Source organism: Bufo bufo, chromosome 1 (genome assembly GCF_905171765.1).
Source record: "Bufo bufo chromosome 1, aBufBuf1.1, whole genome shotgun sequence".
NCBI lineage: Eukaryota > Metazoa > Chordata > Amphibia > Anura > Bufonidae > Bufo > Bufo bufo.
Window position 1 is genome coordinate 21,349,610 of NC_053389.1, and position 72,089 is coordinate 21,421,698.

At 41.4% G+C, this 72,089-nt stretch overlaps 1 protein-coding gene across 1 annotated transcript; it reads right to left on the reverse strand.

The window, feature by feature from the left end:
- Positions 1-1,852: 1,852 nt before the first annotated feature.
- LOC120992258 (phospholipase A2 inhibitor and Ly6/PLAUR domain-containing protein-like) lies at positions 1,853-49,227 on the reverse strand. Its single transcript, XM_040421118.1, has 5 exons — positions 48,632-49,227; positions 29,301-29,432; positions 28,284-28,430; positions 22,901-23,044; positions 1,853-2,531 (listed from the first exon to the last, which is right to left on the reverse strand). Exons 1-5 carry the CDS (start codon positions 48,672-48,674, stop codon positions 2,341-2,343), a joined length of 657 nt encoding a protein of 218 aa, XP_040277052.1. The 5' UTR covers positions 48,675-49,227; the 3' UTR covers positions 1,853-2,340.
- Positions 49,228-72,089: the final 22,862 nt, after the last annotated feature.

A 72,089-nucleotide genomic window follows, 5' to 3' on the forward strand; every position in this document is an offset into this window, starting at 1 on the left:
GTTTTGAGAGGAGTTAGAGGTGTGGCCTAGTCTGAAGAAAATTTATGGCGCGTGCTACACACACCCATGTATTGTCCCTTTTTCTGTTTTTCTAAAATTGGGAGGTATGTACTCCACAGCTACATTCACAATTGTGCTGGTGTAGTCACTGTCTACATACCTTACATTAGTACCTTATCCTGTACTGATTCTGAGTTACATCCTGTACGATACTCCAGAGCTGTACTCATTGTTCGGCTGGTGACGTCACTGTGTACATACATTACATTACTTATCCTGTACTGATACTGAGTTACATCCTGTACTATACTCCAGAGCTACACTCACTATTCTGCTGGTGGAGTCACTGTGTACATATATTACATTACTTACCATGTTATGATCCTGAGTTACATACAGTATTATACTTTAGAGCTGCACTCACTATTCTGCTGGTGCAGTCACTGTGTACATACATTACTTATTCTGTACTGATCTTGAGTTACATCCTGTATTCTACACCAGAGCTGCACTCACTATTCTGCTGGAAGAGTCACTGTACTAACTGGTAGAATTTAGTGTAGGAACCCGTCTAACAGAGATCGCATTGACGTGCGACAGACGGGCTCAAATAATTTTGTACAAAACGATTTGCCAAGTATCTCTCACTTATAGTGTAGCACTTGTAATTATTATGCAATTTTGTACTCTATATTGCAGTGAGTTGTCGCATTGCATGTTTTTGTCTTTTAATGTTGTTCCCTGCCATAGCAATGTGCTCCTGCGGTTTGGTATGTGCTGACTGACCCCCTTTTTTGTCTTTCTTTGCAGTTTGTACTGGAGGTGTGGCTGCCTCCTCAGTCATGCACTCCTGACCACCCTGTCTGCCCTATAGGCTGATTTTAATTAGTGTTAGTACATAGTCAGGCCTGCTCCCCCTCACTCACTGAAGCCATGGCACCAGGAGTGAGATAGTTTGCGGACTCTCACTGCAGTCCTTGGTGGCCCTCTGGCGCCGGTGGTGTTGTGGAGTGGGCCTGCTGTGGAACCTACACTCCCTGAAGTGTATGGTAGCCGTCATGGCACCTAACAGGAAAAATTTAGTGTAGGAACCCGTCTAACAGAGATCGCCTTGACGTGCGGCAGACGGGCTCAAATAATTTTGTACAAAACGATTTGCCAAGTATCTCTCACTTATAGTGTAGCAATTTTGTACTTTATATTGCAGTGAGTTGTCGCATTGCATGTTTTTGTCTTTTAATGGAAGAGTCACTGTGCTCATACATTACATTACTTATCCTGTACTGATCCTGAGTTATATTCTGTATTATACTCCAGAGCTGCACTCACTATTCTGCTGGTGCAGTCATTGTGTACTTACATTACTTATCCTATACTGACCCTGAGTTACATCCTGTATTATACTCCAGAGCTGCACTCACTATTCTGCTGGTCACTGTGTACATACATGACATTACTAATCCTATACTGATCCTGAGTTCAATTCTGTATTATACTCCAGAGCTGCACTCACTATTCTGCCGGTGCAGTCACTGTGTACATACATTACATTACTAATCCTGTACTGATCCTGAGTTACATCCTGTATTATACTCCAGAGCTGCACTCACTATTCTGCTGGTGCAGTCACTGCGTACATACATTACATTACTAATCCTGTACTGATCCTGAGTTACATCCTGTATTATACTCCAGAGCTGCACTCACTATTCTGCTGGAGGAGTCACTGTGTACATACATTACAATACTATATACCGTACCACAGAACATAAGACAAAAAGTTTTGTCAAATGACAAACTCAGCTTTACTACAATACTGTTCTGTGGTATTAGTAATGACGGAGAATAGTGACACTATACCATGATTAGTCTTTTAATGAAAAAATCTGTAGAGAATATATACATTTGTCACATTATATTAGTCTTACATACTCTTTATGTTTGATAGAAATAAATGGTAAAGTAGTATCAGTACACATATACATAGGACTAGACAAGTACTGACTGTCCAGAAAGTAAAAATTCTGTGCCAATGCTTATCGTCTTCACAACTATCATACCAGTAGATTGAGTTACGTCACTCAACAATACTAATGGCGTCCATTTGTGGAAGAATACAAAGCTTCTTAGATGTGGTCCAACAGAAGTAGAAATGTGAATCTGTGCTTTAGATCCTACTTCTTTGTTTTTCATGAAAACTTTATAATACAGTAAATCATAGTACATAAACAGTAAATAGTACATAATAGTATGTCTACAAGAGATAATTAAGGTGTTCTCGGGACAAAGAAAAACTATGCAATGAAGAATTCAGCAAGTCATTATGGTCAAGTCATGTCCCTATTGTAAAAGTATTGATACAGTGGTTAGCACAGCCAGGAATGGCAGCAGAAATGAGTTGGTTCTCAAAGACTCCCCATTGTTACTATTCTTCATCCCATGTACGGTGACTGAGGATCCCTGGAACGCTGCCCTCCCTTCAGATTTCTTCATGCTCTCAGAGGCGCAACCAGCCACTGTGATAGTAGACCCTACGAGATAAAATATAAGACACCCACTTATTATCAACCAGCATCAAGTGTCAAGTGTCATATTGGGGGGGGGGGCTTAGAAAGAGTGGTAAAATGGAAGAAAAGAAAGCCAAGGATGGGTAAATCAATTCCAAACTTTTGAACATTTCACCCACATTTTCGAAAAATTTCTGATTTGAACAAATCCAAATTTTGTGTGACTATTCCACAGATTTATAGTTCTCACAGTGAAGAATCCTTGATAACCCAGGAGACTGAACTTTTTCTTCTCCAGTCGGAGGCAGCGCCCCCTTGTCTTTTGAGGGCTTTTTACAAGAAGCAGCTTTTCATCATATGTTTTGTACGGCCAATTTATATATTTGTATAGGTTAATCATGTCCCCCCCTTAGACGTCTCTTCTCAAGACTAAATACATTTATTTATTTTCATCTTTCTTCATAACTAAGACCCTCCAGGCCCCTTATCAGTTTAGTCGATCTCCTCTGTACTTTTTCCAGCTGCAGGGCATCCTTTCTATGGACTGGTGCCCAGAACTGCACTGCATATTCCAGATGAGGCCACACCAGCGCTTTGTAAAGTGGTAATATTACATCCCTGACCCCACGGGTCCATGCCTCACTTAATACATGACAATATCCTGGTGGCCTTAGAAGCAGCTGATTGACATTGTGTGCTGTTATTTAATCTACCATCCACAAGGACACCTAAATCCTTCTCTATAAGTGACTCTCCCAGTGTTACATCTCCTAGGACATATGAAGCACAGAGATTATTACTACCAAGATGCAGAACTTTACATTTGTCTACATTGAACCTCATTTGCCAAGTTGATGCCCAATCACTCAGAGTGTTCAAGTCAGCTTGTAGTATGTGGACATCTTCCATAAACTGTACAGTTCTACACAGCTTAGTGTAATCTGCAAAAATAGGTGCTATTAATCCTGTCCTCGATATCAATAATAAATAAATTAAATAATAAAGGGCCCAGCACTAAACCTTGGGGTCACCACTTATAACCCGGGACCATTCTGAATAGGAATCATTGACCACAACTCTCTGGACACGGTCCTTCAGCCAGTTTTCAATCCAATTATTCCAGATGAGGCCACAGAGAACAGGCCAGGTATATGCTTCCATGGTATCAAAATCAAATAGATCCCAGCTCAGTAACAGGCAGCAATTAGATAACTCCATCTATCCTGCCATGACCTCCGCCATGTTTAGTACGCACGTGTGCTGGACATTCGGACGGAGTGGATGGAGGTAAGATGAAATTGCTAAGGTGAATACCCGAAAATATATTTCAATGCAAAGATTTTGAGACTTGGTTCCAGCAAGTGGTCGTAAAAACTGTCATAAAAGGTCATTACCATACTTCCTGGCCTCCTCTGGCATCACAGGTGGGGGAAGATGCTGACACATGCATGCCTGTCATTTCTTTAGGGATAATTAGCTGGATGGACCAATATTTTTGCTGGCTATGAGCTGTGCGCTACGATTGGCCAGCGCTGCAGCAAGGGACAACCCTAATACAAAAACTCCGCCCCGTACAAAAGAGGGAGCTGCACACACCGGAGCCTATACCGGGCGAACGGAGCGGCGCCCATACATACTAGTAAGTGCAGGGGGACCCCTGGGCGCCGCTCTGCCCACTGATATAGTTAGTTTTTAGTTTTTAAACTAGTGAAAGGTCCTCTTTAACCGTCGCGCAATGTACTAAGTTCTGTTTTTATCCCTTTTATTTTATAAACTGTTGTTTTGCATTGTATGTACAGAATATGTCTGTGTATTTCATGTTATATTTTCTCTGATAACCCCATTGTTTGTACGCACTGTTCTTTTTTTATATTAAAACTTCACATTAACCCTTAAAGGCCCGGAGTTTTTTTGTTTGTTTTTTTGCGTTTTCGTTTTGCGCTCCCTGCCTTCCCAGAGCCATAAGTTTTTTTATTTTTCTGTTCACATAGCCATATGAGGGCTTGTATTTTGCGGGACAAGTTGTACTTTCCAACGCCACCATTTAATATTGCATATGATGTAGTGGGAAACAGGAAAAAAAAATCCAAATGGGGTGAAATTGCAAGGTAATTTCTACAGGTCAGTACGAATCTGGCGATACCTTATATGAATAGTGTTAAGGGAAATATTAATCATTGATATTTTGGATAATACCAATAATTAATATTCATAAATAGGCGTGAGCCGTCTAGTAATGACTCCGCCCATTTATGCCTAAAATAGGAACTAACTAAGTTAGTTAATTGTCTAACTAACTACCTAACTACCTCTGTCGCCTATACACTCCACTGAACTACACTACGTGCGACTTGACTTACTGCTACTACTACGGTGGTGACTATTAATGACCATACACTGTACTATGAATAATAAAGTATTTATTATACAATACAATAATACAAGTCTAATTATACGCTATATCTATATATATTTATAGATCAATGGTTATAAATATATATACATATAGACGGGCACACCATAGTACAGCAATAACACTACAGTATACACAATACAAACCGAACTATACTACACAGTACACATTTCCCATTCCACCCACACCCACTATCTATACATTACACTCACACACATATAAATAGTATACCAACCCACCCTTCTGGCTACTCACTGTCCCTACGGGGTACAAAGGGTAAATGGTGGCACTGCAAGGGTTAATACTTGCAGGCCAGGGATGTAGCCATGAGTACAGGTTCAGGGAATACAGCACAACAAGGGTTAATGCTGGCGCTGCACACAGGGAATGCAGGAGAACTGGATTGCAGGGGTTAATGCTCTGCAGGGCAGGGAATGCAGGGGTTAAGGATATGGGCAGAAGGGGTTAGCAGGGGTAAAAGACCTGCAGGACAGTGCAATAGGGGTTAATGATACTCAGCCAGTGCTCGTCTCTAGTAGTGATGTCCGATTCATTTGAATGGATTCAGTTCACTGAAACGGAGGAGTCGATTACTCTGACTGAGCCGATCCGTGTGAAGCCGCTCAGTTTGAGTCAGTAAAGTCACATAGCGCACAGTAGCAGAGACGCCGTCGCAGGCAGCAGGGAGGGGCTCGGGAGGAGCGTAATACGATCCTAGAGTGGAAGATGGCTTCTGCCAGCCCCTCCCCTCCCCGCCCACCAACCAATCAGAGCTGAGGCAAGCACTAGCAGCTCTGAGTCTGAGTCAAACAAGTACAGGGAGTCTAAGAATGGAATGAGTCACAGGTTAAAAGAATCTAAAGATCCGACTTAGAGACTCATTCGATTCTTTGAGTTAAAAGAGCCGTGAGTCAGAGTCTAGAACAGGTTACACTGAGGCTGTCGTCGGCTGATGCTTTTGTTGCAGCAGTGATAAGAATAAGGCTACGTCTACACAACGACATTTGTCGCGCAACATTTTGTTGCACCAATGTTGCGCAACAATTTTTATAATGGCAGTCTATGGTGTCGCACTGCAACATGCTGCGACTGCGACTGCAACGCAACAGTCGCAGAAAATCCATTCGAGATGGATTTTTCTGCGACTGTTGCGTCGCAGTCGCAGCATGTTGAATGTTGCAGTGCGACACCATAGACTGCCATTATAAAAATTGTTGCGCGACATTGGTGCAGTGTAGTTGTGCCCTATCTGTCGCGCGAAAAATGTCGTCGTGTAGACCTAGCCTTAGGGACAGGAGCAGAGAGGTAAGAGAAGTGACAGATGACACAGATTTTAGATTACAGGTTAAATCAACCCTTTAGGATCAAATTGGCTTCTCAAGGAGATATATATGTTAAAGGCATCCCTTTTTCTGAAGGACGGATCCGACAAGGTGACAATCTCTCTTCAGGTTTATTAGAAAATAATGCACAAATTGCACACTAGTTATTTTCCTGAATGATGACTGTGGGGACTATTTTATTATCAGCCAGTGTTACTACAGTTTTCCCTGTGCATTCACTTCACTTGGTTGTACTACTGTCAGACTGCTGTCACTGTGGGTAACAATGCATTGCATGCACAACAGGCAGCAATGCCCACCACACAGCTCCTGAGTCCTCCTGTCCGCTTCCCTTGAATCCCTTCACTTTCTGACTCACTCAGTCAGAGCTCAGACAATGTACCAAGAGCCGACTCAGCGAGTCAGCAAGTGAATCGAAGCATCCGCGCATGCGCACCACCTAGAGTCTTCGGTTCACTTGCGTCTCAGCTCAGCAGTCAGTAGACTCAGCGAGTGAACCGAAGATCCGATTCATGAACCGATTCATCTGAAAGATCCGAACTTCCCATCTCTAGTCTCTAGGGAGTTACGCTCGTCCCAGGAGAGATCCTCGCTTGCTCATTTTCCTGGGGATGGTTCTCCCTCATCCATGGGGCTGCATGCACCCCACTCCAGCCCACTCTACCAAGTGTGCCTCTCTTTATCCTCAAATCCCAAGAGCCCTCCCCACTAGTCCCAAATGCTGGAAGTAGGGGGATGGAGTTTGGCCATGGAAACAGGTTTATGATGTCTCTGGTTAGAAAGTTCCCTGACAAACGGTGCCAGAGAGTCTGCAATCTCTTTGTCCTCAGGTGACCAGCGAACGAGTAGTGTTGAGCGCGAATATTCGAATTGCGAATTTTTTTCTCGAATATCGCAATTTCGAGATTTCGCGAATATTTAGAATATCGTTCTATATATTCGCGAAATCGAATATTCGTTTTTTTTCTTTTTTTTTTTATTATATTTTTTTCTTTCCCACTTCCCTAAAATTGTTCTTACCTGTCCTTTGGATTCCTGGCTTCCTGGCTGCTCCAGTCAGTGGCGTTTTCAACTTACTGCTATATTCCATATTAGCTAAATTACAATCTAATCTATATGTGTATTTTACGAAATTTCGCAATAGTCGCAATTGCGATGCGAGTAATATAACACGAAATATTCGCATGAAGATTTCAACTTAGCACTGCTATACTCCATATTCTAGCCTAATATGGAATATAGCTGTGCTAAGTTAGCACTGCTATATTCCATATTAGGCTAGAATATGGAGTATAGCAGTGCTAAGTTGAAATCTTCATGCGAATATTTCGTGTTATATTAGTCGCATCGCAATTTCGACTTTTTCAAATGTTCTTAATATTGCTCTAACTTCGTCTTTTAGAAATTTCGTAATATTGCTCTAACTTCGTCTCTTAGAATATTACGAATATTCTAAAAGACGAAGTTAGAGCAATATTAAGAAATTTCGTAAAATACACATATAGATTGTAATTTAGCTAATATAGTGCTATAATCCCTTTTTTTTCCTGTAATTTTTTTTTGCCTCTTCTGAACCTAAGTTTTGTAAAATATGTACACTATTAAAAATTATTACTATAGCAGTATATTAGCTTAAATACAATCTATGTGTATTTTACGAAATTTCGTAATATTGCTCTAACTTCGTCTTTTAGAATATTACGAATATTCTAAAAGACGAAGTTAGAGCAATATTAAGAACATTTGCAAAAGTCTACATTGCGATGCGAGTAATATAACACGAAATAGTCGCATGAAGATTTCAACTTAGCACAGCTATATTCCATATTAGGCTAGAATATGGAATATAGCAGTGCTAAGTTTAAATCTTCATGCGACTATTTCGTGTTATATTACTCGCATCGCAATTTCGACTTTTGCAAATGTTCTTAATATTGCTCTAACTTCGTCTTTTAGAATATTCGTAATATTCTAAAAGACGAAGTTAGAGCAATATTACGAAATTTCGTAAAATACACATAGATTGTATTTAAGCTAATATACTGCTATAGTAATAATTTTTAATAGTGTACATATTTTACAAAACTTAGGTTCAGAAGAGGCAAAAAAAAATTACAGGAAAAAAAAGGGATTATAGCACTATATTAGCTAAATTACAATCTATATGTGTATTTTACGAAATTTCTTAATATTGCTCTAACTTCGTCTTTTAGAATATTCGTAATATTCTAAGAGACGAAGTTAGAGCAATATTACGAAATTTCGTAAAATACACATATTAGCCTAGCCATAGTCATTAGCATAGGAACGTTGCCTTATACTATCAAGATAAATTTTCGCAATATGCGAAAAAATAATTTCGCGATAATTGGAATAATTGCGAATATTCGATTTCGACGAATATAACACGAATATTCATGCGAATATTCGCGAAATATCGCGAAATCGAATATGGCCCCTCCCGCTCATCACTACGAACGAGACCATCCTACTGAACAAAAGAGGACTAGATACTGATCAGCTGTTATCCTACAGGCTATCAGCGCAAGATTTTCTCTAAACATGGGGGATGAATTGATAGGGAATTGAATCTATGGAATATTTAATACACTTCCCTCTACATATATATATATATATATATCCACAGATGCTTGGGGCACATCTATAAACATATACACATACATACATACATACATACAAAACCGGGGGCAGCAATAAGCCCACTTACATACGGTCATGCTGACATAAGTGTATATACATAGACATGTGTGCAAATACATACACACATATATCTATATATACGCCCACCTGACTTCCCTCTAAATATAGTTTTTCTTGCGTTTTAATAGTGATAAAAAAATGAAAAAGTGGGGAAAAAATATTTTTTTGTCGCTATATTTTGACCCCTATAACTTTTTTGTAATTATGTGTACGGAGCTGAATTGTTTTGCGGGGCGATCTGAACTTTTCATTGATACCATTCTGGGGTGTGTATGAGTTTTTGATCACTTTTTTATTTAAAAAAATTGTAGAAAATGAAGCGATCAAAAACGGCGAATTGGCCATTTGGACAGTTTTTTTTTCCTGTTTTGCTTTTTGCCGTATAGGGAATATGTTTTTAAATTTTTATACAATTTTTTTAGTTCTTTTATTTTTATTTTGGGAAAAGGGGGGGAGTGATTTTCAAGTTTATGGTTTTTTTTTAATTCATTTTATTTATTTATTTATACTTTTTTATAGTTCCCATAGGGAACTACACCATGCAATCATCTGCCAGTTATCATAGACTTTAATGCACTTGCATTGGAATCTATGATCATTTTACTAGTTTCCTATTATAGGAAATACTATGCAGCAGCCTCCTGTCATTCATAAAGACAGGGGCTGCTGCATACACGCTCCGGCTCCTCCGATTGTCACACGGGGGGGGGGGGTCGCACTTTCGGTTTCAGCGCGCTCAGATGACGTAGTCAGGAATTACCACGGCATCTGAGGGATTAAATGTCCGCGATCGGCATTTCTGCCGGTTGCGGACATGAGCTGCGGGTGTCTGCTAGAAGAAGCAGATGGCCACCCGCGGCTATGGCACCCGCAGTGGGCAGGGGCATGGTGCACCATCTTTAAAAACCCGCCCAGCGCCGTACAATTACGGCTCTGGGTGTGAAGGAGTTAATAAGAGCCTTCTTGTGTTCCAATGATTCCATGACCTTAGAAGAAGTGTTACCCAGATTGATTTATTAACCCTGTGAATGCTAGAGGCTGTGGAGAGTACTTAGGTGTTATTTAATGCAAAGGTGTCTCGTCAGCCTGATATGACGAGTGATGGCAGCTAAGATTGATTAGTTTCAGGAAGGATTGCTGACAGAGGGAGGTCCGGTGTGACCCCGCAGGCTCCCCTCCTGAATCTAAGCAGCGAATCCTGACAAACCACGTTTTTTATGTCCAAGATCTTGCTGTAAAGGAAATCTTTGGAACTGTTGCAGCAGGAGATCAAATAATATTGTTTCCCATTATGTAAAGAAAATAAGAAAAAAAATAATCATTCCCAAGGTCATCCATTACTGAAGCTGGCACTGGCTGCTTGTCTATATTTATAACCCTAACTTTGTTCAAGTTTTAAGACGTTATTACACATGTAAGAAACTAATAATTATACAGGCTTGCCATGTTTCAATCATATCTTACATTATCTTTCTGACATGCAATATAAACACTTATTCAAATATCTGTTGAGAAATTGCACTATTTTCTATGACAAATCTTACAATTAACATCAATTTCAAGTAGTAATTGCTACAAGTTACGACGTGCTACTGATGAGAGAGGAGCTTCTGTGAGAGCTGGAATGTCAAGGACTTGAGACTAATCATTACACTTTAATGTGACTGTGAATTTCCATGTATGTCATTAGTGAGACATTTGTAAATGACCCACTGTGCCACTTGACTTGGATTTACTCCTGAGCGCGCTGTCAAGGTGGTCCCCTGGTTTTCACCCTGACACCCACATACTAGGATCAGAACATCATTGCAGTGGCAACCAGGTTGCTTCCCCTACATTCATCTAAAATCTGCTTTCAGAGGCTGCTGACCGAGGTGGGTCAAGTGACACTGGTGCATGGCAGAGGACAAGCCAAAGTCAGGGCAAGCATTACACGGTTATTAGGCAGAGGTTAGGCAAAGGAGGTTAGAAGACATAATAGCTGCACACCCTTGCAGGAACTAGACAAGCTAGCAGCTTTTTTAATCACACACTCTACTATAAGAGAAGGTGCAAAAATACCCAAGAGAATATTGCCATGGACTTGGCACAGATTAGGCCATGTGTGCACAGGCACCTTAAGAGTTAGGAACAGCAGGCACGTACACCCTATGGGAGTGTGCAAAAGCTAAAGCAGGAGAAAGGAGGCAGGGGTGGATGACCCACAAGGGTCAAGAGACACCAGTGTGTAGAACCGAAGGGAAAGGCAAAACTTATAGTCAGTAAGATGCCAAGGTCAGGGCAGGAAGAGTATGTGCAAATCTGTGAAAGAAGCCAAAGGTCAAGGCATGCAGTGGAGGGTCAATATGATTATCAGGCACTGGTCAGGACAGGCAGTGGAGAATCAGAGTCAGGAATTGGGCAGAGGTCAGTACACAGGCAGACAAACAGAGCACCAAACCTTACACAATGACTGTCAAGCTAGAAAGATCTATTGCTCAGGCATCTTCCCACAAGGGAAGGTGCCTTAAGGAACCTAGGGTTGAGATACATTGGCTAGTGAAGATCAGGGTGCACATGCTAGCCCTTTAAGATCTGAGAAGCATGTGCTTACTAAAGGGCAGGCTGGAGAGGAAGGACTGGCAAATGCAGACCATGGCTTGAATGAAGAAGAAGGACATGGGACTCTGGAAGCTGGGTCTGCTGCTGGAGGGCAGAAAAGGGTTAGAGGATCCGAATTGCTGGAATAACAGAAGAATCAGCTGGGTAAGTGAAGCAACACTTGTGCCCACCTGGAGAAGCAGGATGGTGTTGAGTCCAGACTACTGATAAGACAATACCCACGTGAGTAGGAAGATATTACAATATAAAGGGTTGCATCGACAGTGTGAGCTGGTACTATAAGTAGGTGTAGCTTCACCCCCCAACACATTATTCATGTGGTCCAGTAAACATCCCAACGGAAAAGTTAATTCCTGTGAGCTTCTTAGTTTTGTGGTCCAACTGTAGGATATGGTTGTTGAGGAAATGGTATGACCAGGTTAATTCTAGGAGACCCCTGTAGACAGGAAGGTCTCTTGCACAATATACAGTATACTCTGCATTATTTACTGTATTTTGTCTTACTTTTCCTTTCTACTTTCGTAATCAAGTAAGACTCCAATTGAGACTTCCCGGCAATCATGTCTAGACCTGTATGTTGGCTGCATGTGGCCTGCATAGACCATTCAGTCAGCACTGTTTGCACTCTGCATATTTTACCTTTTGTAATTAAACTAATCCATGCAAACACCTTGTCATCTATAACACAAGAGATTATATCAAACAAGTTCAAGCAGAGATCTAATAGCAACAAAAACCAACAAGCCAAGTATGGCAAAGTTAATATGTCACTAGGCAGGAGGCTAATATACAGTATATATATATATATATATATATATATATATATATATATATGTAGAGAAAGGCATAAAGATAGTCTAAATGCCACCAGGCTTTGCCTCTAGGAAGACTATTGTGTAGCTACAGACCAATTTATGAACAAGTGGAAAGTCAAAATCACTCCTGAAGAACAAAATATTGTAGTTTTCACCCTGTACAGTAGATGGAGCTGCTGGATGATTCCTCTTAAGAAGCTGTACCAGAGTAAAGATTAATTATACAATACAAGCTCTAAATACCACATACAATTTTTGAGAGAACATGAATGCTGTAATCTCTAGTAGTGAATCGTTCATTTAGGTATTTGCTTTATGCTCCCTTTTACTTTCAAACCATGATACTGCCACTTAATTGTCTTCTATTGTATCTTTAAATAATTGTTCATGGACTACTAATCCAAACCTAATACCCTGATTAACTCAGGTTTCATTGCATTTTGAAATGTGACACATGATAAGTAAACATTTCTTCTGTGCAGCCATATAAAAAGAAAACTAAAGCAGATGATGTTCTGTGAATGTATAATAATATTGCGTTGAACATAAAACACAGAAGACCAAACAGCATATGGATCCCCAACCATGATGAACATGTTGGTTACAGGGTCAATCTGTCATACTGCTCCGACTGCACACAAATAGACCTACTATAATACTGCTCTCACTGTACGAGAGTATAACTACAATAATACTGCTCCTATGTACAAGAATATAACTACTATAATACTGCCTCCTATGTACAAGAATATAACTACAATAATACTGCTCCTATGTACAAGAATATAACTACAATAATACTGCCTCCTATGTACAAGAATATAACTACTATAATACTGCCTACTATGTACAAGAATATAAATACAATAATACTGCTCCTATGTACAAGAATATAACTACTATAATACTGCCTCCTATGTACAAGAATATAACTACTATAATACTGCTCCTATGTACAAGAATACACTGCGTGCAGAATTATTAGGCAAATGAGTATTTTGACCACATCATCCTCTTTATGCATGTTGTCTTACTCCAAGCTGTATAGGCTCGAAAGCCTACTACCAATTAAGCATATTAGGTGATGTGCATCTCTGTAATGAGAAGGGGTGTGGTCTAATGACATCAACACCCTATATCAGGTGTGCATAATTATTAGGCAACTTCCTTTCCTTTGGCAAAATGGGTCAAAAGAAGGACTTGACAGGCTCAGAAAAGTCTAAAATAGTGAGATATCTTGCAGAGGGATGCAGCACTCTTAAAATTGCAAAGCTTCTGAAGCGTGATCATCGAACAATCAAGCGTTTCATTCAAAATAGTCAACAGGGTCGCAAGAAGCGTGTGGAAAAACCAAGGCGCAAAATAACTGCCCATGAACTGAGAAAAGTCAAGCGTGCAGCTGCCAAGATGCCACTTGCCACCAGTTTGGCCATATTTCAGAGCTGCAACATCATTGAGAGTGCCCAAAAGCACAAGGTGTGCAATACTCAGAGACATGGTCAAGGTAAGAAAGGCTGAAAGACGACCACCACTTAACAAGACACACAAGCTGAAACGTCAAGACTGGGCCAAGAAATATCTCAAGTCTGATTTTTCTAAGGTTTTATGTACTGATGAAATGAGAGTGAGTCTTGATGGGCCAGATGGATGGGCCCGTGGCTGGATTGGTAAAGGGCAGAGAGCTCCAGTCCGACTCAGACGCCAGCAAGGTGGAGGTGGAGTACTGGTTTGGGCTGGTATCATCAAAGATGAGCTTGTGGGGCCTTTTCGGGTTGAGGATGGAGTCAAGCTCAACTCCCAGTCCTACTGCCAGTTTCTGGAAGACACCTTCTTCAAACAGTGGTACAGGAAGAAGTCTGCATCCTTCAAGAAAAACATGATTTTCATGCAGGACAATGCTCCATCACACGCGTCCAAGTACTCCACAGCGTGGCTGGCAAGAAAGGGTATAAAAGAAGAAAATCTAATGACATGGCCTCCTTGTTCACCTGATCTGAACCCCATTGAGAACCTGTGGTCCATCATCAAATGTAAGATTTACAAGGAGGGAAAACAGTACACCTCTCTGAACAGTGTCTGGGAGGCTGTGGTTGCTGCTGCACGCAATGTTGATGGTGAACAGATCAAAACACTGACAGAATCCATGGATGGCAGGCTTTTGAGTGTCCTTGCAAAGAAAGGTGGCTATATTGGTCACTGATTTGTTTTTGTTTTGTTTTTGAATGTCAGAAATGTATATTTGTGAATGTTGAGATGTTATATTGGTTTCACTGGTAAAAATAAATAATTGAAATGGGTATATATTTGTTTTTTGTTAAGTTGCCTAATAATTATGCACAGTAATAGTCACCTGCACACACAGATATCCCCCTAAAATAGCTAAAACTAAAAACAAACTAAAAACTACTTCCAAAAATATTCAGCTTTGATATTAATGAGTTTTTTGGGTTCATTGAGAACATGGTTGTTGTTCAATAATAAAATTGATCCTCAAAAATACAACTTGCCTAATAATTCTGCACTCCCTGTATAACTACTATAATATTGCCTCCTATGTACAAGTATATAACTACTATAATACTGCCTCCTATGTACAAGAATATAATTACTATAATACTGCTCCTAAGTACAAGAATATAACTACTATAATACTGCTCATATGTACAGGAATATAACTACTATAATGCTGCTCCTATGTACAAGAATATAACTCCTATAATACTGCTCCTATGTACAAGAATATAACTACTATAATACTGCCTCCTATGTACAAGAATATAACTACTATAATACTGCTCATATGTACAAGAATATAACTACTATAATACTGCTCCTATGTACAAGAATATAACTACTATAATAATGCTCCTATGTACAAGAATATAACTACTATAATACTGCTCCTATATACAATACTATAACTACTATAATACTGCTCCTATGTACAAGAATATAACTACTATAATACTGCTCCTATGTAAAAAAATATAACTACTATAATACTGCTTCTATGTACAAGAATATAACTACTATAATACTGCTTCTATGTACAAGAATATAACTACTATAATACTGCTTCTATGTACAAGAATATAACTACTATAATACTGCTCCTATGTACAAGAATATAACTACTATAATACTGCCTACTATGTACAAGAATATAAATACTATAATACTGCTCCTATGTACAAGAATATAACTACTATAATACTGCCTCCTATGTACAAGAATATAACTACTATAATACTGCTCCTATGTACAAGAATATAACTACTATAATACTGCCCCTATGTACAAGAATATAACTACTATAATACTGCCTCCTATGTACAAGAATATAACTACTATAATACTGCTCCTATGTACAAGAATATAACTGCTATAATACTGCCTCCTATGTACAAGAATATAACTACTATAATACTGCTCCTAAGTACAAGAATATAACTACTATAATACTGCTCCTATGTACAGGAATATAACTACTATAATGCTGCTCCTATGTACAAGAATATAACTACCATAATACTGCTCCTATGTACAAGAATATAACTACTATAATACTGCCTCCTATGTACAAGAATATAACTACTATAATACTGCTCCTATGTACAAGAATATAACAACTATAATACTGCTCCTATGAACAAGAATATAACTACTATAATGCTGCTCCTATGTACAAGAATATAACTACTATAATACTGCTCCTATGTACAAGAATATAACTACTATAAAGCTGCTCCTATGTACAAGAATATAGCTACTATAATAATGCTCCTATGTACAAGAATATAACTACTATAATACTGCTCCTATATACAATACTATAACTACTATAATACTGCTCCTATATACAAGAATATAACTACTATAATAATGCTCCTATGTACAAGAATATAACTACTATAATACTGCTCCTATATACAATACTATAACTACTATAATACTGCTCCTATGTACAAGAATATAACTACTATAATACTGCTCCAATGTAAAAAAATATAACTACTATAATACTGCTTCTATGTACAAGAATATAACTACTATAATACTGCTTCTATGTACAAGAATATAACTACTATAATACTGCTTCTATGTACAAGAATATAACTACTATAATACTGCTCCTATGTACAAGAATATAACTACTATAATACTGCCTCCTATGTACAAGAATATAACTACTATAATACTGCTCCTAAGTACAAGAATATAACTGCTATAATACTGCTCCTATGTACAAGAATATAACTACTATAATACTGCCTCCTATGTACAAGAATATAACTACTATAATACTGCTCCTATGTACAAGAATATAACTGCTATAATACTGCCTCCTATGTACAAGAATATAACTACTATAATACTGCTCCTAAGTACAAGAATATAACTACTATAATACTGCTCCTATGTACAGGAATATAACTACTATAATGCTGCTCCTATGTACAAGAATATAACTACCATAATACTGCTCCTATGTACAAGAATATAACTACTATAATACTGCCTCCTATGTACAAGAATATAACTACTATAATACTGCTCCTATGTACAAGAATATAACAACTATAATACTGCTCCTATGTACAAGAATATAACTACTATAATGCTGCTCCTATGTACAAGAATATAACTACTATAATACGGCTCCTATGTACAAGAATATAACTACTATAATGCTGCTCCTATGTACAAGAATATAGCTACTATAATAATGCTCCTATGTACAAGAATATAACTACTATAATACTGCTCCTATATACAATACTATAACTACTATAATACTGCTCCTATGTACAAGAATATAACTACTATAATAATGCTCCTATGTACAAGAATATAACTACTATAATACTGCTCCTATATACAATACTATAACTACTATAATACTGCTCCTATGTACAAGAATATAACTACTATAATACTGCTCCTATGTAAAAAAATATAACTACTATAATACTGCTTCTATGTACAAGAATATAACTACTATAATACTGCTTCTATGTACAAGAATATAACTACTATAAAACTGCTTCTATGTACAAGAATATAACTACTATAATACTGCTCCTATGTACAAGAATATAACTACTATAATACTGCCTCCTATGTACAAGAATATAACTACTATAATACTGCTCCTATGTACAAGAATATAACTGCTATAATACTGCCTCCTATGTGCAAGAATACAACTACTATAATACTGCCTCCTATGTGCAAGAATACAACTACTATAATACTGCTCCTATGTACAAGAATATAACTACTATAATACTGCTCCTATGTACAAGAATATAACTACTATAATACTGCCTCCTATGTACAAGAATATAACTACTATAATACTGCTCCTAAGTACAAGAATATAACTGCTATAATACTGCTCCTATGTACAAGAATATAACTACTATAATACTGCCTCCTATGTACAAGAATATAACTACTATAATACTGCTCCTATGTACAAGAATATAACTGCTATAATACTGCCTCCTATGTACAAGAATATAACTACTATAATACTGCTCCTAAGTACAAGAATATAACTACTATAATACTGCTCCTATGTACAGGAATATAACTACTATAATGCTGCTCCTATGTACAAGAATATAACTACCATAATACTGCTCCTATGTACAAGAATATAACTACTATAATACTGCCTCCTATGTACAAGAATATAACTACTATAATACTGCTCCTATGTACAAGAATATAACAACTATAATACTGCTCCTATGTACAAGAATATAACTACTATAATGCTGCTCCTATGTACAAGAATATAACTACTATAATACGGCTCCTATGTACAAGAATATAACTACTATAATGCTGCTCCTATGTACAAGAATATAGCTACTATAATAATGCTCCTATGTACAAGAATATAACTACTATAATACTGCTCCTATATACAATACTATAACTACTATAATACTGCTCCTATGTACAAGAATATAACTACTATAATAATGCTCCTATGTACAAGAATATAACTACTATAATACTGCTCCTATATACAATACTATAACTACTATAATACTGCTCCTATGTACAAGAATATAACTACTATAATACTGCTCCTATGTAAAAAAATATAACTACTATAATACTGCTTCTATGTACAAGAATATAACTACTATAATACTGCTTCTATGTACAAGAATATAACTACTATAAAACTGCTTCTATGTACAAGAATATAACTACTATAATACTGCTCCTATGTACAAGAATATAACTACTATAATACTGCCTCCTATGTACAAGAATATAACTACTATAATACTGCTCCTATGTACAAGAATATAACTGCTATAATACTGCTCCTATGTACAAGAATATAACTACTATAATACTGCCTCCTATGTACAAGAATATAACTACTATAATACTGCTCCTATGTACAAGAATATAACTACTATAATACTGCCCCTATGTACAAGAATATAACTACTATAATACTGCCTCCTATGTACAAGAATATAACTACTATAATACTGCTCCTATGTACAAGAATATAACTGCTATAATACTGCCTCCTATGTACAAGAATATAACTACTATAATACTGCTCCTAAGTACAAGAATATAACTACTATAATACTGCTCCTATGTACAGGAATATAACTACTATAATGCTGCTCCTATGTACAAGAATATAACTACCATAATACTGCTCCTATGTACAAGAATATAACTACTATAATACTGCCTCCTATGTACAAGAATATAACTACTATAATACTGCTCCTATGTACAAGAATATAACAACTATAATACTGCTCCTATGTACAAGAATATAACTACTATAATGCTGCTCCTATGTACAAGAATATAACTACTATAATACTGCTCCTATGTACAAGAATATAACTACTATAATGCTGCTCCTATGTACAAGAATATAGCTACTATAATAATGCTCCTATGTACAAGAATATAACTACTATAATACTGCTCCTATATACAATACTATAACTACTATAATACTGCTCCTATGTACAAGAATATAACTACTATAATACTGCTCCTATCTAAAAAAAATATAACTACTATAATACTGCTTCTATGTACAAGAATATAACTACTATAATACTGCTCCTATGTACAAGAATATAACTACTATAATACTGCCTCCTATGTACAAGAATATAACTACTATAATACTGCTCCTATGTACAAGAATATAACTACTATAATACTGCCTCCTATGTACAAGAATATAACTACTATAATACTGCTCCTATGTACAAGAATATAACTACTATAATACTGCCCCTATGTACAAGAATATAACTACTATAATACTGCCTCCTATGTACAGGAATATAACTACTATAATACTGCCTCCTATGTACAAGAATATAACTACTATAATACTGCTCCTATGTACAAGACTATAACTACTATAATACTCCTCCTATGTACAAGAATATAACTACTATAATACTGCTCCCATGTACAAGAATATAACTACTATAATACTGCTCCTATGTACAGGAATATAACTACTATAATACTGCCTCCTATGTACAAGAATATAACTACTATAATACTGCTCCTATATACAAGACTATAACTACTATAATACTCCTCCTATGTACAAGAATATAACTACAATAATACTGCCTCCTATGTACAAGAATATAACTACTATAATACTGCTCCTATGTACAAGAATATAACTACTACAATACTGCTCCTATGTATAAGAATATAACTCCTATAATACTGCCTCCTATGTGCAAGAATACAACTACTATAATACTGCCTCCTATATACAAGAATATAACTACTATAATACTGCTCCTATTTACAAGAATATAACTACTATAATACTGCCTCCTATGTGCAAGAATACAACTACTATAATACTGCCTCCTATGTGCAAGAATACAACTACTATAATACTGCTCCTATGTACAAGAATATAACTACTATAATACTGCTCCTATATACAAGAATATAACTACTATAATACTGCTCCTATTTACAAGAATATAACTACTATAATACTGCCTCCTATGTACAAGAATATAACTACTATAATACTGCCTCCTATGTACAAGTATATAACTACTATAATACTGCTCCTATGTACAAGAATATAATTACTATAATATTGCTCCTATGTACAAGAATATAATTACTATAATACTGCCTCCTATGTACAAGTATATAACTACTATAATACTGCTCCTATGTACAAGAATATAACAACTATTATGCTGCCCCTATGGGAAAATATGGTTCTGAAGGGGTGAATGTTTACACAAGTGATATTGGGAGAACTGATTATTATCTATTTAATTGTTTGCGTTTATAGTACGCTGTATCCAGTCATTATCTAGTGAAAGCATAAATACAAGGAGCTGGAATTACACAATATAATAATTATACATGGAGATGTCGCATATATGTCATGGAGAAGAGTCAATACCCCCAGTTCAACATCAGCGCTGATAATTATAATACCCTATTTCAAAGTCTAGTTCTAGCCTGGGACAGTAATGTACGGTAGTACAGAACATGATCTTTCTTATGAAAGATATCTCAATAAAGTTTCTTTTGCGGTATAACATAGGATTACTGTATAAGACATAAGAGGCAAGCAACTTCCCTATTTAAAGGAAATTCTGCGGTATTAGGCTATTTCCAAACACCATAATATCTCTCTAAGGCAGGGTTCACACAGGGGATTTTGTCAATGTCAAAATGCACCATGAATTCCAGGGCAGAAACCCTTTGGGTTTTACCACGGTCTTTCAATTTGAATGTGGTGGACCGTGGATCCGCCAACATTTTTAGCCAGATTCGATGGAGCTCATCTGTAGGCAGACTCCCAATAGTGTCTCCACAGAGACATGTTCATTCTTGGCACAGTCTGGAAAACTATGTCTAAATGGAAAAAACTGTGGATTTGAAGGTGAAATCAACAGCCATGCCCGCTGTAACAGCTGCATGCCATACATCATGCGGTTTTATCCATGGATCCACGCCAAAATCCACAGCTGGTTTTTCCGTCAAGTGTGGCCATACCTTTAGGATATTATGTCAGTGTGACTTAAAGGGGTTGTCTATGCTTGACAAAAAAATTACTTCTAGACATAGTGCCACTCTTGCTCATAGGCAGTGCCTGGTACTGTAACTCATCCTACAGTAGTTCATGTAAATAATTAAAAAAGATCCCTTTATATAATCTAAGTGGGGGGCTTCAAAATAGGCTACAAGAGATGCTCCTCCCTTCAGTCGGCCCTCTCAGCCATTTAGGAGGCATGAAAAGGGGGTTACATAAAATACTTTCTTACAACTTACTGTAAGACCTAAGGAGCAAAAGGAGATTTTTTTTGCATCTCCTAGCCTTCCAGGCATAGTACAATTTGTTGAGGCAATTTTGAAGGTGTACTGTGTGTCCAACCGTTCAGATTCAATAGGACGTTATTTATATATCTCAATCTTAAGGGAGCATGGTCTGATGATTAGTCCCTTTAACTGAATGAATAGCATTTCCTTATTGTTTCTTCTAAAAACAATTTATCATGTGCCAAGAATCTAGGAGATTTTGTCCTTTTGAAGCTTTGTCAGTGGCCTTCAAGTTTGATAAATGTTAAATTGTACCACTAATATGTAAACAGCATAGGCCTAGATGTGGAAGCAAGCGTCCACCCTTCCTTCAAAACATCATCAGGACTTTCTCCATGTATACAAACAGTTCCAACTTGGCAAAATTTTAAACCAAATAGAAATTTCAAAAACATCTGTTCAAGTAAGTAAGGAACAGGCAGGACACCTCCTCTTGGGAAATCTAGAGAGGAACAATGACGAGTCACAATTCTTGCAAAATATTCCCTTTAATAGAAATTAAACAAACAATGATGTAGCTTAGTGAATTGGGCAAACAACATGGGGTGACTGGGGACTAATCAGAAAGAAGTGAAGGTCATCGAGAGGGAAGGCCTACTTTTTGCTATTTTATGACAGAGCTGAGATGTTCAAGAAGTCAACATAGTAGAGGCCCCATAGGATGAACCTCAATCAATTTCTAGAGGGAAGATGGAACTACGGTACTATTTCTTCTTGCGGAGAGCACCTAGTAGAAGTATGAAGTCTTTTAGACCAGGCTGTGCTCCCCTGGAAGAAATGGTATGCCAATTAGCTCTCTTTCCAAAAAGAAAGCTGAAATGCTGGTGGTGACATCTGCTGTTTTTTTTTGTTTTTGGAAAGAGAGCTAATTTGCAGAAGAAAGCGGACATTGCACTCTACTGTGTCCAAACCTCATACTTGAGAAACTCTACTACTTGGCCTGAGCAATTGATTCTTGTTCACGTCTCGAAAGGAATGGAAGAAGTTACTAAAACCTACACAATTGCTAGTGATGTTCATTAAGATCAAAGTGAAAACCAAAAGGCCAGAGGAAGAAAAGAAGAAAAGAAACCTAGTCCCCACCTCCATCTTATAAAATAGGCAACTACTTACCTTCTTTCCTGGAGGCTAAATATTGAACGCAATGCATTTCGTCTCCTGTGCAGTTTATGTGGGTTTTAACATCACAGGATTGAGAATTTTTTTCAAAACACGATGGACAGCTCACCCCATTAACTGTGGAATTTGTTTGTTTCCCTGTAATTTATCAAAAGAAAAAACAAAAAGAAATTACTACTTTTTTTAACCACTTAAGGACCACAGGTTTATACCCCCCTAAAGACCAGGCCCTTTTTTACAAATCGGCACTCCACAACTTTAGCGGTTTATTGCTCGGTCATGCAACTTACCACCCAAATGAATTTTACCTCCTTTTCTTCTCACTAATAGAGCTTTCATTTGGTGGTATTTCATTGCTGCTGACATTTTTACTTTTTTTGTTATTAATCGAAATTTAACGGTTTTTTTTGCAAAAAAATGACATTTTTCACTTTCAGTTGTAAAATTTTGCAAAAAAAAACGACATCCATATATAAATTTTGCTCTAAATTTATTGTTCTACATGTATTTGATAAAAAAAAAATGTTTGGGTAAAAATAAAATGGTTTGGGTAAAAGTTATAGCGTTTACAAACTATGGTACAAAAATGTGAATTTCCGCTTTTTGAAGCAGCTCTGACTTTCTGAGCACCTGTCATGTTTCCTTAGGTTCTACAATGGCCAGACAGTACAAACACCCCACAAATGACCCCATTTCGGAAAGTAGACACCCTAAGGTATTCGCTGATGGGCATAGTGAGTTCATAGAACTTTTTATTTTTTGTCACAAGTTAGCGGAAAATAATGATTTATTATTTTTTTTTCTTACAAAGTCTCATATTCCACTAACTTGTGACAAAAATAAAAACTTCCATGAACTCACTATGCCCATCAGCGAATACCTTGGGGTGTCTTCTTTCCAAAATGGGGTCACTTGTGGGGTAGTTATACTGCCCTGGCATTCTAGGGGCCCAAATGTGTGGTAAGGAGTTTGAAATCAAATTCTGTAAAAAATGGCCGGTGAAATCCGAAAGGTGCTCTTTGGAATGTGGGCCCCTTTGCCCACCTAGGCTGCAAAAAAGTGTCACACATGTGGTATCTTCGTATTCAGGAGAAGTTGGGGAATGTGTTTTGGGGTGTCATTTTACATATACCCATGCTGGGTGAGATAAATATCTTGGTCAAAAGCCAACTTTGTATAAAAAAATTTGGAAAAGTTGTCTTTTGCCAAGATATTTCTCTCACCCAGCATGGGTATATGTAAAATGACACCCCAAAACACATTCCCCAACTTCTCCTGAATACGGAGATACCACATGTGTGACACTTTTTGCAGCCTAGGTGGGCAAAGGGGCCCATATTCCAAAGAGCACCTTTCGGATTTCACTGGTCATTTTTTACAGAATTTGATTTCAAACTCCTTACCACACATTTGGGCCCCTAGAATGCCAGGGCAGTATAACTACCCCACAAGTGACCCCATTTTGGAAAGAAGACACCCCAAGGTATTCGCTGATGGGCATAGTGAGTTCATGGAAGTTTTTATTTTTTGTCACAAGTTAGTGGAATATGAGACTTTGTAAGGGAAAAAAATAAAAATAAAAAAATCATCATTTTCCGCTAACTTGTTTCAAAAAATATAAAAGTCTAGGAACTCGCCATGCCCCTCACGGAATACCTTGGGGTGTCTTCTTTCCACAATGGGGTCACTTGTGGGGTAGTTATACTGCCCTGGCATTTTCCAGGGGCCCTAATGTGTGGTAAGTAGGTAAATGACCTGTGAAATCCTAAAGGTGCTCTTTGGAATGTGGGCCCCTTTGCCCACCTAGGCTGCAAAAAAGTGTCACACATGTGGTATCGCCGTATTCAGGAGAAGTTGGGCAATGTGTTTTGGGGTGTCTTTTTACATATACTCATGCTGGGTGAGAGAAATATCTCGGCAAAAGACAACTTTTCACATTTTTTTAAACAAAGTTGGCATTTGACCAAGATATTTATCTCACCCAGCATAGGTATATGTAAAATGACACCCCAAAACACATTGCCCAACTTCTCCTGAGTACGGCGATACCACATGTGTGACACTTTTTTGCAGCCTAGATGCGCAAAGGGGCCCACATTCATTTTATGAGGGCATTTTTAGATATTTGGATCCCAGACTTCTTCTCACGCTTTAGGACCCCTAGAATGCCAGGGCAGTATAAATACCCCACATGTGACCCCATTTTGGAAAGAAGACACCCCAAGGTATTCAATGAGGGGCATGGCGAGTTCATAGAAATTTATTTTTTTTGGCACAAGTTAGCAGAAATTTATTTTATTTTTTTTTTCTCACAAAGTCTCCCTTTCCGCTAACTTGGGACAAAAATTTCAATCTTTCATGGACTCAATATGCCCCTCACGGAATACCTTGGGGTGTCTTCTTTCCGAAATGGGGTCACATATGGGGTATTTATACTGCCCTGGCATTCTAGGGGCCCTAAAGCGTGAGAAGAAGTCTGGAATATAAATGTGAGGGGTATGGTGAGTTCATGTGAGATTTTATTTTTTGACACAAGTTAGTGGAATATGAGACTTTGTAAGAAAAAAAATAATAATTTCCGCTAACTTGGGCCAAAAAAATGTCTGAATGGAGCCTTACAGGGGGGTGATCAATGACAGGAGGGTGATCAATGACAGGGGGGTGATCAATGACAGGGGGGTAATCAATGACAGGGGGGTGATCAGGGAGTCTATATGGGGTGATCACCACAGTCATTGATCACGCCCTTTTAAGGCTCCATTCAGACGTCCGTATGCGTTTTGCGGATCCGATCCATCTATCAGTGGATCCGTAAAAATCATGCGGACATCTGAATGGAGCTTTACAGGGGGGTGATCAATGACAGGGGGGTAATCAATGACAGGGGGGTGGCAGGCTGGAGATCCACTCTCTTACCTTCCGTTCCTGTGAGCGCGCGCGCCTGTGTGCGCTCGTTCACAGGAAATCTCGGCTCAAGCGAGATGACGCCAATCAGCGTTAGCGTAGCCTGGGGGAGCCGCAGAGATGACGCCTTTCGGCTTTAGCTTAGCGGCAAGTGGTTAAAGGGGTGTTCCTATCTTGGACTTTTACAGTCTGTCCACAGGAATGTCCGATAGGTGATTGTCCCACCTTCGACATTTGGACCAATATTAAGAAAAAGGCTTCCTCAATCCCCATCTTGTGACTGCTGTGAATGGGTGTGCATACATTCACTTCTATATGAGATCCTTGTGGTTCCTTCCTTTTCTTATGATGATGGTGAAGAGGTAGGACCCATAACTATTGTATATTTATGGAATAACCCTTTAAGTTGAATCATGGAGACTAGCGATTTTTTTTCCCTGTCATGGTGCTTGTTTTTACCAGTAGAAAAAAACAAGATAATGGTATTATCAGAATTCATATGCTTATAAGTAAAGCTACCAGAATCCAACAATATCTACAGTGGGGGGGGGGGGGGGGCTAGAACCCTTCATAGAACTTCACAATTTTGACAAATTTTGTACCTTTACTAAACACTAGTGCCATGAAGGAGACAATTGAAGAGAATCCAACTGAGTATAGGTGCCATACCATAATCTTTGCCAAAAAGAAAGTAGAGGACAGACCCAAGGGTCATCCTCCACTTCTCTCCTATAGGAAAGAATAGTGCCAAATATGTTTAGAGCTCAGTGGTCTCCAACCTTTGGTTCTCAAGTTGCCTAGAGCATGAGAGGTTATAGTTTGGCAACTGCTAAGCGCCATAGGTTTGAGTCTACTGTTCTAGGTGAGCATACACCTAGGGAAGAGACCTCATTTAGTGTGTTGCCATGTCTCCCACCTCATGCCCCTGAGTACCTCCAAAGCAAATAAAATAATATGTAAGAAAATAACTTATTTTAAAGGTGATCTATCACAATCATCCTGGTGTTGGATGGGGAACAATTTATAGAGCAGGAGGAACTGAGTAGACTGATATAAAGTATTGTTGGGAAATTTAGTAAAACGTTTTATTCATATAAATCCCTGCTGATTGTGGACCTAAAGGGGTAGTGCAATCAATACATACTGATGACCTGTCCTCAGGATAGTTCATAGATATCCGATCGATAGGGGTCTGAATCTCGGCACCCCGGCGATCAGCTTTTTGGAGAAGAGGCAGGTGTCGTGCTAGCCCTACTTCTTCTTCAAGAATACACTGTGCATTAGATCATATGCTATGGCAGCACAGTGTAGTAACAAGTTCTGGTCCCATTCAAGTGAACAGAACAAGCACTTGAAATTACACTACACAATTGTGACTTCTGAGATGAGTAGTGTAATCTTGAAAAGAAAGTAGCGCTGGTATAAGTGTTGCCTCCTGTTCAGACGGGTGATCTGTGGGGTTGCCGGCAGTCGGACGTCCACCTATCATCCTGAGGGTAGGTCATCAATATGTACTGTTATTTTCACAAAATAATGGCCAATAATACCCTATTTACATTTATCAATTAGTGTAAATTAGTGTACCCTTCCCTATTAAATTTCGAGTTAGAGATGAGCGAATTTCTTCAAAGTTTGATTCGGCTGATTTACCGAATTTCACAAAAAAATTTGCTTTGTGACGAATTACTTCGTCACGAAGCGCATTTTTTTGAAAGTAGCGGGTGCAATGACAGGGAGCTGCGATAGCGCCGCCACTGTCATTGTACCCCTCAGATGCTGCGTTCATACATGATCGAGGCATCCGAGTGTAAAATTAACAATAAAAAAAATTAAACCAAATTTACCGCCTCCATTTGCTCGCGACGGGCCGGCAGCTGCCATCTTGCTTGAAGATCTCGGCCGAAATCCTGTGAGGCGTGAGATTACATCATCATGCTGGCTGGCGTGATGATTTAATCTTGCGCCTCGCGGGATTTCGGCTGAAATCTTCAAGCAAGATGGAGGCTGGCGGCCCGTTGCGAGCAAATGGAGGAGGTAAGTTTGAATTTTTTTTGTTTTTTATACTATTTCAGGTTAAATCGATTTGCTGACACGAAGCACGAGGAGATTCGGCTTCTAAGCAATTCATATTTATCCTGAAATTCTGATTGAATTCCACTTTGTGGGATTCGATTCGCTCATCTCTATTTATAATCTTTATTCCCACTTAAACTCAAAGCTAAACCAAGCTCAAGTCTCTACATAACTTATTTGCATCTAAAACACCGGTCTTAATAAATGACCCCATATAAGTTTAATAGGGAAGGGTAGACTAATTGATAAAGGGTCAGTTTGAATTGCAAAATCTTCTGGTTGCACAACCAGTTCATGTCTTACCAAGCCAATATTATTGGTCAAATATGCAAAAACCTGCTGACAGATTCCCTTTGAGAAAAGAAAACGTAATAATGAAAAATCCTTCTAGAGTACATACAGTCCATGGTGCCATTGTTGCAATAGTCCTGATTACAGCACTTCGTGGTCACTCTCACACGGAACTTCTCTGTGGTTAGTGTCGCTGGATGACTGCAATTATAGAAACTTCCACAGGATTTCTCCAGGACGGCACTTTTCATTTCTCCTAAAATAGAACACAGAAGAAGAAAAATATCCGGTTAAGTTTATCCAAGAAGATACTTGTCTGACCTCAAAACGTTTTTTTTCCATCCAACTCCCATTATTACTTTGACCATATTAACTAGGTCAAATTGATGAACAGAAGGAAGCCCCAATCATGGGGTGTCATAAGCAACGTTTGCTCGTGGAGCAGACAAGCGGGCGGCCCTCACTGTCATAATATGAATAGGGGCAGAATTTACAGAACATTTGCAAAAAAGATCCAAAGTATAAACAGTGCTGAAGAGGCCTGGTGGCTCACTGATGATATCAAAGGGGTCGTGTGTCTCTTTTCTGCCTACCACAAAACAGCGCTGGGTAAAAGTTTGGTAAGGCACTGCATGTTCTATGGATTAGTGTTGGAAGTACGCCATTTGCCCAGTGTGTGTGAGTAAGGCATGTTCCTGATTTCTAAAAAAGGGCCATTGTGTGCAAAAATGACCCTGGCTCCAGCCATCAATATTAAAATCCTGAAGAACCCCTTTAAGGGCCTTTCCCACACCTTCCTGGAACTGAGACTATGCAAAGGATAATTGGTTATTTATTCCTTGTGGGAAAGTAAATATCTCCTGGACAAGGTTCGAAATAGGGATAAAGAACACACACTCCCTCAGTCTCCGCTCTGTGATTTAACCCTATTCCAAATCCGATAGTGATAGAGTTTTTACTTCTCTAGTAGACCAGTCATGGTTGTTAAAATATGACCATCACCACCCATTGTTACATACCTGTACATCTATTGGTATCTTTGGTATAGAATATGTTTTACTTCTGAAAAAATAGTAATTATCACATGAACTCAATTTCTACTGCAACCCATAACCCACTTACTTACCATTCCCATCTTTTAGAGTTGTCTCGGTGAGGGTCACCAAACAGCGACTTTGTGGAGATTTACAGAGCTCATAGTGACCAGAACAACTATTTGAGTTGAGCGAAACACAAACTTCACACTCCAGGGCAGCACCTGAGGGAGTAAGGGAACATATATAGGATTATTATGTCTCAGTAAACAGGACAATGGATTAAGCTCTGGAAAAAGAGAAACCCGTGGTTTTCCACCATAGTGTGGATGTTGCTAGGGATTGGCAGACATGCCCAGTCCTGCCACATTATAACTGCTAATCCTAAGTATCAATGGATATGAAGTATGAACATGAACTAAAAAGCTTGATTTGAACAGTTTTTTGCTTTTAAAATTTCTATTGGTAAAAGTTTTAATAGCTATTCCTTTCAGGGTTATCTCCAGGAATGATGATCATAGCAAATCCATAAAATTATGAAGGATAAGGATCCCTGTGGTCAGGTTGCTGGATCTCCTCTGACTCATTAGAACGTGGCTGCATCAATCAACAGTTTACCTTGACTTTTCTTTAAGGGGTTTTCTGATTATAACAATATTTAAGCAAGTGCCAACAGCCTGCCCCCTGAAACAGAAGATTCATACTTACCTGCTGCACGCCTCTCTAGTCCACTTTTAGTCACCACACTGTTTCCATCCAGTAGTTCATGGGAATGGTCACAAGCACTGCTCCAGCCAATGACTGGCTTCAGAGGTGACGTGCTGCTTTTGGCCACCTACTAGGGATGAAAGAATTGAGCTTTGGATCCTAGATTCGAAGTCGCTTCGCTCCACACTTCGTTTTAATCGTCTTGCCAGAGCCCGTACATTTTATTGCTGTACGGCATTAAAACGAAGTTTGGAGCGAAGCAACTTCGAACTCGCTCTTCTCTACATATTACCGCTGAAGCCAGCCAGTGGTTGTAGCAGTGCATGTGACCATGCCCATGGAAAACCCCTTTCAGATGCTCCATCAAATATCATAGTTGCATTGAAGGAAAATCATTAAAGGGATTCTGTCACCAGGTTTCACCCTGTCAGCTAAACATATGCTGATGTTCAGGGCCTCATCAGGATTCCTAATGTGGGCTTCTAAATGTGATCTGTAGCCTTATTTTGCTAAAAAATAGGTTTTACTAACCTGTCACTCAAAGAAATAAGGTGCCCAAGGGGATGTCAGGGGATGTCAAGGGATGCAAGGTGCCCGCCGCACCCACCGCTGTTTGTGCCCAGCGCCGCCTTTCCGGACTTCTGCACCGCCTCTTAATCCTCTGTGCCGCCTCTCGCTCTCCCTCCATCCCCCCTCCTCCCTCCTCCCTCCTCCTGCTGTAAGATCTCGCGCGTGCGCACAGGGCTCTGCCTGATGCGACCGTGCGGACTTCTCGATTTGGCTTCTTGAAGCGAAGTGCACATGCGCCGGCAGTTCGCTCAACCCAGGTATGACCTGCACTCTGGCGCCAGACTCTCAGAGCCCTGTGCGCACGCGCGATATCTTACAGCAGGAGGAGGGGGAGGGAGGGAGAGCGAGAGGTGGCACAGAGGATTCGGAGGCGGTGCAGAAGTCTGGAAAGGCGGCGCTGGGCACGAACGGCGGTGGGTGCGGCGGGCACCTTGCATCCCTTGACATCCCCTTGGGCACCTTATTTCTTTGAATGACAGGTTAGTAAAACCTGTTTTTTAGCAAAATAAGGCTATGGATCACATTTAGAAGCCCACATTAGGAATCCTGATGAGGCCCTGAACATCAGCATATGTTTAGCTGACAGGGGTGAAACCTGGTGACAGAATCCCTTTAAGTTCTCCGGTCATTTAGCACCTACATAAATTTTGGATATGGCTGTTTACTTTAATAGGGCCCAGATTGGGACACCTCCCACCCACATTCTAAAGGTAGAAATACACGGGCGATCGAAGTGAGGCACGAGACACTGCCGTGAGACAGCCAAACACCTTATGGTCATGCAAGCCGCAGTGGTTTTTAATAGATCATGCGAATCGAGTGCTTATAGTTAACAGCCAACAAAGCTTTCCAATTCATGGGTTCATGTACAAACAGAGTCATAAATAACATAGCAACAAACAAGTCAACAATTAAAACAAGAGAAATTAGGTCCCTGCTCACAAGAGCTTACAATCTATGAGGAGATAGTCCTGACACAAAAGGTAAAACATGTGTTTTGTGCACAATGGTCCAACACAATAGGGAGTTAGACAGAAAACTGCCGACACCAGCCGATATCTGTAGTGCTTCTGAGTACATGAGGTTGTGGTGGATAGTGGTGGATGATGGATCAGGTTCAGTATAATGAGGTGGGGAGAGGGGTGAATGGGGAAGAGTTAGATCAGGGGATTTCATAGGCCATGCTAAAAACATGTGTCTTTAGGGAGCACCTAAACCTGCAGCAGTAAGGATTTAACCTAATCACTTGGGGTAGGGAGTTCCAGAGAACTGGTGCAGCTTGGGAGAAGTCAGAGGTTCGGATTATAGTGGATGTCAGCGGCAGAATGGTAGACAGAAATAAGGGAGTAGATGTAGGGCGTGCAGCACTGTGGAGAGCTTTGTGGGTGGGAATGAGCAGTTAAAATCGAATCTGGTACTGTATAGCCAACCAGTGCAATGACTGGCACAGGACGGAGGGCATCAGAGTAGTTACTGGCTGCTGCTTTCAGGATAGATTGGAGAGGGGAGAGTCTGGTAAGGAGGAGAGCGATTAGTAATGAGTTGTAGTAATGGAAATGGATCAGGGCAGCAATGAGTTTTTGTGGGCTCCATAGTAGAAAGGGGAGGGTGAAGGAAAGATCAGTGTCAAACATAACACCACAACAGAGGTCATGCTGCCCAGGCATGATAGTAGTGACACACACTGAGATGGAGATATCAGGTATAGGTAGGTTAGTCAGGGGTGCACCGCCAATGAGGCGAGGTGAGACGTTTGCCTTAGGCAGCTCCAGGTATGGGGTAAGAGGGGGCCAACAGAAGGGCCGCTTCTATTGTGTAGACACTCATCTCTACATATTCAACTACATTGATGTACTCAGGACAGCAAAACAGTTGAATGCTGCAATGGGGCACAGGATTGATGTTTCCCTGGCTCACTGTTTCCTCTAATAGGCTTTAGTCTAGTTCCTGTAGCCTATCAGAGGTCGGTGTCATCATTATCGTGCTGCCTGAGCCGGTCTGCATAGAGCTCAGGGCACAGACTAGAAGGGGTCTGTGTCTTGCACTGCATCGCTGACAGCAGAATGGACGTATTTGAGATTTTTATTTCTATTTGGTAGTATGCTGCTGGGCTACAATGAGGTGGGGGTCATTATTTTGTAACTGGAGAAAGCACTATGGAGACATTGCAGTTGTAAAAAGGAGCATTTTTGTACTGGCAAATATTCTAAGGTGGCCCCTATGGGGACATATGTTCTACAGGGGGCACTAAAAGTTTTTATTTTTTTGTACTGGCACACCTTATAAGGGAGCATTTTTGTACTGGCACACATTACAAAGTGGAATTATTTTACTGGCAAACACTATAAGGGGTCATTTTTTGTACTGGCACACATTATTGGGGGAATTATTTTACTGGCAAACATTGCAAGGGGTAATTGTTTGTACAGATATACATTATAAGGGAAATTATTACTACTGGGGGAACTATAGGGGCATTATTACTTCTGGGGGCAAAATGAGAAACATTATAACTATTGGGTGCACTCTGGCAGAGAATTATTACTATTGGTGGGACTTTTGGGAGGACAATAATTTTAAAAGGAAACTATGTTTACGTCACCATAAGTTTCAGGGGCACCATTTGCTAGGCATAATTAGTTTTTTGGGCAACGTGCGCCAATAATTATTGAAGGGGAAATATCTGTGTGGTCATAGTATTTTTAGGGGTATTATCTGTTTCTGCAGTATAGTATTGTGGAGCACAGCAGGCACAGTATTAGAGGTGGCAGGATGGGTTCAGAAGGTGGGAGGACGATGGAAAAGTAGGAAACTAAGATGCCTGTTTGCCAAACTCTGCAGAGACAAAAGATGGCTGAAAGAAATCCTCATGGCAGTTTGGTCTTAATGGAGAAGATAAAGAAAGAGAACATCTACATCAGAGGAGACGTCACTGGATAGAAGAGGTACTGTATGTGGCCCTGTGTTACCTGTATGTTTTGTAGGGAAGGGGTTAGTTGAAGAAATTTGCATTGGGCATTGGGGGGGTCTCCGTTTCAGTTTTTGCCTAAGCAGCAGAAAGGCTAGGTGCACCCCACAGCTTAGTAGATGGAGAAAACACCAGTAGTACAGACTTAAAAAGAATCAGTTTCGAATAGACAGATGACATAATGTTAGAGACAGCGGACAGACAGACACTAGTGTTTTGTAGTAGGGCAGGGACAATAGCAATAAACAAGCGTATTAAAATGGCCATGTTGTTTTTAGACATTTCTTGACCATTTGACACTTGTTTCAAGCCCTAAAGGAAGAGGATAAATGAGCCCAATAGTATGACTAGGGTTTACCTATTACACACCCCACTTTAATGCATTTATGTGTGGCTGGGTATGTTTGTGGATCCCTTAGGTCAGGGAAGGCTATTTCCAGGTGAATGTATTATTATTCATTTAATTTCTGTTTCAAAATAAATACACCTAATCCAGATTTTCTGAAACGTATCAGTTTGTGGTTTCTTGAAACATTGTTTCAGATAAGTATAAACACAATAAAGCTCTCCAGAGTTCTTTGGGCTGTCTGAAAGGCGACTCTGTAGTAAAATATTTTGAACAATACGGGCACGTAATACTTACTGGGGAAACATAATGTAATATAACTCCAAGATTAGTGAAAACCAGTTTAGGCAGCCTCTGAGTCCTTGAGTATTAAGGAACCATGGACATGCTTTATGTTGGGGCTGCTGAGGCAGCATTATGACCCTCCTGTGGTGGCTTGCAGACCATATAAAGTGCCTGATCTGAAGACACAATGTAGATGAAGAGCTAAACTTTTATTAGTAAGTTCAGTGTACAGTAGACATTAAAAGATTTAAATATTGATGACCTTTTCTCAGAATAGCTCCTCAATATCTGGTGGGTGGACATCTGACTTCTGGCTGCTGATTAACTATTTGAATGGACCGTGGTGTTCTGACAAACGATGCAACCTCTTCATAGTATGCCAAACACAGTGTCATACACTGTATAGTGGCTTTGATTGGTATTGCAGCTCAATACCATTCTATTGAATGGGACTGAGCAGCAGAAAGGCTATATGACTGATAGACATGACGTCACAGGTCATTGAAGAGACCACAGAACCCAATGAAGCAACACAGACCCTTTATGCAGCTGTTCTGCAGATGTGCCAAGACTTTGATCCCCACCAATTTGATATTGATGATGATCTGGTCATCATTATTTATGTCCTGGAAACCCCTTTATGCTCCGATGCTTTTCCTAGTGGAGGCTTCAGGGAGACAGAGTCTAACATTTAAGACATCTTTGCAGCTCTCCAGAGGTCTGTTCTGAATCAGCAAATCATTTTGGATCAATTTAGATAAAAAAAAAAAAGGTGTTCAAGAACAGGCATTGACTTGAAAAAAGGAAACTAAAACAAGGAATTACCAAATTAAAAACAAAAAAAGGAAGGTATATGGAAGAAGATAAAGAACTAGCTGACTGCCTCAGTGAATACTTCTGTTCAGTTTTTACAAAGGAAAATGAAGGAGAAGGACCTCAGTTGGGAAAGAAGACTAATGAATCTTTTGACGCATGTGTCTTTACAGAGGAAGAGGTTCTAAGTCAACTGTCTAAAATCAATACAAATAAGTCACAGGGGCCTGATGGGATACACCCAAAGCTATTAAAAGAGCTCAGCGGTGAACTAGCAAAACCATTAACAGATTTATTTAACCAATCACTGGCAACAGGAGTCGTCCCAGAAGATTGGAAATTAGCAAATGTTGTGCCCATTCACAAGAAAGGTAGTAGGGAGGAATCGGGCAACTATAGGCCTGTAAGCCTGACATCAATAGTGGGGAAATTAATGGAAACCATACTTAAGGAGAGGATTGTGGACCATCTAAAATCCCATGGATTGAAAGATGAAAAACAGCATGGGTTTACTTCAGGGAGATCATGTCAAACTAATCTTATAGATTTTTTTGATTGGGTGACTAAAATAATAGATGGAGGAGGTGCAGTAGACATCGCTTATCTAGACTTTAGTAAGGCTCTTGATACTGTCCCACATAGAAGGCTTATCAATAAATTGCAGTCTTTGGGCTTGGACTCCCATATTGTTGAATGGATTAGGCAGTGGCTGAGGGACAGGCAACAGAGGGTTGTAGTCAATGAAGTATATTCAGACCAAGGTCTTGTTACCAGTGGGGTACCTCAGGGATCTGTTCTGGGACCCATATTGTTTAATATCTTTATCAGCGAAATTGCAGAAGGCCTCAATGGTAAGGTGTGTCTTTTTGCTGATGACACAAAGATATGTAACAGGATTGATGTTCCTGGAGGGATACACCAAATGGAAACGGATTTAGGAAAACTAGAGGAATGGTCAAAAATCTGGCAACTAAAATTTAATGTTGATAAGTGCAAGATAATGCACCTGGGGCGTAAAAACCCAAGAGCAGAATATACAATCAGTGATACAGTCCTAACCTCAGTATCTGAGGAAAGGGATTTAGGGGTCATTATTTCCTAAGACTTAAAGGTAGGCAGACAATGTCACAGAGCAGCAGGAAATGCTAGCAGGATGCTTGGGTGTATAGGGAGAGGCATTACCAGTAGAAAGAGGGAGGTGCTCATGCCGCTCTACAGAGCACTAGTGAGACCTCATTTGGAGTATTGTGCTCAGTACTGGAGACCATATCTCCAGAAGGATATCGATACTTTGGAGAGAGTTCAGAGAAGAGCTACTAAACTAGTACATGGATTGCAGGATAAAACTTACCAGCAAAGATTAAAGGACCTTAACATGTATAGCTTGGAAGAAAGACGAGACAGAGGGGATATGATAGAAACTGCTAAATACATAAAGGGAATCAACAAGGTAAAAGAGGAGAGAATATTTAATAGAAGAAAAACTGCTACAACAGGACATAGTTTAAAATTAGAGGGGCAAAGGTTTAAAAGTAATATCAGGAAGTATTACTTTACTGAGAGAGTAGTGGATGCATGGAAAAGCCTTCCTGCAGAAGTGGTAGCTGCAAATACAGTGAAGGAGTTTAAGCATGCATGGGATAGGCATAAGGCCATCCTTCATATAAGATGGGCCAGGGGCTATCCATAGCATTCAGTATATTGGGCAGACTAGATGGGCCAAATGGTTCTTATCTGCTGACACATTCTATGTTTCTATGACTTTAAAGGGGTTCTCTGGGAATTAAGAAAATTAAAATACCTAAGTATTACTTTACTATAAATATATTCCCGAAAATATTTTATGATTTATAAGGGCTCGTTTTGTCTGGGGAGCAATCATTAGGAGAAATAAAATGGCCGCTGTACTATTATTACACACAAAACCTATCCTAATCACACAGCAGGACACATCAAATTCCCCACCTCCTCTCTGTACTTCATATTTCCTCATGAACTCCGTTCCTACAGAGATTCAGCTGAAGATCATATTAAACAGTATTCAGGACTGGAGATAAGCAAATTTTTCAAAAATTTGATTCGGCCGCTTTGCCGAATTTTTTGAAAAAATTTGGTTCGATCTGAATTTATTCGTGGCAAATTTAGTTAAAAAACGGCTATTTCCGGGCTGCAGAGAGCCTTTACAGGAAGTGCAGAATTATTAGGCAAGTTGTATTTTTGAGGATTAATTTTATTATTGAACAACAACCATGTTCTCAATGAACCCAAAAAACTCATTAATATCAAAGCTGAATATTTTTGGAAGTAGTTTTTAGTTTGTTTTTAGTTTTAGCTATTTTAGGGGGATATCTGTGTGTGCAGGTGACTATTACTGTGCATAATTATTAGGCAACTTAACAAAAAACAAATATATACCCATTTCAATTATTTATTTTTACCAGTGAAACCAATATAACATCTCAACATTCACAAATATACATTTCTGACATTCAAAAACAAAACAAAAACAAATCAGTGACCAATATAGCCACCTTTCTTTGCAAGGACACTCAAAAGCCTGCCATCCATGGATTCTGTCAGTGTTTTGATCTGTTCACCATCAACATTGCGTGCAGCACCAACCACAGCCTCCCAGACACTGTTCAGAGAGGTGTACTGTTTTCCCTCCTTGTAAATCTCACATTTGATGATGGACCACAGGTTCTCAATGGGGTTCAGATCAGGTGAACAAGGAGGCCATGTCATTAGATTTTCTTCTTTTATACCCTTTCTTGCCAGCCACGGTGTGGAGTACTTGGACGCGTGTGATGGAGCATTGTCCTGCATGAAAATCATGTTTTTCTTCAAGGATGCAGACTTCTTCCTGTACCACTGCTTGAAGAAGGTGTCTTCCAGAAACTGGCAGTAGGACTGGGAGTTGAGCTTGACTCCATCCTCAACCCGAAAAGGCCCCACAAGCTCATCTTTGATGATACCAGCCCAAACCAGTACTCCACCTCCACCTTGCTGGCGTCTGAGTCGGACTGGAGCTCTCTGCCCTTTACCAATCCAGCCACGGGCCCATCCATCTGGCCCATCAAGACTCACTCTCATTTCATCAGTCCATCAAACCTTAGAAAAATCAGTCTTGAGATATTTCTTGGCCCAGTCTTGACGTTTCAGCTTGTGTGTCTTGTTCAGTGGTGGTCGTCTTTCAGCCTTTCTTACCTTGGCCATGTCTCTGAGTATTGCACACCTTGTGCTTTTGGGCACTCCAGTGATGTTGCAGCTCTGAAATATGGCCAAACTGGTGGCAAGTGGCATCTTGGCAGCTGCACGCTTGACTTTTCTCAGTTCATGGGCAGTTATTTTGCGCCTTGGTTTTTCCACACGCTTCTTGCGACCCTGTTGACTATTTTGAATGAAACGCTTGATTGTTCGATGATCACGCTTCAGAAGCTTTGCAATTTTAAGAGTGCTGCATCCCTCTGCAAGATATCTCACTATTTTTGACTTTTCTGAGCCTGTCAAGTCCTTCTTTTGACCCATTTTGCCAAAGGAAAGGAAGTTGCCTAATAATTATGCACACCTAATATAGGGTGTTGATGTCATTAGACCACACCCCTTCTCATTACAGAGATGCACATCACCTAATATGCTTAATTGGTAGTAGGCTTTCGAGCCTATACAGCTTGGAGTAAGACAACATGCATAAAGAGGATGATGTGGTCAAAATATTCATTTGCCTAATAATTCTGCACGCAGTGTATAGTGGTGTAGAACACTGTGCTTTGCAGTAACACGCATAGGGAGTCTGCTGTGGTAGTGAAATAATACTGTTTGTCAGTATGACATGCAGATGACAGGCGTCGCACTTATAATCACTGCACACGTCACTTATTTGGGCAGTCACGGGGCCAAAACTGACCAAATAACTCAAGTATGAACTCAGCTTTACAGGTCGATGTTAGCGCCAAGAAGAAGGGCACTTCTTTTACACCCTCATCAGCTGATTCCACATAGATGTCTACAGAACCTGTTCTATTAAACGCTTATACAAGTAGAGCCCCCGACAGAGTGGAGAGGATGTCAGCAGTAAGTTTGTGTTGACGTCTCTGATTATTTTGCCCTTCCTCTGATCCGTCAGAACAATAACCCACAAAAAAACGGATCCTGTCTGTTGAGCATTCGCCTTTACTCGGTCAGCATTTGGTCAGTAATCCATCAGTATTTCTAATGCCAAAAAAAAACAGGAGTGGATCCAAAATAGAGATGACACGTGAATGGAATATTTGCATGTCTTCTTTGTTTTGTACCCACTCCTGCTTTTGGCTACCAAATCACAAGCCAATTCTGATGGGACCATATAGGCCTTACAGATAGGATCCGTTGTGCGTCTCATTTTTCCTTCCTTCTGACACATCAGAAGGGTCAAATAAATGATGATGTCAGCCAGGCTGAAATGCAAAATAGTGGCCCAGTCCTGAAGTTGGAAGGGTGGGCACAGCATGAGAAGTCCACAGAGTGGCCCAATGACAGAGTGTGAAGGACGCGGTAGCAGCAGCATCAGGAGGAGGCCACAGAGCGGCACAATGACAGTGTGGAGGTGGCAGCAGCATCAGAAGGCCACAGAGTGGCAAGGTGACATAGTGTGGAGGAAGCAGCAGCATCAGGAGGCCACAAAGTGTCAAGGTGACATAGTGTGGAGGTGGCATCAGCATTAGGAGGCCACAGAGTGGAAAGGTTCATAGTGTGGAGGGGCAGCAGCATGAGGAGGCCACAGAGTGGCAAGGTGACATAGTGTGGAGGTGGCAGCAGCATGAGGAGGCCACAGAGTGGCAAGGTGACATAGTGTGGATGTGGGTAGCAATACCACTACTAGCTGAAGATGGTGGGTGAAAGAAGGAGCACTTGGCATCAGATGTGTGGCATCTGGTGGGTGGCAGCATCAGAATAGTAGATGAGGCAGGTAGACAGAAGAAACCGGTCTCTTTTGTCAAAGTGTTGGTGTGGCACCATGTATGATCTAGTCTGATCCATCAGGATTTGGCGGGTGGAAATCCTGGCTGATCAACTGCTGATTCATCTTGACAAAGGTCAGTCTCTCCAGAATTTTGGTGGACAGGCGAGTTCTTCTTGGGGTAACTGTGGCCCCTGCCGCACTATACACCCACTCTGATGCCACACTACTGGCCGGGCAGGACAGCTTTTCATGGGCAAACTCTGCCAGTTGCGGCCACAAATCCAGTTTGACTACCCAGTAGTCCAACGGATCTTCAATGACAGCTGGCAGGGTGCACTCCAAGTATGCCACCACCTGCTGGTTCAGGTTCTGGTCAATGTCTAGTTGCTGGTGAGTAGTTTCTTCACTATGCGGGTAAAGAAAGCTTCTCATCAGCGACTGTAGACTCAGTTTTTTTGTGCTACTAATACATGCCAAAAAGTGCTTTAGAACATAACATAAAACTGCACCGCTGAACGGCAAATAGGCCCATATTTTTTCCACTGATACATGACACAAAAGGCTTTAGAACATATAATTGCACTGCTGAACGACAAATAATTTTCTTTCTTTTTCCACTAATACACGCCACAAAGGGCTATAGAACATATAACTGCACTGCACAAGGGTAAATAAGACATAGAAATATTTCATTGTAATAAACCCTGTTAATGGTTGTATCAAACAGCACTTGCACCCCAATAATAAGAACGGTTTGCTGGAATTACAGAGCTGTATAATGGCAATTTGGATCCCCAGTCAGTGCAACAAGGTGTAATAGGATTGTTCCTATTACCCAGGCTGTAACCTCCCCGACTGAACCCTGTTCAACAGAAATGCTGTGGAATGATTCCTCCCTATCCTTTCCCTACACCTTGAATAAACTTTCCCTGCACTTTTAAATATTTTTTTTTAGCACAATGAAGTCTTTCCTAGCACTGTCCCTAGTGCCTGCTGACGTCTCTCCCTACACTAAGAACACTGGTAAATGGCAGAATCCAAGATGGCTCAGGCTATTTATAGGGCTGTGACATCACAGGGCTGGCTGGTTGCTGATTGTCTGCATGCATGGCATTGTGGGTGATCCCGCCTTCCCAGAGTTGCTTTCTCCATGTCCTCACACGTGCAGCAGCCATTTTAGGAAAAAATAGTGCGAATCAAATTTTACTGAAATTCGGATCGAATTCCACTTCGTCAGTTTCGCTTCGCTCATCTCTATTCAGGACCATAATTCCTGAAAAGTAGAGCAGAGAGGAGGATGAGGCAGCTCTTTAGCTCAGTTCTCTGAAGTAATTCTCCTTCTGTGTGATTAGGACAGGTTTTGTGTGTACTAATAAGATAGGGGCCATTTTATTTCTCCTAGTGATTGCTCCCCAGAGAAAACGAGCCATTATAACTAATTAAAGGTATTTGGAAATATATTTTTAATAAAGTAATATTTACATATTTTTGTTTTCATAATTCTTAGAGAACCCCTTTAAGCTGAAAACCTGAATAATCTGAATAAACTGGTTGCTACAAATTTACTGTCTCCCAACCCTATTGAACAAATAGCAGTTTTTAGGCAGAGTATCCATAGTAACCCGTTTGTCAGACATGACTCAGTTGTTCAGCTCAAAGCTGGATCGGCATTTTAAAAATATTCCCCTAAAAAAAAATTTTTTTACATTTTGGAAAATTATGAAATTCTTGCTCAACATGGCAATGAAAATATTGAAGGGAAAAGAAGAAAACATCTCTGGTAAACACTGGCCTCTTGCCAGGCTATAGACACGTGCTGAGATTCCCCTCGGTTTGGCAGTGCGTACTTCAGGAAGTCAGTGCTTGCATGTGCCAAGAATATAATGAATAACACATGTGTCCCCAGAGCAATACAAGTTCAGCCTTATACCACAGAATGATGGAAAAGAGAAAAAATATGTGTGTCTGGGCACAAGCCGTCAGTCACGTACAGCAAATCTACTTCATAATCCCTTTGAAGTTAATAGGCATAATTGAAAAAGGTGTGATCCGGGAACCCAACTAGACACCACAGTCAGAACTTCTCCTCACATCTGTTGATTTACACTTTTTCAAATATACTTTCATTGATGGGTCTTCTTCCCAAAATGGGAAACCTCAATTATCCCTGCTATTGGATGAAAGGAATGTGCCCTTTTGGGACCTTTTTTTGATTCCTGCTATTGGGTTCCAGCTCTATCCTCCCCCCAGAGATGAACGAAGTTATCAAAAATTCAATTCGGCTGCTTCGCCGAAGTTCTCAAAGAAATTTGATTAATTGTGAATTACTTCATCACAAATCGCATTCCATTGTATGTAGCAGATGCAATGATGGGAAATAACGATTGTGCCGCCCATGAACCCTCCCCCCCTTCATTGAACCCGTCAGATGCCATGTTCAACGCTTATAGCGGCATCTGACAGTTACATTGAGGCCTTTCAGGGGTTTAAATAGCGGTTTAAAAAAAAGAAAACACCTCATCCATTTGCTCGGGGAGAGGTGAGGTGTGTATGTTTTTTCTTTGTTTACCACCGTTTCAGGAAAAATATATTCGTTCAGACAAAGCGCCAGGAAATTTGGATTTGTGGTGAATCAAATTTTTCAGGAAATTCAGATCGAAGTCAATTTGTTTAACTTTGATTCGCTCAACACTAACCGCAGGTCTCGGGTCTCTCTGTGTCAACGCCTTGTTTGATGCGGGTCATGTGGCCGCTGCAGGCAATTATTGACCGCGGCAGTGACGTGTCACACCTGCATCATATCAGTGTTTCACATGACGTATAGGTAACAGCAGCTATGTGACAAACATCAAAGTGGATGGTGACATGACCGAGACCTGTGGTGCCCAAAGATGCATCGATGGAGATGAAACGTATTCCCACCATGGGTCTAGCCAAACTGGGGGGGGGGGAGGGGGGGAGGTTGGTCTGCAGGGCCAGAAAGCAATACAAATTTAAAAAATAAAGCATTTATCTTATCTCATGGAACTTTCACCACTGCCAGTATGGTGCTGCTTTGATCTCAGTTGCCTTCCATTTCCAGGTCCAGGCTTGATACAGGGGAAATCCTCGTAAATATCTGCTCAGTCAACCAATGGCCTGAGCAGCAACCCGTCTCAGCTAGTAATGAGCGGCAGGGACTATATTAGAATTTGCGATATTTCACGAAAAATCGGCAATGTAAAAATCACGTAATGCAAATTCATAACGCGAAATACAGCCATGGGTCACTTTGGCTACAAGTTTCCTGAGACTGGAGAAAATGGTTGGCACGGCAGAACATTAGAATAGCTTCATATGCAGATAGAGTGCTCCAATATATTCGCGATTGCGCTAATCGGCAGTGATTAGAACATTTTATCACACTACGTGCAACTTCACATTTTAGCAGGTCTGACTGCAGATTACTGATTGGTGCACTAAGTATTGTTGTGAACTTGAGATTGCTTCCTTCTCATTGGCCCACAAGCAAGAAGCAGAGAAGAATCATGTGTTCAGATGGAAAAAAATATCTTATATTCCATATAACGAATATATAGCACTATATTCTAAATATTAGCGAATTTTCGAAGTGGCGATATTCGCGATAAAAATTCGGTATTCGAATATTCGTGCTCAACACTAGTCTCAGCCAGTGATTGGCTGGGGCCAGAAAGTGGAGAGAGGTGGGGACCAGAGCAACATCAGAACAGCAGCAGTGAGGGATCAGGGAGATTATATATTTTAACCCTTTATGCCCCTTTTTTTTTCGACTGGAAAACTTGCATAGAGGCACAAACATGAGTTTTTAGACCTTGACTAAAGTTATTAGCCAAGCTTAGTGGATACATTACAGGTTACAACTCCTCCAGGCACTGATTCACACAACACCCCATTTTTAGCAATGATATTGTGCCTTTGGAGAGACACAATTGGGATGCAGGTCTGAATAGAGACTTACTGAGCAGTTAGACACATTCTCCCTGCAAATGCATTGAGGTCCTGAAGTGAAATTATGTCCAAATCAGTGGTGGAACCATGTCCATCTCAACAGAGCTACAGTGATTCCATTCCCCTTAACGTTTTTGATGCTCAAGATGCTCAGCTGGATGTCTCAAGTGATGCCATTGGGTTTGGTACTTTAATTTACAAAGTCTCAACCTGGATGCACATCTCAGTCATTATTGCAGGCACTACATTAAATAGAGTATTCAGGGAGTTCGTCACCGGAACGATTTAGCGCAGGGCAAAGGAGAGCATCTGGGCATGAACTGCTCCGATGCTCAAGTCAGAGGGGCTGCCTTGGTGAAAATGGAGGTATGTCTGGGTTTAGCTCTGAACCCAGTCAACCCCTTTAATCTTGTTCACAAACCTAGCTCTGAAGAGCCAGTTTCACATTCCCTCTGCAGTGATGCAATTGATTTTTTAACTCTAGAATTCTTACTTATACAGGGTGGGCCATTTATATGGATACACCTTAATAAAATGGGAATGGTTGGTGATATTAACTTCCTGTTTGTGGCACATTAGTATATGTGAAGGGGGAAACTTTTCAAGATGGGTGGTGACCATGTTGGCCATTTTGAAGTCGGCCATTTTGAATCCAACTTTTGTTTTTTCAATAGGAAGAGGGTCATGTGACACATCAAATTTATTGGGAATTTCTCAAGAAAAACAATGGTGTGCTTGGTTTTAACGTAACTTTATTCTTTCATGAGTTATTTACAAGTTTCTGACCACTTATAAAATGTGTTCCATGTGCTGCCCATTGTGTTGGATTGTCAATGCAACCCTCTTCTCCCACTCTTCACACACTGATAGCAACACCGCAGGATAAATGCTAGGACAGGCTTCCAGTATCCGTAGTTTCAGGTGCTGCACATCTTGTATCTTCACAGCATAGACGATTGCCTTCAGATGATACGAGATGTGCAGCACCTGAAACTACGGATACTGGAAGCCTGTACTAGCATTTCTCCTGCGGTGTTGCTATCAGTGTGTGACGAGTGGGAGAAAAGGGTTGCATTGACAATCCAACACAATGGGCAGCACATTGAACACATTTTGTAAGTGGTCAGAAACTTGTAAATAACTCATGAAACAATAAAGTTACGTTAAAACCAAGCACACCATTGTTTTTCTTGTGAAATTCCCAATAAGTTTGATGTGTCAAATGACCCTCTTCCTATTGAAAAAACAAAAGTTGGATTCAAAATGGCCGACTTCAAAATGGCCACCATGGTCACCACCCATCTTGAAAAGTTTCCCCCCTCACATATACTAATGTGCCACAAACAGGAAGTTAATAGCACCAACCATTCCCATTTTATTAAGGTGTATCCATATAAATGGCCCACCCTGTAGAATTCTTACTCAACATAATGACACAGAAAGATTCATTGCACAAAGTATGTAAGAGTCAGAGGACTCAGATCCCTCTTCAGGACGTTCCTGTTCAACAAAGACAATTTACTATTCAGTAAGAAAGGATCTGAAATTACGGGAAGCCAGGAGCAGAGAAGTCTGTTTCCAGGTTTTGTCCTGAATGCATCCTCATGCCACAACTGGCCATATATAACCTGAGGACTATAGTACTTATGGTCTACAATATCAAGTTGAGCATCAAGTAACTCCAGTAGAAGCCTACAGTAATTTTTATGCTTAATTTCACCTTGTCACATTTGACTTCTATATGAAACTTTTGTCAGTGTCCTCTTTTTATTGCTCATACAGTGGAAGTGGTAATTCCCGGACAAATCTCATAATGGTGTTGTGATCTTTGCTTATAATGCCCAAGCGTGCTTGATGCTTTTTTATAATTTCCCCAGGAGATGAAAGGTACAAAGAAGTGGTGTTAGCTGCCTCTGCCTATTATTATGTGTAATGCTCAGAAGAGTAGCACCTTGAACAGGGCCCTCACCTTCCATGTACTATTTGTAATACTGTTGTAGAGGACATGTTGGACCTCTTCAGGCATCAAGGCCCAATGGCAATTGCTACCTGCAATGCAATACTATTCTGGGCTCTCTCAATGCTCCTCCTTCGCTATGTTCTCCAGGCCATCTTGCTGTTCTCTACACTCTGCATTTTCTCTAGGTACACTACTCAAGATGATAACATGCACATAAGTTAATATAACAGTCCCCTGGGACATATACAGGTATAACATAGAGACAGAATTTTTTTTTTCTCCTCCTGCAGCTTGTCAGCTCCGCCACTGCTTCCCCCTCTTTCAGGCTGGCTGAGATCACAGCCAGCTGAAGAGGGGGAGGGGCTAATTTAACCCATTATATCTTGGGCTGGGTAGACTTTTAATTTGAGTGCTAACAATCTAAGCTTTTTAACAAGACCAAGTTCACATTGAGAGATACAGCTATTAGAAATCTAATTAGGAATGAAAGCTACAGGTGTATACAGCTTTCACTGGGAACCATTTCTAAGGGCTGTAACTTGCAATGTATAAAATCTGGTGCAAAGATATTGGTCTTGTTTAAAAAATTAGATGATCAGATTTAAAACAAAACCAAAATGACTGTAGTTGAGTATTAGAGATGAGCGAAGCTTTGAATTTAATTTGACAAACCTTGACAAAAAAAATTGATTTGGGACAAATTAATTAGTCACAAATCACTATGTTAAGACTCTATTCAGCCTAATCAATGAGACCATTTTTAATGGCCGCTTAGACAGAAGTGCACCCGTCTAACGCCTGTTAAAACGGTAATACGTTAGTGCAATATGGCCTCTTGGGTTTAAAAAAAAATAATTGACTCACCTCAGAATTCACTCTCTGCGTGCTCTGGGAGAGTGTGGTAACGTCATCACACTTAGGGCAGGTCCTTCTGCAGGTCTTTTCCACTAAAGAGAGGAGTGGACTGCCTCTGCACGAGCAAATGGATGAGGTGAATAATTTTTTCCTCTTCTTTCTAAGACAACTCTAGCCGCCACTTTAGGAAAAATTATTAATTGCCACAAAGTGCGAGGAAATTCAGCTTTGTGGCAAATTACATTTTTCCTAAATTTCGGATCAATATCATTTCGGATGCTTTGATTTCCTCAACATTAGTGACTGTATCCTAATGATAACCTAAGAAATAACCGTCAGAAGTGCACTACACAGTCCCTGTTGCTTCCACACAGTATTGTCCTTTCCTGTCTGCACAAACACTCTGCAATGAGGTACCATTTGGTTCCTGACCTCTTAAATTGGCCCTAGTTATTTGACCACTTTTATTGTCTGCTATCTGGCTGTCTCTTGCTTATGACTGAACTCCACCTGCCTGGCCTCGATTTCTGCCCACTGCCTTGGTACCGTGAACTGGTGACATCAATTCCTTCATGCACCAATGTTGCTAACCGAGATAACTCTGGGAGTAGTGGCTTGAGGATCTCCTGTGTCTGTACCTCCTTGAGTGGGTTATGGGTAAAGAACTTACAAACCCTTAGTCTCCAGTCCCTGCCCTGGTTCCACATCATCTCCATTCAGAAGTGTGTGAGACACTTCTGACGGATTTTACATTCGGCATTCTCTATAGTTACTATACTGCTAATGCTCATAAATAATATGGATGTACAAAAGTTCACACAGCTAGAATACAGATCTAATTCAGCACCACTGTTAGGGACACAATGTTGGACCTTCCATGGGACTAATTAACCAGACCTATACAACCCTTTCATAATGGTTCAGCAGAAATGTGGAAAATCCTGGCATTGGGGCTATAATATACAGTAGATGCAAAATTAAGCTATTTTCATGGTCCATACAAAAACTGTGCACTGGCATGATCAACTTTGCTACATCTATATGGACTAGTGGTTTGCGCCAATTTTTATTGAGCAAGTTGTGGGGGACTCAGATATCATTGTAGAGAAAGCAAAGCAAGGTATGGGACTCTATAGGGCACTGTTGTTGACATAGGATCTTTGCTACTTTATGGCTACAAGGACAAGAGTCGTAATCAAATATAAGAGCCCCTAAAAGAATGTCTGATGACTGGAAACCTCTTTGGTTGAGCTACATATATACAGGTGGGACTTTGTTTAAACTTCCATGACTTCATGTGCACTGAATAAATATTTCCATATTCGTCCCTTCTCTTCCAGACGTATATTATACCTTTAAGAACAACACAGATCCCTCATACAGGACACCATAGTATACATTATAGGAGGGGGTCATATTAATATACATCTATATATGCACAGTCACAACCTGCTTCCTGGCATCCACTCAAAATCTGTCCCAATAAGGTCAGTCTACTTGCTCAATCACGTATAGCTGCCAAGGATAAAAATACTACAGAGGTACAAAAGGTCAAAATAACCAATTCAATATGCAGGTTATATAACAGGTCTTCAGGCATGTAAAATAATTCTAAGTAGAGATGTGGCAGAGTTGAGTTTGGAACATATTTAGGATCATATGTGGTTTTGCACAGGAGGGCTGGTGAACCTACGGCAGATGTTACAGATGTAGGAATGATGATTTTGTTTTATGTAGCAGACCTGAGTTTTCCAGAATTGAGTTTATCATTCGACATAACTTCATCTCTGCATCATCTCCATAGCCTTCTTTAGTTGCAATGTAACAATTACTTAAATATATTGGAAATGTGAAAATAACAAATTTGAAAACAAAGTTGGAAATTCATTTTTTCCCATATTTTAACCAAACCCCTCCACGAGACAATGCTAGAAGACTTCTTAAAATGCAGTCCATGTTGACTAATAGTAGGTAACCTTATAATTATATAAAGGTACGCCTCATTACCTGCCATTAGTAGAGCAGAACAGATAACGAGGAGGAACATCATGGTGCTTCCTTCCTGTAGATGAAGCAGTTGCCAAGAGTATCTCGACGAATGAAGGACCTTAGGATGATTTCTTAGATCTTTAAGACAAAGTTTCCATGTGTCAGCCTGTTCCTTTCTTGCTTCACTTTGTATCTCGAACAACAAACTAGTGTCTTTCACCACGATATACACCTTTTTTTTTTACTTAAATTCCACCCCCTGGCGAGAGTCGTAGGTGCCTTTCCTTTACTAGATCAAACTGGCAAAAATCTCTCGTCCTTGAAACAAATCCAGGTAGGTTGAGGTTACAAAGCTACACGAGATGAGGTTTGAGGAAGGTGTCCTGTGAAGCCTTCAACTGGAAGGTGCTTCAAGTCCCCAGCTCTTTTCAAATCCTGAAAATATCCTTTGCTCACTTGAAAGGCCACCACCGAATAGATGATAAAGTCAATGACATTCGAGTCCTTGGAAGCAAGTGTGCCAAGAGAGAAGGAGGGAGACTTCAAAAGGAGCAGAGAAGAAGGTGCTGCTGCATAGGAGATAATCACAGTAGTTCTGGTCCCTGCTTCAGGAAACACACACACCCCTGTCTTGGCAGGAGAGGGTTGCGTGTTCTTGAACTGCACGTCTGGGCAGGATTATGTGTGGTGTAGCTATAGCTGAAAATTTAACAGTGACTAATCACTCTGGTGTCTGAAGTTCAACTATACAGTATATATATATATATTATAGGATATAAAGGAAGTGAATGAAACAGAAAAAAAAATGTCAACTCACATTTTATATATGCATAGTTTAATACTATTGTCAGGGGCGTTGCTAGAGTCTCAAAAGATCCGGAGCCCAAGCCCCAATAAATATGGACCAATAGTGGACTAAGTAGTCCCCCCTCCCCCCACACACTGCATTTTGCTGTACTTGCTATACAGCAGCACATACCTCTCACATCCGGTGCCTCTCAGGTGACGTCTCCTCCGATGTAGATCTTCTCTGTCATCATCTTCTCCATTTGGTCCGGACAACTTCTCTCAACCGCCTCGTCTCTACAGAGTGTGACACACAGATAGCTTAGCTTCCTCACATTTCTATCATCATCCCCCAACATGGAGTCCCCCCAGTGTTATCCTGCTGCTCACTGTGCCCCCAATACCCCCAAATACTATCCTGAAGAAGTGACCCCATAGTAATAGTGCCCCCATAGTAATAGTGTTCCTCATAGTCCCACCAAAAATATTTTTTTCTAGAATGCCCCCATTAGTAATACTGCTCCCTACAGTGCCCCCAACCGCGATAATGCTCCCCAAGAGTGCCCCCATTAGTAGAAGAGCCATCCAGTATTAAAAATAACCTCACAGAGCCACCAATAGAAATAAGGCCCCCTATTGTTCCCCCAGTGGTAATAAAGCTCTTTACAGACCCCTCAGTAGTAATAAGACCCCCATAGTGCTCTTAGTAGAAATAAGGTGGATCTATAAGTCCCTACTATAGCGCTCCCAAGAGTAATAAGAATGCCTAATGTCCCCTGGATTTGCAGTGCCCTCTGTAGTTATATCTCTCCCTCCACCATACAGTCCCATGTAAATAACATCACACCATCTCTCCTGCCCCCTCCAAAATACAGTCCTATCTAAATAACATCACGCCCCTCCCTTCAGCCCCTCCAACATACAGTCCCATGTAAATAACACTATTTTCCTCCTCCATAGAGTCCCATGTAAATAACATCACACCATCTCTCCAGCCTCTCTATCTACAGCCACCTCTAAAATACAGCCCCGTGTAAATAACATCACCTCCTCCCCAGCCGCCTTCAACATTCAGTCCCATGTAAATAACATCATTCCCCCCACCAGCCACCTTCAACATACATTCACATCCATCCACGGCTGGATGATAGCTATGACAGTGGAAATAACTGAGACACGGCTGGATGATAGCTATGACAGTGGGAATAACTGAGACATGGCTGGATGATAACTATGACAGTGGGAATAACTGAGACATGGCTGGATGATAGCTATGACAGTGGGAATAACTGAGACATGGCTGGATGATAGCTATGACAGTGGGAATAACTGAGACATGGCTGGATGATAGCTATGACAGTGGGAATAACTGAGACATGGCTGGATGATAGCTATGACAGTGGGAATAACTGAGACATGGCTGGATGATAGCTATGACTGGGCGGTTAATGTACAGGGTTACAGTCTGTTTAGAAAGGATCGCAAATACCGGAGAGGGGGAGGGGTCTGCGTTTATGTAAAGTCCTGTCTAAAGCCCACAGTCTGGGAAGATATAAGTGAAGGACATGAACATGTGGAGTCACTGTGGGTAGAGATACATGGAGCTAAAAACAACAATAAATTACTAATAGGAGTTTACTATAAACCACCTAATATACCAGAGTCCACAGAAAATCTACTACTAAACGAGATAGACGAGGCGGCAAATCATAATGAGGTGGTTATTATGGGGGACTTCAACTACCCAGATATAGACTGGGAAACCTAAACCTGTACATCTCATAAAGGAAACAGGTTCTTGGCAATAACAAAAAGACAATTACCTCTCCCAACTGGTTCAGGACCCGACTAGAGGGACGGCCATACTGGACTTAGTATTAACCAATAGACCTGACAGAACAACAGACGTGCAGGTTGGGGGACACCTGGGAAATGGTGACCATAAAGTAATAACCTTCCAATTATCATTCAAAAGAGCGTTTCTACAAGGAGGAACAAAAATACCAAACTTCAAAAAAGCTAAATTTAGCCAACTAAGAGAGGCCATAGGCCTAACTAAGGCTACTTTCACACTTGCGTTTGGGGTTCTGCTTGTGAGCTCCGTTTGAGGGCTCTCACAAGCGGCCCCGAACTGATCCGTTCATCCCCAATGCATTCTGAATGGATAAGGATCCATTCAGAATGCATCAGTTTGGCTCCGTTCCGCCTCCATTCCGCTCTGGAGGCGGACACAAAAACGCAGCTTGCAGCGTTTTGGTGTCCGCCTGGCCGTGCGGAGCCAAACGGATCCGTCCTGACTTACAATGCAAGTCAATGGGGACGGATCCGTTTGACGTTGACACAATATGGTGCAATTGCAAACGGATCCGTCCCCCATTGACTTTCAATGTAAAGTCAGGAGTCCCTATTAATATACCATCGGATCTGAGTTTTCTCCAATCCGATGGTATATTTTAACTTGAAGCGTCCCCATCACCATGGGAACGCCTCTATGTTAGAATATATCATCGGATTTGAGTTAGATCGTGAAAACTCAGATCCGACAGTATATTCTAACACAGAGGCGTTCCCATGGTGATGAGGACGCTTCAAGTTAGAATATACTGAGAACTGTGTACATAACTGCCCCCTGCTGCCTGGCAGCACCTGATCTCTTACAGGGGGCTGTGATCCGCACAATTAACCCCTCAGGTGCCGCACCTGAGGGGTTAATTGTACATATCATAGCCCCCTGTAAGAGATCAGGTGCTGCCAGGCAGCAGGGTCCAGACCCCCCTCCCTCCCCAGTATTAAATTCATTGGTGGCCAGTGCGGCCCCCCTTCCTCCCCAGTATTAAAGGGCTTCTGTCACCCCACTAAACTCATTATTTATTTTTTTGTGTACTTATAATCCCTATCCTGCCATATTGCCATACATTATGTTATTAATAATTTTCATTCAGTAGATTTAGCAAAAAACGTACTTTTATGATATGCTAATTACCTTTCTACCAGCAAGTAGGGCGTCTACTTGCTGGTAGCAGCCGCAGAAAACCGCCCCCTCCTTCTGTTGATTGACAGGGCCAGCCGCGATCTCCTCCTCCGGCCAGCCCTGTCAGCATTTCAAAAATCGCGCGCCTGTGTTGATTCGGCGCAGGCGCTCTGAGATAAGGAGGCTCGCCTCCTCAGCACTCCCTCAGTGCGCCTGCGCCGATGACGTCTTCTCTTTCGGGGGCGTCATCGGCGCATGCGCACTGAGGGAGTGCTGAGGAGGCGAGCCTCTTTATCTCAGAGCGCCTGCGCCGAATCTACACAGGCGCGTGATTTTTGAAATGCTGACAGGGCTGGCTGGAGGAGGAGATCGTGGCTGACCCTGTCAATCAACAGAAGGAGAGGGCGGTTTTCTGCGGCTGCTACCAGCAAGTAGACGCCCTACTTGCTTGTAGAAAGGTAATTAGCATATCATAAAAGTAAGTTTTTTGCTAAATCTACTGAACGAAAATTATTAATAACATATTATATGGCAATATGGCAGGATAGGGATTATAAGCAGTGATGAGCGAACCCGAACTGTATAGTTCGGGTTCGTACCGAATTTTGGGGTGTCCGTGACACGGACCCGAACCCGAACATTTTCGTAAAAGTCCGGGTTCGGGTTCGGTGTTCGGCGCTTTCTTGGCGCTTTTTGAAAGGCTGCAAAGCAGCCAATCAACAAGTGTCAAACTACTTGCCCCAAGAGGCCATCACAGCCTTGCCTACTATTGGCATGGCTGTGATTGGCCAGTGCAGCATGTGACCCAGCCTCTATATAAGCTTGGGTCACGTAGCGCTGCACGTCACTCTGCTGATTCAAGCATAGGGAGAGATTGCTGCTGCGACGTTAGGGCGAGATTAGGCAGATTGACTCCTCCAAAAGACTTCATTCTGTGATCGATCTCCAGCTATGGATCATTGAAGTGCTAATATCGAATTGCTCACTTTTTTTAGGCTGCCCAGAGCGTTTTTATATCACTTTTTTCTGGGGTGATCGGTGGCCATTTTGTGGCTTGTGGTGCGCCAGCACAAGCTATCACCAAGTGCTTTTAACCATCAATAGTGTGGTTATTTTTTGCTATATCCTACATCAGCTGCAGGCTGAGCCTGTGTCACCGAAGTGCATTTAACCATCAACAGTGTGGTTATTTTTTGGCCATATACTACATCAGGTGCAGGCTGAGCCTGTGTCACCCAAGTGCATTTAACCATCAACAGTGTGGTTAATTTTTGGCCATATACTACATCAGGTGCAGGCTGAGCCTGTGTCACCCAAGTGCATTTAACCATCAATAGTGTGGTTATTTTTTGGCCATATACTACATCAGGGGCAAGTTGAGCCTGTCACCCAGCGCCTAAAAAATAGATCTGACATTTATATTCCTCCAAATCAGTACTGTTTTAGCTGGTCAAGTTATTTGTAGTGACCGTAAAAGCACAGTTTTTGTTCTGGGCTGAAAAACTATTCCCAAATTTGCCATTCTCAAAATAAGTAGTTTATGCTATATCAGGCCTACTTGAAATCTATCCCAAAAAGGATATCTTAGATTCAAGCTGCTGATAGTGTCATTCAGAAAAACTTAACACACACGCTACCGTGCAGATAGAAGTCTAATTCTGTGATTAAACGTATACCTGTCACACAGCGCAAAAAAAAATAGGCCTCGCATTTCTATTCAACCAAATCTGTAGTGTTTTAGCTGGTCAAATTATTTGTAGTGACCGTAAAAGAATAGTTTTTGTTCTGGGTTGAAAAACTATTCCCAAATTTGCCATTCTCAAAATAAGTAGTTTATGCTTTATCAGGCCTACTTGAAATCTATCCCAAAAAGGATATCTTAGATTCAAGGGGCTGATAGTGTCATTCAGAAAAACCTAACACACACGCTACCGTGCAGATACAAGTCTAATTCTGTGATTAAACGTATACCTGTCACACAGCGCAAAAAAAAATAGGCCTCACATTTATATTCCTCCAAATCTGTACTGTTTTAGCTGGAACAGGCCTAAATATCTGACAGTGGCCTGTTCCAGTGGTGGGTGACGTGAAGCCTGATTCTCTGCTATGACATGAAGACAGATTCTGTGCTGACATAAGGCCAGATTCTCTGTTACGGGACCTCTCTCCTCTGTCTGGGTGCCGGGGCCTAAATATGTGACAGTGGCCTGTTCCAGTGGTGGGTGACGTGAAGCCTGATTCTCTGCTATGACATGAAGACTGATTCTGCGCTGACATAAGGCCAGATTCTCTGTTACGGGACCTCTCTCCTCTGTCTGGGTGCCGGGGCCTAAATATGTGACAGTGGCCTGTTCCAGTGGTGGGTGACGTGAAGCCTGATTCTCTGCTATGACATGAAGACTGATTCTCTGCTGACATGAAGCCAGATTCTCTGCTATGGGACCTCTGTCCAATTGATATTGGTTAATTTTTTTTAATTTTTTTTTTATTTTAATTCATTTCCCTATCCACATTTGTTTGCAGGGGATTTACCTACATGTTGCTACCTTTTGCAGCCCTCTAGCTCTTTCCTGGGCTGTTTTACAGCCTTTTTAGTGCAGAAAAGTTCGGGTCCGCATTGACTTCAATGGGGTTCGGGTTCGGGACGAAGTTCGGGTCGGGTTCGGATCCCGAACCCGAACATTTCCGGGAAGTTCGGCCGAACTTCTCGAACCCGAACATCCAGGTGTTCGCTCAACTCTAATTATAAGTACACAAAAAAAAAAAAATGAGTTTAGTGGGGTGACAGAAGGCCTTTAAATTTATTAGTGGCCAGTGCGGCCCCCCCTCCCTCCCTCCCCAGTATTAAATTCATTGGTGGCCAGTGCGGCCACGCTCCCTCCCTCCCCAGTATTAAATTCATTGGTGGCCAGTGCGGCCTCCCCTCTCCCCCCCCTAATTAAAATCACCCCCCCCATCATTGGTGGCAGCGGAGAGTTCCGATCGGAGTCCCAGTTTAATCGCTGGGGCTCCGATCGGTTACCATGGCAGCCAAGATGTTACTGCAGTCCTGGCTGCCATGGTTACTTAACAATTTTAGAAGCATTATACTTAATGCTAATATTTGCATTATACTTAAAGTAATTTTTGGGACAAAGTCCTCAAAAATAAAAATACAGCCTCAAAATGGGATTTCTTTAAAAGCATCCTAAAATCTCATTGTGAGAGGTACATACTGTATGGGAATAAATGGTTAAGGAACAAAAAGAAACCAATGTGGATGTCAGATGACATGCAGAATGTAAAAATAAATTCCCCATTAAAAGTGTCCTGTCTGACCCAGGAAGAAGTACAACAGCGACTTAAAAAGATTAAAATAGACAAATCGCCAGGACCGGATGGCATACTCCCCCGTATCCTAAGGGAATTAAGTAATGTCATAGCTAGACCCTTATTTCTGATATTTGCAGACTCTATACTGACAGGGAGTGTTCCACAGGATTGGCGCATGGCAAATGTGGTGCCAATATTCAAAAAGGGTCCAAAAACAGAGCCTGGAAACTATAGGCCGGTAAGTTTAACATCTGTTGTGGGTAAACTGTTTGAAGGATTTCTGAGAGATGCTATCTTAGAGAATATCAACGGAAATAAGCAAATAACGCCATATCAGCATGGCTTCATGAGGGATCGGTCATGCCAAACTAATTTAATCAGTTTCTATGAGGAGGTAAGTTCTAGACATGAGAGCGGCGAATCAATGGATGTCGTATATCTGGACTTCTCCAAAGCATTTGACACTGTACCACATAAAAGGTTAGCATATAAAATGAGAATGCTCGGACTGGTAGAAAACGTCTGTATGTGTGTAAGTAACTGGCTGAGGGATAGAAAACAGAGGGTGGTTATTAACGGTACACACTCAGATGGGGTCACTGTCACTAGTGGGGTACCTCAGGGGTCAGTACTGGGCCCTATTCTCTTCAATATACACTCACCTAAAGAATTATTAGAAACACCATACTAATACGGTGTTGGACCCCCTTTTGCCTTCAGAACTGCCTTAATTCTACGTGGCATTGATTTAACAAGGTGCTGATAGCATTCTTTAGAAATGTTGGCCCATATTGATGGGATAGCATCTTGCAGTTGATGGAGATTTGAGGGATGCACATCAAGGGCACGAAGCTCCCGTTCCACCACATCCCAAATATGCTCTATTGGGTTGAGATCTGGTGACTGTGGGGGCCATTTTAGTACAGTGAACTCATTGTCATGTTCAAGAAACCAATTTGAAATGATTCGAGCTTTGTGACAAGGTGCATTATCCTGCTGGAAGTAGCCATCAGAGGATGGGTACATAGTGGTGATGAAGGGATGGACATGGTCAGAAAAAATGCTCATGTAGCCCGTGGCATTTTAACGATGCCCAATTGGCACTAAGGGGCCTAAAGTGTGCCCAGAAAACATCCCCCACACCATTACACCACCACCACCAGCCTGCACAGTGGTAACAAGGCATGATGGATACATGTTCTCATTCTGAATGTCTCAACAGAAATCGAGACTCATCAGACCAGGCAACATTTTTCCAGTCTTCAACAGTCCAATTTTGGTGAGCTCGTGCAAATTGTAGCCTCTTTTTCCTATTTGTAGTGGAGATGAGTGGTACCCGGTAGGGTCTTCTGCTGTTGTAGCCCATCCGCCTCAAGGTTGTGCGTGTTGTGGCTTCACAAATGCTTTGCTGCATACCTCGGTTGTAACGAGTGGTTATTTCAGTCAACGTTGCTCTTCTATCAGCTTGAATCAGTCGGCCCATTCTCCTCTGACCTCTAGCATCCACAAGGCATTTTTGCCCACAGGACTGCCGCATACTGGATGTTTTTCCCTTTTCACACCATTCTTTGTAAACCCTAGAAATGGTTGTGCGAGAAAATCCCAGTAACTGAGCAGATTGTGAAATACTCAGACCGGCCCGTCTGGCACCAACAACCATGCCACGCTCAAAATTGCTTAAATCACCTTTCTTTCCCATTCTGACATTCAGTTTGGAGTTCAGGAGATTGTCTTGAACAGGACCACCCCCCTAAATGCATCGAAGCAACTGCCATGTGATTGGTTGACTAGATAATTGCATTAATGAGAAATAGAACATGTGTTCCTAATAATTCTTTAGGTGAGTGTATTTATTTAAGATCTTGTAGAAGGCTTGCACAGTAAAGGATCAATTTTCGCAGATGACACAATGGCTACTTTCACACTTGCTTTTGGAGCGGATCCGTCTGCATAACTGGTTTTTACAGATCAGATTTTTCACTTCGTGAAAACTCAGATCCGACAGTATATTCTAACACAGAGGCGTTCCCATGGTGATGGGGACGCTTCAAGTTAGAATATACTAAAAGAACTGTGTACATGACTGCCCCCTGCTGCCTGGCAGCACCCGATCTCTTATACAGAACCCCTCCCTCCCCTGTATTAAATGTGACCAGTGCAGCCCCCCTCCCTCTATATTCATTGGTGGCCAGTGCGGATTTCCAGTATTAAATGTGACCAGTGCGGCCTCCCCTCTTCCCCCCCTAATTAAAATCACCCCCCCCCCATCATTGGTGGCAGCGGAGAGTTCCGATCGGAGTCCCAGTTTAATCGCTGGCGCTCCGATCGGTTGCATGGCAGCCAAGACGCTATTGCAGTCTTGGCTGCCATGGTTACTTAGCAATAAATAGAAGCATTATACTTACCTGCGATGTCTGTGACCGGCCGGGAGCTCCTCCTACTGGTAAGTGAAAGGTCTGTGCGGCGCATTGCTTATAGCACAGACCTGTCACTTACCAGTAGGAGGAGCGCCCGGCCGGTCACAGACATCGCAGCTCGCAGGTAAGTATAATGCTTCTAAAAATTGCTAAGTAACCATGGCAACCAGGACTGCAGTAGCGTCCTGGTTGCCATGGTTACCGATCGGAGCCCCAGCGATTAAACTGGGACTCCGATCGGTACTCTCCACTGCCACCAATGATGGGGGGGTTGATTTTAATTAGGGGGGGGAGAGGGGAGGCCACACTGGTCACATTTAATACTGGGAATACGCACTGGCCACCAATGAATATAGAGGGAGGGGGGCCACACTGGTCACATTTAATACTGGGGAGGGAGGGGGGGCCGCACTGGCCACCAATGAATATAGAGGGAGGGGGGCCGCACTGGTCACATTTAATACTGGGGAGGGGGGGAGGGGGGCCGCACTGGCCACCAATGAATATAGAGGGAGGGGGGCCGCACTGGTCACATTTAATACTGGGGAGGGAGGGGGGGCCGCACTGGACACCAATAAGTTAAATACAGGGGGGGAGGGGGGGTCTGCCCCCTGCTGCCTGGCAGCACCTGCCAGGCAGCAGGGGGCAGTCATGTACACAGTTCTCAGTATATTCTAACTTGAAGCGTCCCCATCACCATGGGAACGCCTCTGTGTTAGAATATACTGTCAGATCTGAGTTTCACGATCTAACTCAAATCCGATGGTATATTCTAACATAGAGGCGTTCCCATGGTGATGGGGACGCTTCAAGTTAAAATATACCATCGGATTGGAGAAAACTCTGATCTGATGGTATATTAATAGGGGACTCCTGACTTTATATTGAAAGTCAATGGGGGACGGATCCGTTTGAAATTGCACCATATTGTGTCAACGTCAAACGGATCCGTCCCCATTGACTTGCATTGTACGGCCATTGCACTGCCAGGCGGACACAAAAACGCTGCAAGCTGCGTTCGGATGGCCCCCTGCTAAGCGGAACGGAGGCCAAACGGTGCCAAACTGATGCATTCTGAGCGGATCCGCATCCCCTCAGAATGCATTGGGACTGTACGGATCCGTTCGGGGCCTCTTGTGAGAGCCTTCAAACGGAGCTCACAAGTGGAACCCCGAACGCAAGTGTGAAAGTAGCCTAAACTGTGTAAAGTAATTAACACTGAAGAGGACAGTATACTGCTACAGAGGGATCTGGATAGATTGCAGGCTTGGGCAGATAAGTGGCAGATGAGGTTTAACACTGACAAATGTAAAGTTATGCACATGGGAAGGAATAATGCAAGTCACCCGTACATACTAAATGGTAAAACACTCGGTAACATTGAGATGGAAAAGGATCTAGGAATTTTAATAAACAGCAAACTAAGCTGCAAAAACCAGTGTCAGGCAGCTGCTGCCAAGGCCGATAAGATAATGGGTTGCATCAGAAGGGGCATAGATTCCCGTGATAAGAACATAGTCCTACCACTTTACACACCACTAGTCAGACCACACATGGAGTACTGTGTGCAGTTCTGGGCTCCTGTAAACAAGGCAGACATAGCAGAGCTGGAGAAGGTCCAGAGGAGGGCAACTAAAGTAATAACTGGAATGGGGCAACTACAGTACCCTGAAAGATTATCAAAATTAGGGTTATTTACTTTAGAAAAAAGACGACTGAGGGGAGATCTAATTACTATGTATAAATATATCAGGGGGTCAGTACAGAGATCTCTCCCATCATCTATTTATCCCCAGGACTGTGACTGTGACGAGGGGACATCCTCTGCGTCTGGAGGAAAGAAGGTTTGTACACAAACATAGAAGAGGATTCTTTACGGTAAGAGCAGTGAGACTATGGAGCTCTCTGCCTGAGGAGGTGGTGATGGTGAGAACAATAACGGAATTCAAGAGGGGCCTGGATGTATTTCTGGAGTGTAATAATATTACAGGCTATAGCTACTAGAGAGGGGTCGTTGATCCAGGGAGTTATTCTGATTGCCTGATTGGAGTCGGGAAGGAATTTTTTATTCCCCTAAAGTGGGGAAAATTGTCTTCTACCTCACAGTTTTTTTTTTTTGCCTCCTCTGGATCAACTTGCAGGATGACAGGCCGAACTGGATGGACAAATGTCTTTTTCCGGCCTTATGTACTATGTTATTATGTTACTATAATTCACCGGCTCAACATTCAGTCCCATGTAAATAACATAATCCCCCGACCAGCCACCTTCAACATGGAGTCCCATGTAAATAACATTGCCCCCTCAACATTCAGTCCCATGTAAATAACATCACTCCCTCCCACATCCGCCATCAACATACAGTACCATGTAAATAACATATCTGTCTCCCCCTCCCCCCTCCGACATACAGTCCCATGTAAATAACATCACTTCCTCCCACAGCCGACATCAACATACAGTCCCATGTAAATAACATCACTGTCTTCCCCAGACCCCTCTGACATACAGTCCCATGTAAATAACATAATCCCCTCCCACAGCTGACATCTACATAAAGTCCCATGTAAATAACATCACTCCCTCCCCCAGCCCCCTCCAACATACAGACCCATGCAAATAACATACCTCTCTCCTACAGCTACCATCAACATACAGTCCCATGTAAATAACATGACCCCCCCAGCCACCCAACATACAGTCCCAAGTAAATAACATCCCTCTCTTCAGCCCTAACATACAGTTAAATAACCACAACTCCCAGCATTGCTCTGCTTCTCCCTTCACTTACCTCCCCTCATGTAGCAGACATCACCACAGCTTATTCTCCCAGGACTTCTCTTCACTGCCATCCTCTCCTGCACTGGTCACATGATGGTGACATCATCGCAGGACCTTCTCAACCACATGACCTGTGATGTCCTTCAGCTCTTCCAATGCATTATATTCAATTGTATTGCCGTCCTGAGGATCGCAATTCCGTTGTATCTAGCTGGCAAATTTTCAAGTTTCAATTTCTCTACTTCTATAATACAGTGGGATGCGAAAGTTTGGGCAACCTTGTTAATCGCCATGATTTTCCTGTATAAATCTTTGGTTGTTACGATAAAAAATGTCAGATAAATATATCATATAGGAGACACACACAGGGATATTTGAGAAGTGAAATGAAGTTTATTGGATTTACAGAAAGTGTGCTATAATTGTTTAAACAAAATTAGGCAGGTGCATAAATTTGGGCACCACAAAAAAGAAATGAAATCAATATTCTGTAGATCCTCCTTTTGCAGAAATTACAGCCTCTAAACGCTTCCTGTAGGTTCCAATGAGAGTTTGGATTCTGGTTGAAGGTATTTTGGACCATTCCTCTTTACAAAACATCTTTAGTTCATTCAGGTTTGATGGCTTCCGAGCATGGACAGCTCTCTTTAAGTCACACCACAGATTTTCAATTATATTCAGGTCTGGGGACTAAGATGGCCATTCCAGAACGTTGTACTTGTTCCTCTGCATCAATGCCTTAGTGGATTTTGAGCAGTGATTAGGGTCGTTGTCTTGTTGAAAGATCCTGCCCCGGCGCAGCTTCAGCTTTGTCACTGATTCCTGGACATTGGTCTCCAGCATCTGCTGATACTGAGTGGAATCCATGTGTAGTGTACGGGAGTTGTAATACCCGTCACTACCAAAGTGTCACTTGGTGTGCTGTCATCCCTCCTAATTATGGGAAGTTGCTATATGTCAGTTTTATAAAATGTCATGTAATGTATGTATTTTCCTGCTATGAAACTTGCATGTACAGGCCGGCTAGGGGTGTCATTCCGGCTCTTAGGCATTAGAGGGAGCTAGGGAGCCCTAGTTTATATAAGGCCCAGACAAGGAAGGGAAAGTCAGTGTAACCTGATCTAGTGTGGAGTGCAGAAGCAGTCTAGACCAGAGCTCAGAAGTTTCTAGAGCCTGAGGAAGCTGGGAGAGACAGAGGCAAAGATCAGAGGAGCCAGAGGTACTGAGAGAAACAGAGGAGGTACTTATTTAAGCCATAATCAAGGATATAAAGCCAGACTTAGGTTAATGGGCCTTGGTGAAGAATTGCTACATTCCAGGATCAGACAGAGTTAGAGTGCAAGCTCCTTTGCTGCAAGTCCTGTGTTCAACACTCTGTAATTACCCTGCTGTACTGAATTGCCTGCATCGACCGAATTGCAAAATCGACTGTATGCTGAGGAACTGCATTTCCTTTATTGTCTCTGCTTGGAAAACCTACTAAAGTTTGAGTTCTGTTTTAATCCTACGTTTCCTCAATTTATTCCTGCATCCGCAAACGGCGTGCCACCGTTTACTTGGCACTGGCGTCACGAACTATTCCTACCTATACCTGCCCTTGCAGAGAGTCAGCTGTACCAGGTTAGTGTATATTGCACTACTACACTCAGAAATACCTACTACGCACAACTTGAGTACACTGCACATGCGTCCCTCAACTTTGACAAGATTCCCAGTCCCTGCACTGGTGACACAGCCCCACAGCATGATGGAACCACCACCATATTTTACTGTAGGTAGCAGGTGTTTTTCTTGGAATGCTGTGTTCTTTTTCCTCCATGCATAACGCCCCTTGTTATGGCCAAATAACTCAATTTTAGTTTCATCAGTCCACAGCACCTTATTCCAAAATGAAGCTGGCTTGTCCAAATGTGCTTTAGCCCACCTCAAGTGGCACTTTTTGTGCTGTGGGCGGAGAAAAGGCTTCCTCTGCATCACTCTCGCATACAGCATCTCCTTGTGTAAAGTGCGCCGAATGGTTGAACGATGCACAGTGACTCCATCTGCAGCAAGATGATGTTGTAGGTCTTTGGTGCTGGTCTGCGGGTTGACTCTGACTGTTCTCACCATTCGTCGCTTCTGTCTATCCGAGATTTTTCTTGGTCTGCCACTTCGAGCCTTAACTTGAACTGAGCCTATGGTCTTCCATTTCCTCAATATGTTCCTAACTGTGGAAACAGACAGCTGAAATCTCTGAGACAGCTTTCTGTATCCTTCCCCTAAACCATGATGGTGAACAATCATTGTCTTCAGGTCATTTGAGAGTTGTTTTGAGACCCCCATGTTGCTACTCTTCAGAGGAAATTAAAAGAGGAGGGAAACTTACAAATGACCCCCTTAAATACTCTTTCTCATAATTGGATTCACCTGTGTATGTAGGTCAGGGGTCACTGAGCTTACCAAGCCAATCTGAGTTCCAATAATTAGTTCTAAAGGTTTTGGAATCAATAAAATAACAACAGTGCCCAAATTTATGCACCTGCCTAATTTTGTTTAAACAATTATAGCACACTTTCTGTAAATCCAATAAACTTCATTTCACTTCTCAGATATCACTGTGCGTGTCTCCTATATGATATATTTAACTGACATTTTTTATCGTAACAACCAACGATTTATACAGGAAAATCATGACGATTAACAAGGTTGCCCAAACTTTCGCATCCCACTGTACATAGTAATACCTCAAAAAATAGTTATTAATTTTAATTCCCCATATGTCTACTTCATGTTTGGATCATTTTGTGAATGCCATTTTATTTTTTGGGTACGTTAGAAGGCTTAGAAGTTTAGAAGCAAATAAAACCCACTTTTTCAGGACCAGTTCAGGTCTGAAGTCACTTTGTGAAGGCTTACATAATAGAAACCACCCAAAAATGACCCCATTTTACAAACTACACCCCTCAAGGTATTCAAAACTGATTTTACAAACTTTATTAACCATTTAGGTGTTCCACAAGAATTAATGGAAAATAGAGATAACATTTCAAAATTTAACTTTTTTGGCAGATTTTCCATTTGAATCAATTTTTTCCAGTTACAAAGCAAGGGTTAACAGCCAAACAAAACTCAATATTTATGGCCCTGATTCTATAGTTTACAGAAACACCCCATATGTGGTCGTAAACTGCTGTACGGGCACACGGCAGGGCGCAGAAGGAAAGGAATGCCATACGGTTTTTGGAAGGCAGATTTTGCTGGACTGGTTTTTTGACACCATGTCCCATTTGAAGCCCCCCTGATGCACCCCTAGAGTAGAAACTCCATAAAAGTGACCCTATTTTAGAAACTACACTCCTCAAGGTATACAAAACTGATTTTACAAACTTTGTTAACCATTTAGGTGTTCCACAAGAATTAATGGAAAATAGAGATAACATTTAAAAATTTCACTTTTTTGTCAGATTTTCCATTTTAATAATTTTCTTCCAGTTACAAAGCAAGGGTTAAAAGCCAAACAAAACTCAATATTTATGGCCCTGATTCTGTAGCTTACAGAAACATCCCATATGTGGTCGTAAACTGCTGTATGGGCACACGGCAGGGCACAGAAGGAAAGGAATGCCATACGGTTTTTGGAAGGCAAATTTTGCTGGACTAGTTTTTTAACACCATGTCCTATTTGAAGCCCCCCTGATGCACCCATAGAGTAGAAACTCTCAAAAAATTTAGCCCATTTTGGAAACGGGATAGAGTGGCAGTTTTGTTGGTACTATTTTAGGTTACATATGATTTTTGGTTGCTCTATATTACACTTTTTGTGAGGCAAGGTAAAAAGAAATAGCTGTTTTGGCACCATTTTTATTTTTTGTTATTTACAACATTCATCTGACAGGTTAGATCATGTGGTATTTTTATAGAGCAGGTTGTCACAGACGCGACAATACCAAATACGACTATATGACTTTTTTTGGTTATTGTTTCAGTTTTACATAACAAAGCATTTTTTTTTTTAATGATTCTTTAGTGTCTCCACATTCTGAAAGCCATAGTTTTATTTATTTTTTGGGCTACTGTCTTGTGTAGGGGCTATTTTTTTTCAGCATGAGATGATGGTTTGATTGGCACTATTTTGAGGTGTGTATGACTTTTTGATCGCTTGCTATTACACTTTTTGTGATGTAAGGTGACAAAAAATAGCTTTATTTACTCTTTTTTTTTTTTAAGGTATTCACCTGAGGGGTTAGGTCATGTGATATTTTTATATATCAGGCTATTATGGACGTGGCAATACCTAATATGTACAGTTTTTTATTTTATTTAACTTTAACACAAAAACAGCATTTTAGAACAAAAAATCATGTTTTAGTGTCTTCATAGTCTGAAAGCCATATTTTTTTTACTTTTTGGGCGATTGTCTCATGTAGGGGCTCATTGTTTACGGGATGAGGTACCGATTTGATTGGTACCATTTTGGCGTACATATGACTTTTTTGATCACTTTTATTACCTTTATTGGGAAGTAAGGTGGGCAAAATTTCAATTTCATCATAGTTTCTATTTTATTTTTTTCTTATGGCTTTCACCGTGCGGGGAAAATAACATGACTGTTTTATAGATCAGGTCATTACGGACGCAGTGATATCAAGCATGTGTAGTGCCTTTTATTTTTTTTATTTTTAATCAGTGATAAATGTGTTTTTTTATTTTTACTTTTTTCCACTTTTTTTAAACTTTTTTGACACAGACCCTCTTGGTTTTTGAAGATCCAGTGGGTCTGATGTCTTTTTAATACAGTACAGTACACTATATAGTGTACTGTACTGTATTTTCACTTTACAATTAGTCTGATCAGACTTAGCCTTACCATGGCAATCCGGAAGCCTGTGAAGGCGTCCGGTTGCCATGGTAACCATCACCCACTGCCACAACAGAGCAGCGGTTGATGGGGAGGGAGGGGGGCCCCAGGGGCCCCCTCCCTCTGTGATTCCGTCAAGAATCAAGGGCTGAAACGTCACAGCAGCCCACTGATGGGAGAGGGAGGGAGAGTCCTCGCTGTTAACCCCTTCCATACAGCGTTCCCTATAGACCGCGGCATGGAAGGAGTTAAACCGCTGACATCTGTGAGCACAGATGTCAGCCATTTCAAGCAGCGTATCAGCCATGTGCTGACACTCTGCTAACCGCTTGGCCATCCTGAGAGAAGAAAGGCACGCTACCCCAGCACCTCCCACCCCCCACCCCCTCGCACAGCCCGCTGGCACATAAGAATGAGGGCTGCAGGGAGGGGTTAAAAATGAAAAGTTCTGTCATTTTGAAGTTTATGATCCCTACGGTCACGGACCGCGGGGATTAGAAACTTCATAAAGCGCTGCAAACCGCAAGTCTGAATTGACCCGCTGTTTGCAGCGATCGTCGATATGGGGATACCCCCCTCGGCATTGTCACAGAGTGCCTGCTGAATGATTTTAGCAGGCACTCTGTTCCGATCAACGCCCGCCACGCAGCATTGATCGGGAATACACAGGGCGTACAGGTACGCCCTGTGTCCTTAAGTACCGGGACATCAGGGCGTACCTGTACGCCCTGTGTCCCCAAGAGGCTAAATGTTGATTTTTATTTTGTATTATATTACATTGCAATATTTGTATTACATCATGTTGTATTATATTACTTTGTATTCTGTTATGTTTTAGTCTATTATTTTGTAATACATTATACTGTTTTAATATATTTGTATTGTATTATGTTGTAATATATTGTATTGTATTATATAGTACTCATTTGTTATTACATCATATTGCATTGAATTGTTACATTATTTTGTAGTATGTAACATTTTTGTTTGTATTGCATTCTTTTGTATCATATAACATTGTATTATATTATTTTGTGTTATGTTGCTGTAGTTTATTATTTTGTATTATGTTGTATTCATTCATATTTCATAATCTTGTACTGTATTATTTTGTATAGTATGTTGTTCTCATGTATTATTTTGCATTGTGTTGTATCACATTCTTTTGTATTATATTATGTTGTATGTATTACTTTGTAGTACGGTAATTTGTATGTATTACTTTGCATTACATCATATTGTACTGTATTATTTTGCATTATGTTATGTTGTATTAGTGTATTATATTGTATTGTTGTACGCACCTTGAGAAAGCGGAGTGAAACACGTGTCGGGGTGAGCTCCACAACGGATCTGATTTTCCTTTTACGCTACCCTAGCAGGTATTTATGGCCATGATGTATTGTTTTATATGAGTGTCATCATTTTATGGCATTTTTCTTTTGGATTGTGTTAAATACATGAGTGCATTTTGTACCTTAATGTATTTTTAGCATCCCCCCTCCCCTTCCTGTGGGATTGTTTTATGTATAATGGGGTCTGATGAATAAATTATCCTCCTATTGGGAGTACACTCGTACCCTACTGCTTTATATATCTTTTCATATTTGTAAGTGTGGTTTATAAGGGTGTAATTCAATAAAATATGCTTTTATATTGCATGTGTGTTTTTCGTTTTTTGGTGGTACTGTGTATTGTATTGTGTTGCATTCTTGTATCATCTTATGTTGTTTTGTATTCTATTATGTTGTATTGCTATTTTATAAGGTTGAACTTGATTGACCTGCATTTCTTTTCAGCCTATGTAACTGTAATAATAATTTGTATCATATTAATAGAGCATCTGATAATCCAAAATGTCTAAGAAAACCGTATAAGAGACTCCTCTGATTAACCACTCCATCCCCCTTCCACAAGCCGCAGATTAACCGCTTCCATTTTCAATTTCCTCACATTCAAAAAGCCAGAACTTATTTGTTTTTCAGTAGTGATGAGCGAAGTTTACAAAACTTCGATTCGGCTGCTTCGTCGAATTTCACAAAGAAATTCGCTTTGCAACGAATTACTTAGTCACGAAGAGCATTTCTATGTAAGTAGCGGGCGCGATTATGGGGGAATAGTGATTGCGCCCCCCCCCTTCATTGAACCCCTCCGATGCTGAGTTCATCGCTGATTGCGGCATCTGAGATGAAAAATGAGGGCTTCCTGGGGTTACTCCGTTAAAAAAAAAATAATGCTCACCTTATCCATTTTAGCACGAAGACGTCGCCACGGCCATCTTGATCACGGCAAAATCTCACACAGTGCGTCATACGTCACCACGCACGAGATTTTGAGTGGGATCTTCAATCAAGACGGCTGAGGCAGCGTCTTCACCCTCAAATGGATAAGGTGAGTATTAATTTATTTTTTGCTGCATTTCAGGGAAAATTGATTTGTTAACACAAAGTGTAACATCCCACATCCCAGAGTTATGTTACTAAACTCTTTCTCCCCGCTACATCCTGTTAAGTGTATTTGTACTGTCATTTTGTGTAATTTAACATCACTTCCTCACAAATGTGCATATTCTAAGCCTGTTATATGTACTTTGCTGTAATTTCCATGTACACCAGCAGGTGGCAGCAATGTTTAGCAGGACCCTAGTACAGTTTAGTATATCTAGACTGGAATAGTACATTCCAGTTTAGCTCCCCCCTCTTTGAGGAGCTGTGGAATGTTCCCACATCCTGCCTCATGGGGAGGGAAGGAAGTTCAGTTAGTGTGCCAGCCTCCCTGCTAGGGGAAGGCTGTGCTGGTAGGAGCTCCCAGAAATAGGGATCCAGGCCAGAATCTAGTCTCGGCTGAAACCAAAGATCTTCATCCCCAGTCTGAGCCTTCAGCCTCAACTGGTAGGAAGCAAGCAGCCACCTCCAGATCTCCAGGACGAACCATTCCTTGTGAGCATAACTGTGAGTAACTATCCAGAGACCAGGAGAAACCAAATTCCTCCTCAGCTAGTCAGTCCCATACACAGCAGAAGATAGACAGAGCATAAGACAGATTCCTGCCATATTCTCCAGGCACATGATAGGAGCAGAAGAGATATTGATCCCTGCCATATATTGCCAATACCTGCTGGGACCCAAAGACTATTGCTGTACCTCATGTGGATTAATGCTGCCCCCAGTAAAGACAAGTTGAATTATATTCCAAGTCTGGATCTCATTCATTGCTACCAAGTTCCTCAATTACTCCTACTAGCAACACACTCAATTTATTGCAAGTGAGCCAGGATCCAGGAGTCCAGCCGTACCAAGGTAGGAGACACCGTTGACAATATTACTGCTACCACACAGAGACATTACCCCACTCTGGCATTCCTAACCTGGTACGTGAGTTGCAACACCTTAAAGGGCCCTGAGACTGTACCCTGCGCATGCTGCAATTGGCGTCACGAACAAAAAACTATAGACTTATATACCCATATCCGGACGCACTGCATATTTTGGCGTCCGTGTAACCGTACCACGCCCAGGCTTACTGCATAAAATGGCGTCACTGGAACAGGATCGGATCCAATTGTGTGCCTATCCCTGACAACAGAACCGGATCCAATTGTGTGTTTAACCGGATCACAGTACTGCAAGTTCTGAGAATTGTACAAAAACCCTGAAAATTGACTTTATTGCTTTATTGCCGTGCCAGAAAGCACCATGCGGTGCCCACGAGTACTCAAAGGGTTAATTCGCCATATTCGCAAAATGGCGCCGCCTCTCCATGCCTGTCGGAAGCGGGAAAAGTCAAGAATGCCCTCTCAAGAGCGCGAAGATGCCGAATACGCCCCCCTAGAAGCGGGAAAACTAAAGACTGCCCACCAAGAACTTTGCATTGTGAGCCAAGGGAATGCAGACTCCTCCCTCTGGGCTCCACCCTTACCTCCTGCACTCTTCATGACAGAAGAAGCAAAGAAGATGGCTCTCCCTCTACCAAAATGGGACCAGATGGCAATACAAGGAGAAGTCGTCTACGAGCCCACTGTGCCTGAAACCCAAGTTTCCCAGCTCGTAAGGAGAGATGGCCCCTGCGCATTTAAAGCATCTCCAGAGCCAGCGCCTGCTGCAATCAAAGACGGGACAGCCGCCGCTGACTTACCCGAGAAGGCCGCTGTTACCGCTCCAGTCCCCGCAGAAGAAGACAGGACTCCAGTCAAGTCCTCGGAGGCTGTGGATCCCTCCGCTTTTATGACTGTCAGCGCTGAAGGCGAGACGTCAAGCTAGATGGCCGCCGACGCTGAACCTATCCCCGCGGAGGACGCCGCCGACACAGTCGCCCAGGCTATGGACTAGCCTGCACCGCGGACGGCGATTGGATCCCGCGATGACTACCAGGAGGCACCGGAACGAGCTGCCCGGCCGCAACACCAGGTAGGAGCAGCCGTGCTTCCTGAGGCCCAGGCCCGGTCCAAAGCTGCCCCTGCACCGCTCCCTGTGGGTCCCAATACCCCTGATTGGCCCAAGCCTGCTCCTCCATGCACACATACTGGTGCAGCGGAGGCGGCCGGAACTCCCACTTTGCCGCCCAGAGCCAATACCACCAGAGCGGGACGTTTAAACCCAGAGGTCCCCGTAGTGATCCCTGAAATCCCTGCGGCTCCAACTCTACAGGTGGGGCAAATAAATAACTCTGTCCTGACTTTCAATCCCAGAGTGCAACCCTACATTCTGCCCTGGAAGCTGCCACAGGCACCCTCAGTTTGCCTACCAGAACCCCTTCAGCCGGAGGTTTTGTCCACCTCTGCACCGGCTAGGGATCCCGGCTTGCAGCATGTCACAGCTGTATTCACCAGGCTGACTGCTCAGCCAATTCCAAAAGACACCACAAGAGGGCAGTGGTGCACCTATACAGCTGCTGAGAGCACTAGACAGCTTAAAGAAGAACTTTTGCATCCTCAAACATGGGATCCAGGAGGAAGATTTCCAGACTTTCCTGTGAGGAAAACTACCCATTGTGGAAATTAACCACTACCTTGTTTGGATTACAAGTGACTTATGGACTTTTTGTTCCTGTCCACAGTCAAGCTTTTCAAGAAAAAGGACTCAAGTGATATTTGAGCGTATTATTGCATTGATATTTGCATCATGTTTTTGCACTAATTGTACCAGTTACCTGTTATGCAACGTTTAAGATAACATGCCCATTGTGTGTATTCTCTTCTAGGTGCCGCAATGTGACCTTCCTGCACTATTTGTGACTATTGCACTTACCTTTGCACTTAACCAAAAATGTAGCAACTAACTTCAGTATGCCTCAATTTACAGCTCTTGTTCTCTCCTTCCTTTATACTGACTGCCTTCATACGGACGCTGAATACTAATGGCCTACACCCGGTGATATATACCCATAGGTAACCAGGGTAAGTCCTGGCAGGTCCAGTAACTATACAGGTAACCCCGCTGCTTTGGGAATCGTTAGAAGTCCTAGACCGCTCCTTCCCGCTTGTTTCATGTTCAGGATTGCTCCCATCCTGAGGTGTCTTATTTCCAGGAGTTTCATGGGATTATCATACCCTTCTCCTGTGACATTGCCAGAAGTGCATGGAGACGGTAATACCTCCCCTTCTGAGCCTTTTTGCCTAAGGTAAGGCGCCTCAAACCTTAGAGCCACAATTTAGCTACCCCATAGTCACCATAGTGATCGTGCTTTAAGCCAAATTTCTCAGGCTTTGGTGCCGGAAAGGGAATACAGGATAAAGCCACCCTTTCATTTGCGGGCATTCCATTACACCATGACGGGACTACAGAGTAAAGACACCCCCATGCTTTCTTTGGTGTTTACAGAGCTCAGAACACTTCAAGGTCAGTCAGTAATGTTTGCTTAGTGCAGTATTTAGGTTACCTGGTTATACCAAGAGAAGGAAACTGTGTGTTGGACACCTTACTCTAGCGGGCAGGAACCTGGGGAAAGCCGTTTCATGTTTTGTCTATGTATGTCATTATATGTAATTCATGCAGCACTTTGTACTTAATTTGGGTACCCCAGAGCTGGTTCTTTCTCTCCCTCCCAAGCACAAGCCGAGGACTGCTTGATTCAAAGTAAGGGGGAATGTAACATCCCAGAGTTATGTTACTAAACTTTCTCCCCACTACATCCTGTTAAGTGTATTTGTACTGTCATTTTGTGTAATTTAACATCACTTCCTCACAAATGTGCATATTCTAAGCCTGTTATATGTACTTTGCTGTAATTTCCATGTACACCAGCAGGTGGCAGCAATGTTTAGCCGGACCCTAGTACAGTTTAGTACAGTTGTGTTCAAAATTATTCAACCCCCACTGAAATTGAGTGTTTTGGCCAGTTTGACATTGATTTTGATCATTTCAGTCATCTTGT

Excerpts from the sequence above, each read along its gene's own strand:
- LOC120992258 (XM_040421118.1), bottom strand. The coding sequence starts at position 48,674 with ATGATGTTCCTCCTCGTTATCTGTTCTGCTCTACTAATGGCAG. Across the intron at positions 23,045-28,283 it reads CAACAATGGCACCATGGACT|GGAAACAAACAAATTCCACA; the intron begins GTATGTACTCTA and ends GATAAATTACAG. Across the intron at positions 2,532-22,900 it reads TTTAGCCTCCAGGAAAGAAG|GGTCTACTATCACAGTGGCT; the intron begins GTAAGTAGTTGC and ends TTTATCTCGTAG.